General features: G+C 33.6%; 1 protein-coding gene across 1 annotated transcript; it reads right to left on the reverse strand.

Annotated features, from left to right (window-relative positions):
* Positions 1–19,280: 19,280 nt before the first annotated feature.
* On the reverse strand, positions 19,281–57,928 carry Cdk5alpha (Cdk5 activator-like protein). Its single transcript, XM_072536796.1, has 2 exons — positions 57,091–57,928; positions 19,281–23,687 (listed from the first exon to the last, which is right to left on the reverse strand). Exons 1-2 carry the CDS (start codon positions 57,838–57,840, stop codon positions 23,289–23,291), a joined length of 1,149 nt encoding a protein of 382 aa, XP_072392897.1. The 5' UTR covers positions 57,841–57,928; the 3' UTR covers positions 19,281–23,288.
* Positions 57,929–68,178: the final 10,250 nt, after the last annotated feature.

Genomic DNA, 68,178 nt, shown 5'->3' on the forward strand with positions numbered 1-68,178 from the left:
AAAAAAATATTATTCTGTCTCCTTATAAGATTAGCTGTATTTTGAATGTATCTCCAAAGTTCGCCTCGTGTACTAATTTCATTGGCATAAACTAAGAACTTCATATGTCCCCAAAAATAAAAATCTCGCGGGTTGTACTCAGGACTTCTTGGTGGCCCTTGAAAATCACTGCCTCTGCCAATCCATCGTTGAGGAAATACGTCATTAACATGATTTCTACCAGCTAATGAAAAATGAGGTGGCGCTCCATCCTGCATAAACCACATTTTTCTTCTTACATCCAGTGACAGATCATCTAAAATATCACTAAGAGTATTTTCCAAAAAGAATAAATAAGAATCTCCATTTAAATTCGGAGGAAGAACATAACGTCCTAGTAGTTGGTCGCCTATAATGCCACACCAAATATTCAATTTAAACTCATGCTGAAAATGTCTAGCTTTAATAGCATGCGGGTTTTATTCTTCCCAATAATGACTATTTCGCCAATTAAAAACCCCTCGTCTGGTAAAAGTTGCTTCGTCGGTGAACATAATATTCTTAATAAAGTGTCTGTCATTGCGATGTTTATTCAGAATATCTGTTGGAAGTAAATTTCGAACAGGAGTGAAGTGATAAGGATGGAGGTTCTCTTTTTTTAGAATTCTAACAATAGACGACTGACTTACTCCTGTTGCTGCTGATAGATGTCGTGAACTTATTTCAGGATTTTCATCTACTCGAACCAAAAGTTCATCTTCTTGATCAGGTGTGATTTGTTTCGGTCGACCACCCCGATTTTTAGTGTGAAATGACCCAGTTTCACCTAAACTACGATATAATCTTGCAAAAGTTTTGTGATTTGGTTGCCTTCTGTTTGCGTATAACATTCCATACCTTCTGGCTGCCGAGCGACCGCAAAAATTTTCTTGTGCGTATACGCAAATTATATCTTGCATTTCTTCATAAGTAAAATGTTTGTGACGAGGCATTTCAATAAAAAAAGTAATGATTACTTTTAAAAAATGCAACATTACACTACACTGTCACATCAAAAATAATTTACTCTGAACAAATGACATTTACCAACAACAATTATCTGACAGTCCAAAGCACACTTTTCATAAATGAAATAATATTTGAAATCCTTTTTTAAGACTCTAAGCAGTTCAACTGCGTTTTTATCGAAAACGGTTGAAATTATCATGTTTAAACAAGAGTACCAATTTTACGTAAAAATGATGTTTACGTCATATTTTCTAATAAAAATTACTAAAAAGTTTCATCAGAAAAAGTTTATACTCAATTTGATCATTAGGAATGATCCACGTGGCGCCCTCTATGACAAAACGTAAAATTGTAAATAAAATACTATTTCTTGTCTAAGATTATGCCTCTGTGCCAATTTTGATAGCAATTTATAAATCTACAGGGAAACTATTAGCAAAAAACGAAAAACAAAAATTAACTTTAACACCCTGTATCTTTTTTCTCAGCGACATTTTATTAAGGCATATTTGGCCCAATAGCCATATTTTGGTCCAGATAACCTGTCCTTAGTCTATGTACCAATAGTTATGACTCACCCTGTATATTTATCTGTTATGAATCGGCTTTTCAATATTTATGAAGAGTTACAATGTACCTACAAATAGAACAGACCAGATCTGAAAATAAATTTATACACACTGTTTTGGTTTTACAAATATTATCAATAAACATCAAATATTTTTTAATAGATATTTTTCCCTGGACACTGATAATTGAACAGTACATAAATTAATAAGTAGGCAACGGAATCAATCGAATTTGTCAGATTTTTAAACAAAAAATTTATAAAATTCGATAGATGCGCATCAATGTAAAAAATTACCAATAAATATGTTTAGTCTAAAATAGAAGAATATAATACATTTATTATTTGTCTATATACGAGAATAATATTCGAAATATACAGATGGTGACATGTTATGTCAATCCTAATATGTATCTTCCTCGTCCTGCAAGTTGAAAGTTGGGCGTCAACAGTGGCGGCTGGTGATAATTTTGTTCAGGTGTTCGCTGATTCGAGAATACAAAAAACTCAATCCTTTTGTTTTTATCAGAGATGAACCTTTCCATCACCTCTTGGTTGAAGTCAGAAATTTCTTAAACTAAAGTGTTTTTTATGGATAACATGACAAATATGCGGTGAGTCTGCGTTTGATTAAAATAATCAAAACTTTACGTAGTTTATAAAATGTTGAATCTAAACGATATGGCAGTATTAAATACTAAGTACCTAAACAACCGATTAGTAGAAATATGTATAAAATGACATAGGCGGGTTATTTTGTGACATTTATGTAACATTTATTTAATTTCTCAAACACTTGTCTTCAAATTAAATAACTCATTTTTAGAAAAGAGAACTTTTAGAACACCTTTTGACATAACCTCTACAACAAGTAGATGATTCAGTTCTTGTGACAAATACGTCTCAGGTCGCTGTGACTATTGAGTTACCTCAATTTCAGCCATGGTCGCATGATACGATATCTGAAGAAAATAACACAGCCGAAATAACAGCACTTATCTAAAAGTTGTTTTTAACTTCTGCTGCTACCAATGAATGGCCATCATTTTCTGGTCTTGCTGTTCCTATTGAGCCACTTTAACCAGTGCCAAAAGGATGTTATATTAGTAGCCAAGAGAAACGTAAACCAAAAATTCGACAGAGCTTGTTGGTGTTGACTTGTTCTTCTTAACGTGCCCTATCAAGTCCCCTTGACGTTGGCGATTAACATGGCGAAACTGTCTCTGTCTTGAGCTATTCTAAAGAGTTGCTCAGCTTTCCTCATTCCTGTCCACTCCCTGATATTCTTCAACCAAGAGGCCTGCTTTCTACCAATTCCTCTGCGTCCTTCGATTTTACCCATCATAATAAGTTGAAGAATATTATATCGGTCTCCCCTTACTACGTGTCCAAAATAGGCCATGTTTCTACATTTGATGTTATCAAGCAGCTCGCGAGCAGCATTTGCTCTCTCAAGGACTGCCACATTTGTCAGCATAGCCGTCCATGGAATTTTTAGTATACGTCTGTGCAGCCACATTTCAAAGGCCTCTAGACGATTAATGGTGGATATTTTTAATGTCCATGCTTCGACACCGTATAAGAGGACTGACCAAATGTAGCATTTAACCATGCGCTTTCGAAGTTGAAGTTGCAAGTTATCATTACAGAAGAATGACTTCATTTTTGAAAATGTCGTGCGGGCTATCTCGATTCTACGTTTTATCTCTTGATCTGGATCTAGTTGTTCAGTAATATGGCAACCAAGATAATTAAAACTGGATACTCTTTGAATTATATGACCATCAACATATAATCGTGCATCTTGATGTGCTAAACGGCTAAACACCATGTGTTTTGTTTTTGAACAGTTTATGTTTAGGCCAAACTCTCTTCCCACTGTATCAATGGCATTTAAAAGGCATTGTAATTCATTCATGTCATCACTTAAAATAACTGTATCGTCTGGATATCTGATTGTAATTATCAGAATTCCATTAAATTTCACGCTCCATTCCAAATTATGCAGCGCTTCTTTAAATATTCTATCTGAATATAAATTAAATAACAGTGAGGATAGTATACAACCCTGTCTGACACCTCTTTGTATTTTACATATTTCTGTTGATTTTCCGTTTATGCGAGCTGTCGCTGTTTGACGCCAGTATTAACTTTTCTATGAATCGTATGTCTTGACTATCAACTCCTTTATCTTTTAATATTGTAATATTGTTTACTTCTACTCCTAATAATTTAGAAATAATCTCTAAAAATGAGTTCAAAGCTCTCCCAACAAAAAAATGCAAAGCCACCCAAAAATTATTTAAAGAAAATAATGAGGAAGAAGACTGTAACTGCCTTTATTCAAGATTTAAGCCCGTAGAAGACTGTATGACGTGATAACACTGTCCGCTTTGGGCTCACGCTTCTTACGCTGATGTTCCAAGAAGAACTAAGCGTTTCATTTGCGAATTATGCCAATAATTTTGTAGATATTATATCTATGTCCATTAGCAATATGTCATTTTTTCCGAAGCATATGAACAAAATGGATTATGATTAATCTAACTTATATATTTTTTGTTTATTTTCTATAGATTTTTTATTAAAAATGTTAAAATGTTTTGTATGTTTTTATTAAAAAATTAGTACTAATGATATTACTGTCTTATTTGTTAGAGGATCAACCAAATTCATCTCGCTTATAGTTTTGTATAATTTTTATTAATAATTAATGAATCCTGGAATTCTTTGGAATTTGGAGTTCTACAAATTTATGTTTTTTTTTAATGGTATCTTTATGATATAATTTATTTATATATCTTATGTTTTTGAGTGTCATGTTAAGAGTTCTTGGTAAATATTTCTTATATGTATTAATAATATTATTCATGTCAATTATCTTTAAAAAAATCTTGGTCTAAAAAAACATTCGTTAACAAAATTTGTTTCGGTAATAGTATTAGAGGAAAAATAGTCCTTCAAACGTTAAACAATACAAATTACTTATAAACATCACATAATTAGTGGTTCGTAATAATATGTAGTTGATGCGCATCCTCCAATAAATAGAAAAAAGTATATAAATAGACCAAACACAAATGAATAATAATAAATATTCTTTTAAACACTAAAATATACACACTTTATCGCTTATCTTAATTTACATTAATTTTGTTGAATCCGAATATACACAGTTCTCATCAGAATACAGGGTGGCGCGAAATTATTCATCACTTTACAAAATTTCCGATAATATCACGTTTCTAACATACAATATAAAACAATCATATTAGAAATTTACAATAAACATATGTTTTGTCATTAAGAAATTAGTTTTAATGTTGGTAACGAGACAAAGATCTTTCAAAGTTTTGCATTTACTAGTACATCGTAAGACTAATATAAAATGGACTATTAAGAACTAAGTTCATAATACATATTATGATACTTTACTCGAAATATTCTAATGAACTCGGTTTGAAACTTTGAATAATTCGTTCCCACATCTTTTACCATTCCTTCCGATTATTACCAGTCTCAGTTTCATCTTTTATATAAGTTCCTAAAGTATAATTTTATAATTAAACTTTAAAAATGGCTAAATTTTAAACTCTTCATGCGCACAAGATACTCTCCCCTATTGATAGATATTACCTTGCCTGTTTTTGCTCTTTTCTTCTCTATTTAGGGTAATGACCTAAATGTTCTTTTTATTACCTCTGGAGCCGCTTACTAGCAAAATTGGAGGTTATGTCCGAATTATATACTAGCTTGACCTTAAATTACGACAACAATGTTTATTTTGCTACAAATATACTATAGTTTATCATTTACCTGGAGGTTGATTAGAAATTTAAAGGAGTAGAAGGTCCAGGATCATATTTAGGAGATTCTAATATAGTGCTACGTGAATATAGCCTCGTATGAACCTCCATGGAGCTTATTATTGGTGCTTGGCACTGTTGCCATCTCCTTACAATATATATGTACTATGCTTTAAATATATTTTAAGTCAGGAAATGCCATTTAATAATTAATTCATTAATTAAGAAGCAAATTATGTGGACCAGCATACTGCAAAACTGCAACTATAACCACTACAGCAACTGTAACGAACAATACAATTGCAGACACATTCCAAAATGATCAAGAACTGGTCATAAAATTTTCATCTAGTGAACATCTGTTGAAATCGGACAACGGTGGTTTAAGAGTTCTGACTCTATCGCCAAATCTATCTTCTTCTAAATGTGACTATCTTCTAGAGATATTGGCGACCACATTGACCCATCTTATTCTATTGACTACAACAGCTCGAAATAAATCAGTTCACTTTAGACCTGTCCACTTCCTAAGATTATCTAGCCAGGATATACGCTTACGTCCAGGGCCTTTCTTACCCTTACTTCTCGTAAGGCCAAGGCCTTACCATGATGTGGCATAAGTAAGCCAATTTTCAGTTCTTTACGGTGTTAATAATTTCTTTGTCTTTTCTTAGCCTCTATAGAATAGTTATATTACTTATGTGGTGTAAATATGAGACCCTTAACATACGTCGGTAGCACCACATTTCAAATGCCCCTAATCGTTTTATGGCATCTTCTGTAAGGCTCCAGCATTCCAAGTTGCAAAGAATCTTCCTAAGGCTGTTGAAAGAGCTTCTGGTTTTTTCAATACGTGTTTTTATTTCGTAGCTGTGATCTTAAGTATCCTTAATATTAAAGCCCAAATAGTATATTTTTTCCTCTCTTTCTAACGGTGTATCGCCTATTGCAATTTGGGCGTTTATGTTGGTGTTCTTAATAATGATCATTATTTTTGTCTTCTTGCAATTTAGTTTTAGGCTGTATTTGTTACATGTTTCTGCAACGTTATCCAGCATCCTTTGGAGCCCCTGCGTACTCTCTGCCAGCAACACTGTATCGTCTGCATATCTAATATTGTTTATAAGTTGGCCATTTATAGCAATCCCATTTTCTGATTCGTCCAAGGCCTCTCTAAACCCTGTCTAACTCTTTTTTCGACTGTGAAGATCTCGAACAGTTCATTTTCTAATCGCACTGTTGCTTTTTGTTCAAGATATAATTTTGAGATCAGTCTTATATCCTTACCATCGAGTCCTGATGTTTTTAGAATATCGATTAGTTTCCTATGTGGGACATTATCAAATGCCTTATTGAAATGAGTAAAACATGCATAAACTTCGTAGTTGACATCTCTGGTTCTCTGTTTTAGAACTTGCAAACTAAAAAGTGCTTCCCTCGTTCCGAGTCCTGCTCTGAATCCAAATTTAACTTCACTCAGGTGTTCTTCTAATTTGGTGTATATGAGCGAGTGAATGATAGTAAGGAGTACTTTAAGTACATGGCTCATCAAACTACTTAATCTATGTTCTTCACATTTTCTAGTATTGGCTTTTTTAGGAAGTGGAATGAATATTGATAGTAGCAAGTCTTTTGGTAAATAACCAGTCTCGTAGATGTTGTTGAATAGCTTTGTAAGAGCTGTGATTTGGTGTGCCTCTAATATCTTTAAAATTATTTCACCATGCACCTCATTAGGTCCTGGTGATTTCCCATTTTTAATCCACTTAATGGCCATAGTTACTTCTTCGTTTGTTATTTCTGGGCCGTAAGGATTGTTTATTTCAGTCGAACTTAGTGCTGCATCTGAATAAATCTTGCATATATTCTTTCCATATTTCGTAATTTATCTTCAATGGTAATCAAAATCTGGCCTTCAATGTCTACAACTATGCCTGTATTGCGTTGTTTTCTGGTGTTCTTCACCTCTTTAATTATTTTGTGCATATGGAAATCATCATGTTTGCGTTGTGGTGTTTCAAATTCCATGCCATGCTTCTTTTATCTCCTTTAGTATAGTCTTATGAAACTTTTTGTATTCGTTGTCATTTCTACCTTTTAATTTTGTTCGATCTTCCATCATCTGCAATATTTTATCTGTCATCTATTCTTGCTTCTTTTCTCTTTTTGATTTTAGATATTCATGCGAAATTGTGGTAATAGATGTCTTCATTTCGTTCCACTGTTCCTGTATGCCTCTAGTAGTGTCTTTAACTATTTTCGCAAAATTCTTATTAATATCTGTTTTTACTTTTTTCTGACCAAATCTATTCACTAATCTATTACAGGGTAACTGCCAAAAAAATTTTCTAATAATTAACTGAAATTATTATCGAAAGAAACAAATAATAAATTTTTGTGTTTTACATAAATTAAAAAATTGCAGGATCTATAAAAATATAGTAATAATATACTTTCTAAAAGCATTCTCTTTTTATATTTGGAGCACACAATATATATATGTTACGAGCAATGTCCGAAATTGGACAATCCTAGCATTGTACAGAAAATCTTGTTCACTTCTAGCATTGTACCCCTTTACTGTGCAATCACCGAAATATATGTAATCGTCGAACTTTGTATAAAAAAATTGCTGTACAATGTTCGAATTTTAATAAGTAGCCATGCGTCAAAGTTTGAGATAATAAATCAGATATCGATTAATATCGATTTTTACGATTATTCCCCATTTGTTATTAACGATAAACCAACCTCAATAGAGGTTATAAATCCATAATTAACCAGCGTTTTTGACTTTTGGATTTGTAGAATTAAATTATTTTAAATTATCATACATATCTCTTGAAAATCTAAGATGTTTTACAAACATCTTCCCTATATTATAGCGATGTACCTATCTCTTGAAGCTTTGAAATGTTTCACTAACAATATCTCTATTGTAGAACAATTTCTTCTTCCATTCGATTTTTTAATTTTTGATTTGGTGTGTCGCTTGTCAATAATAATCGATTCGAACCGATGAGCGTGTCGACAATTATTTTGATTATTTCGGACATTGTACAGTTTGGGGGTACAATGCTAGAAGTGGACAATAATTTGTGTACAATGTTAGGATTTTCCAATTTCGGGCTTTGCTCGTAACATATACATCCTAAGGACATGGCAACAATGTCAAATACCAATATTAAGCTCCATGGAGGTTCATACGAGACTAACTTCAGCTTGCACTATTCTGTAGGTTTTCCCATATTTATTATGTCTTTCTCGATTAAAAAAAATATTACCAACGAGTTTTTGAGATAATAATAAAAACATGCACTCCGAAAGGATCTTCGTCATATGGCATATTGATAACAATAAAAATATAATCACAAAATAAAATTTTCTAATATGATTATTCCATGTATCGATTTTAATACTGTTCATTACTTACCTACTTCGTTTAAATATATATCCACCGACTCTAACGATTATATTATTAAATCAAACACTATACAAACATGAACACATATCGATCTGATTGGTCACAGACCTAACTGGCGTTATAATTAATTCAAGTTTTAAAAGTTCTGCATTTTAGTTTTCAAATCGCATGTTTTGGTAAATAGATTTGCTTTTATGCTAGGAAATACTTGCGTTCATTGTACCTGTTTGATTGACAGCATTATATTCATGAAACAGATAAACAAACACGAAACACTTCTTCATCCAATATCTAGTAATCCAATTCATTGCTGTTTTTATCAGGCGAAGTAATAAAGTTACTTCGTGAATATATAGATAATTTATAAAACTAGTTGCTACAAAACATTCTGTAATGAAGGCCAATACAATAAAAAATGCATATTTTGAGATTTCCTAAAACGGGGAAGCAGCGGAAGCACTACACAATATCTTAAGAGTGAAAGATAAACTAATACAGTAAAACCTCGATATAACGGACCTCTTTTTAACGGACTTCGGATATAACGGACAAAAAATCCGGTCAAATATAAGACAAAACAGAAACGTACTGTTAATATTATACATGCTTAACCCGCCCCATATCACTGTATTTTACAAATAATTTCAGCAAAATCTAGCAAAAGAGTCATTTCTAATAGTAATATGTATATATTTTTTTGCTGCAAAATTAATTTGTTAGAGAAACATAAAAAATACACACATGAGATATAAATTTGCACATTTGTAGGCAAGAGACAAAAAGTGAGATTATCACATATCATTAGGAGATTTGTTGATATAATAACACGTAGGTTTTTATGATTATATGGGTGTTGCTAAACTAACACATTTAGTGTACGCCAGTAAGTTAAAATTTTCGCAATCCTACCCTTTAAATATGGACAAACGGAAAAGAATCAATTTAAAAATCAATCAAAAACTAGATATTATACAAAAGTTGAGTCTGAAACATCTGTGTCTCATATATGTGATCAATATGGCATAAAAAAGCAAACTGTTTCGGACATAAAAAAAAAACAAAAACAAAATAAATAAATTTGCATTCATGTGTGATGTAGGAGAGAACAGCAATCTCAGAAAACGAATGAAATTGGCTCGTAAAACTTCACTGGAAGAAGCAATCTTAAAATGGTACGGCCAACAACTTTCTAGAGGGGTCCCAGTCCGGGTAGTCGAATTGAAATCTGATGCAATTAAATTAGCAAATCATATGGACATACCATTCAGAGCAAGTGATGGATGGCTCTAGCGCTTTCGCAAAAAGCACGGAATCATGAATAAAAGAATTTACGGCAAAGCTTCAACTGGCCCAAAAGAAGAAATAGAACCTTTTAGTTAAAAAATTAATAGAACATTATAAGTAACGAAATGCTATTAGAATCTCAGATTTACAATATGTACTGACGAAACTGGTTTGTTATGGCGTAATTTGCCTGAAAGCACACAAGCCTCCAAATATGAAAAATCTAATTCTGGAAGAAAAATCAGCAAGAAGAGGATCTCGGCTTTGTGCTAACGCCGATGGATCGCATAGATTGACTCCTGTAATGGTTGGCAAATCTCGAAAACCTAGCAACTTTAGCTGTATGTTTTTGTCAAAACATACAACATTGCTTATTTAACAAATGGATCAGGGAATAATTTTGGCAACCAAACTAATATATCGCAGAAAGTTTTTAGCGGATGTAATAGTTGTATTGCTCGATGTAAATAATGTAGAAGATACAAGAGGGCAGCGTACCTTGCAAATTACAATTTAAAGTCAACAATTTTTAATTTTGCTGCAGGATGGGAGGAGATGAAAGAGCAAACAATGCAACATGGTTGGAAGGATTTTTTTTGATGGCCTAGATCCATAGACAGATTTAGAAGGGTTGGAAGTTACTGATTTCTGTAGGCCAATACATAATAATGCCGGAGAAAATATAGCTGAGAAAGGTATAACACCATGACTGAAAGTGAAGTAGCAGATGAAGTTATGAACCTAAAAAATGAGGATAGAAGTGATGATACCAAAGAAGGTGACAAAACAAGACTACTAAAAATGAAGTTATCATAGGTAAGATCGCATCTTGACGATCTAATAACAGTTGTTGATTATTCATCAGATAAAGAACTTCAACTGTGTTCTACGCATTTTCGTAATTTTTGAGAGTTGATCATAAAAAAACAGCAAATATCGAAAGTGCAAACGAAACCTGGTTTCTTTTTCAAAACTGCGTCGATGTCAACAGCAACGTCACTTCAGGACAAATGTCCGAATTCAATTAAATAGAATTTTGTTTGTATTTTGAATTTTTTATATACATCTAAATACGAACATATTGTAAAAAAAAAGTTTTTTCGATTTATTTTAAACATATTTTTATATAACGGACTTTCGGCTTTAACGGACACCCCGTCACCCCAACTAGTCCGTTATATCGAGGTTTTACTGTACTTTAATTCCAGAAGTTTCACTAGATTGGTCTAAAAAGGTCATTTTTCAGATTTCTGGTTAATAAGATGCTGAATGTATGTACAAACTGGTAAAGTTATTTATTCAGAAAGTTTTTACCTTCATCTATTACAAGCAAACAGCACAGTACCTACATCTGATAACTACACGAAACAGTGGATTTCGCATTAAAAAAGATAGTCAGGCAAGGATTTAGACTTTCACCAATAAAATAAGAAAATAAAACCTATAGGATAGGATTTTAATAAACACAAAATTTAACATAATCCAAGAAAAACAATAGGAGAATAACTTAGCCCAAAATTAGTTTACGGAAATCTGAATTTGGTTTCGAAAATTAGTTTACGGATTTTAATAAACAGAAATATTTACAGAATACAAAAATTTGTGCATCTGAGCTGTCTTGTAAATAATTAATGGCTCTTAAACAATTTTTTTTGACTTTTTTGTTAATTATTAGTGTTTTTAATAGTAACTGTTCTTTCGTTTTTCAAGTAACAAACCGAATAATGTTTAATTTGTTCCAAGATGAACATTACTAATAGTATTATTAGAAATCTTGAATATTGTGAAATGCAATATCTCCGTCTTATACTCAAAATATCATGGAAGAATAAAATAGGAAATGACGACATTTTACATAGAAAGTTAAATACGTCGAAGAAGCTCTGAAACCTATGGTAGATATTGTATGGAGAATTTACACTTTTCAGCAACTAATACAAGACACCTTAACAAAAACATATTTCTGCTGTCAATCAATAAGAGGTCAAACCACTCGGTTCCTAATTGTATCATACAAAACTTTTAAAAACTTAAGTGCTACTTTCGAATTTTGTTTCCAAATACATGAACTTTTCTTTAGTGGTATCAAATTCAAAATGGTTATAAACTAAATAAACTATTAAATATAATATTACCATAACAAACGACATCTCTTACTGAGGTTTACTTCTAGGTAAAGAAATATTTAATTAGAATTGTCAATGTTATAATTTTCTTCATTTTGAGTATAGAAGTGTTCCTCCTTTAATCCAGTTTTCATATATTTTTATGCGTTTTTATCGATATAGAATTTAAACATTTTATTAATAGATTTTATAAATATAGTTACAAATTGTTTGTAGGAAATGAAATTGGCCTGACGTCATAATACACTACCCCAGACGTCATCGATCCAAAGAAAAACTAATAAAAACCGCACACGTAAGGAGCAATATATATTCAATTTACTAAAATGCAATACTTGGAGTATATAGGATTTGATTATATGTTGTTCCTTTTATTATATTGAGACAACCAATGATTTAGATATCGTGCTGCCCATAAAAACAATGGATATTTGATACCACACATAATCCGATACAATCTTCCTACTTAACTCCAAAAATAACTTAATGACTTTGAATAGACGTTATCGCAGCCCTCATATATGCCCAGTACGTTAATATTTCGTGTGCGTGACCATATTAGGTCAATTGATCAAATAAAAATAGACCAGTTCAAACGAAATACTTTTGCACGCATTAATTTTGACCTGTGCGTGGTATAGCAAAAACAAAAAGTGTTTAAAAGTCCAAACAAAGCATTTTAAATTAATTTCATTTAATTACGTCCTATAACGGATAGTACAAAAATACTAGGCTGGTTTTATAGGTTGTAAATCGACAATTCATCAGATTGCAACCCTGAGACCAATTTTAGAAAAAACACTGGAATATGGCAATGATAGTCATCACATATTTATAGGCTACAAAGCAGCCTATGTTTCTGTATATAGAAGAGAAATGTTCAAAGCAATGAAGGAGCTAGAAATATTAAATCAGTTGGTAAATTTAACAAAACTAACTCTTAAAAAAGTTGAATGTAGAGTACGAATTTAGGGGGAACTGTCTGAACCTCTTTCCTGTATACTGTTTAATCTGGCTCTGTGCAGGCAGGGTTGCAAAGCCATAATAATGATGAATTACGTCCTATTATGTAATCAAACTGCCACCGTTCGCGTTGACTGCTGTAACACCCGAGATATAAAATACAGAGAGGTGTCCACCAAGGTTGCGTGTTTTCCTCCCTACTCTGCAATGTCTACAGTGAAACGGTGTTTAAGCAAATGCTTTTAGATTTAACAGAGGGTGTAGCTATACAGGTATCTATTAACAGAGACATTTTGAATAAGTTAGGTACGTTTCACAGCAAATGATTACAGCTGAAAATAAAATAATCGAAAGATGGGCTGAATACTTTGAAAGTCTTCTAAATGTCCAGGTAGACGCGGATGGAAATAAAGCAAATTGTGAGTACCAAACGGCCGAGATAGAAGTACCCCCGCCAAGCCTGGAAGAAATTATCACGGCGATAGAAACCCTAAAAAATGACAAATCCCCGGGACTAGACAATATTGATGCAGAACTGATTAAAAAAGGAGGGCATGAACTTAGAACTAAAATACACCAATTAATGAAAGAAGCCTGGGAACAAGAAATAATGCCAAAAGAATGGAGTGGCTGTATTATCGTGCCAATACATAAAAAAGGCACAAAGGATACATGTGGCAACTACAGGGGAATCTCACTAATCGGTACTACATATAAGATATTAGCTTCAGTTGTACTAAAACGATTACTGCCATATATAGAGGAAATTATTGGCGATTACCAATGCGGCTTTAGGCCTGGAAGATCAACAATCGACCAAATATTTACTATCAGACAAATGCTAGAATAGGGAATATAATAAAGAAGTACACCAGATCTTCATAGATTTCAAACAAGCATATGATTCCATAGATCGCTTAAAACTGTGGAGTGCAATGATGGAGTTAGGCGTACCAAAGAAGCTGGCCATGATTGCGCGAATGTGTGTCAACAATTCCTTTGCACAAATTAGAATAGGAGGCAACACTTCAAAGGCTTTCGGCATAAGCACCGGACTCAGACAGGGAGACCCGCTGTCCCCATTACTATTTAACCTAGCATTGGAATATGCAATGCGAAAAATCTATACCAGAGTCAAACCAGACATAACTGCCAGAGGAGCAAAGATTATTCTCGCATTTGCAGATGATGTAGATGCAGTAGCACAGACAACACTGGAAGTTAAGGATATAGTATCGAACTTTGAAGAAGCAACACTAAGCGTAGGAAAATAAACGAAGAAAAAACTAAATACATGGTCGTATCAAAAAAGGAACGACAGCGAATAAGACAAAACATTACCATAAACGATCATAATTTTGAGGTGGTCAAAGAATTCAAATTCCTAGGAGCAACAATTACCAGTGAAAACACAGGAGAACGGGAGGTTGAAATACGAATACTGGCGGGGAATAAATCATTCTTTGCCATTCAACATCTAATGAGGTCAAAGCTTCTCTCAAGGCGTGCCAAAATCCAAATGTACAAAACCATAATACGACCAGCAGTAACATATGGAAGTGAAACATGGACATTGAGAAGGAAAGAAATCAATAAGCTCTTAGTATGGGAACGCAAAATCCTGCGAATTATATATGGTCCTTGCAGGGACAGCGTGACAAATGAATGGAGGAGCAGATACAACAATGAAATAGAGACTCTCTTCGGGAAAGGAAACATCGTAAGATACATAAAAGCCAATAGATTAAGATGGGCAGGCCACGTGGTACGGAGTGATGACGACAGACTGATTAGCAATGTGTTTTGGGAAAGACCAGATGGTGGAAGATCGACAGGAAGGCCTAGAAAAAGGTGGAAAGACGCAGTCAGGGAAGACCTGGAGAAGATGGAAGTAAGGCTATGGGAAATAATAGCACAGGATCGGAATCAATGGAAGGCAATAGTAAACGCGGCAAAAACTCACGAAGAGTTGTAAAAGCCAATGATGATTATGTTTTACAGACGATGCAGCAACAATGGTGGACAAAAACAATTATTTATAGAATATAATGCAACTTCTTAATGTATGAAATTATGAATCAGGGCTTCAGAAAGATTTGAAGAAAACTAAGTACATGATAATGACTAAATAAGCAGTTGCACCATTCAACTGGTTATTAAAAATATTATAATTGAGAGCGTGATTATCTATATATACCCGAGAACATGTACAACATCAAATATAGACCAAACCAAAGAAATCAATGCACATTTTACCGTTTCCACAATTCAATAAATTTAAAAAGTTTCTATGTTTTCGGTATAATATGAAGTTAGAGCTACACCTAAGGATGCTTTGATGTAACGTGTTCTCTATTCTTCTCTATGGTATGAAGGCGTGGACACTAAAATAAGTAAATATTTATAAATTAACCACCTTTAAATTTTAGTGTTACAGAAGAATCCTGTGAATATCACAGATTACAAGAGTGTCAAACGTATAAGTAACTAGAAGGATAGAAAATAATGCTAAAATAATATTGACTATCAAAAGACAACAATTTAATTACTCAAGGCATGTGATGAGAGGGCCTAACTATTTATAGCGGAGGTCAGTCAGATCCGGATAGCCATGATGACTTCGAACATTCGATAGAAGGTGAAACTTGATAAAGAAGAATTGTCCTAAAGCGTGTCATTTAAATTAATATCATTGCTTTTAAAGAGTTCAAAATCGATTATGAATTTTTTTCTTATTTTTTATACATCTTTTCGTCCTACAAAAATTTTCTTTTTTATCATTAAAAATAATTGTTCTTACTCCAAAATAACTATTTATCATGTAGTATTCTTTTTTCTCGGCTGAGTATATAGTCATTTTTTATTCAGAACTTTTTTTATACATATATATCATTTTAGGTGCTTGTATTCAAAGGTATATATTTTATATTTGAGTTATCTAGTAATCTCCATATCTTAGCTAATGACAGGAATTATAGAATTTTCTTTAGTTATAAATCTTTGAGAAACAATGTCCTATTCGTAAAGGTGTGGATCCTGTCAAAGATTGGTAATCATCACGATTATTTCTTCTTCTTAGAATGCCGTCTCTCTACAGAGGTTGGCAATCATGATGGCTATTTTTATTTTTGAACTTGCTACTCTAAACAAATCAATTGATCTGCATTGATACCAATCACGTAAATTATACAACCAACATTTCTGTCTTCGGCCAAGAAAATCTTCTTCATTGAATCTTCTTCCTTGGATATATGAGCAGTCGAACTATCTTCTGAGGTTGTGGCACCAAAACATTCACACCGTTTAAACGCTACGTTGTTCTATGGTTTGTATGTATAATAACTTGTAAGAACTGATATTGTGGTCGATCCATTATGTGGCTATGATGTTTATCTGTATCTTTTTCTAATTAAGTAGTTTTGTTTCTTTGGATAATCTTTCGCAAGACCTTTTAATTGATCTATCTACTTACGACACTTTTACCAATATTCTATACAGCCACATCTAAACGGCTATCATTTTAGTTTATTTTGGATTTAGTATTGGTGAGTAACCCCATGCCACATAAAACAATCGCTAATTTACATAACATATCAGCGTGTGGATTTTGTGATTTATATTTACATTTTTATTGCTGAAGAATTGTTTCATTCTTATAAATGAACGTGCAGTTTTATTATGCTTTTAATGTAAGTAGTTATTGTGATTAATACCTTTAATTTTTGTGCCGGACTTTTGGACAATTCGTTATAAATCATAATTGATTTCAAGTATTTGCCATTAATTCCATAAAACTTAAGATTCCATTTATGACTATTTTAAATATCTCGATATCTCGATTATTTTTTCTGGTACGTTTAGCATTTTCAGTGGATTTTTGAGTACCGTTTTTGATACAGCAAAAGGTAATACTTAGGATTTTACAAAACAATATTTTAGGATTCTACAAAACTCATATATATCGAACATATTTTTCTTTTAGTACCTATGCGTCAGGGATATAGAGTACTAACATTGCTATTTTGACTTTGTGGACTACTATCCAAAGAAAATATGTTTATTTCGCTGTCTATGTTCATGTTTTACAGAGCATCTACATTGGTAACTCTGTCTATTTAGGAAACCCTTAACATACCTCGCGATTTTTTCATATATACCTTAGTTAAAGTCCACAATTCTACTCCATACAGAAGAACAAAAGAAGCCGTGGCACCAATAAACGAATTTTAATTGTCAATTGTATGTCGAGACTTTTATTTTTTTGTTTTAGTTAACATTACTTTTAGTGTCTCAACATATATTTTTAGTTCAGAAGAATGTTCCAATGCTCTTAGTTGAAAAACTCTACCAAAACCGTACCAACTGGGAGAAGAACTACAAAAGGTTGTAATTCTAGGATGATTTCTTTATGTGCTTTTCAGTAATATTCATCATTTTGCAGAAAGAAAAAGTTGTACTGTATATGCATCACATTGTAACATACTTTTTGTAGAAAAAGATATTTCTTCCTTTTTCGTTAATTAGGACTTTTTAAGTGTGGATAGTTTTTGTTCCGTATATAATGATTTCTTTTTCTTATTACTGTCAGCTTAAAAAAATATTAATTTACTTCTACACTAAACTGGACTATTTGATTTATTATCAAAGAAACTTTGATTTGTAATTGAATAATTCCGTGAAAGAAACTCAAGGTCTTTGACTCGCAACATTCGTGTTGATATTTTTATCCAAGGCGGGAATTTTTCGATGGAAGATCTACAATATTTCTTATATTATATTTCCTATATACTGCTAAAAATAAAAAAACTTTGATATTTTAAATATAAAATACCAAAGTAGCAAATTAGGAAAGCGAACTTAGTATGCACCCTTAGATAAACCTGTCCTATATGTAGTATAGGATGGATATCAGCAAGAAGCAGTGCGAAACATTTTGTACCAGGCAAATGTGATGGGCCAACAGTTAAAATTGCAAAAACCGCCGACGTACCGTCAGTGTTTTGTTGAAGAATTTGACAAATCAGTCGGACAGGGTTTGTTTTGATAATCTTTAACTATTTTGAAACTTCATGATTGATGCTGTAAGACAAATCAGCATTTTCATAATTTAGACTTTGGTGGTAAATCTCTCTATTGTATTTGTAAAACACTTGTAAAAAATTAATGAACCTTTTCGAAAAAAAAAATCACACAAGGTAATCAAGTTGGTATTGTTACAAAACTTTTAAGACAAACAATATTCATAATTACCTTATCCATTCAACATAAACTTAAAATCGCTATTCTACTGATACTTTTTCGACAACTAAATTTCAACCTGCCTTCATTTTTTATGCCACTTGTACTAATTTTGAATTTTGATAACTATAAATTCTTCTTCTTTAAGTGCTATATTTATATAGTGAAATGGAGCCTAATGGATGAATGAATTTTTGCCTAATGTGGTTTTGCCATTAGCCATTGCCATTGCCATTTGACAAAAAAAGAAATCGTAAAAAACGGTCCAATCATTTGTAGATGATAATAACATCTTAACAACTTAATATAAAAACAATAAACTTGGGCACGACTGGTTTTGTGCTTTTTGTAAAAGGCCAAAAAAGCCAGAAGAAGATGGTGTAATTAGAATTAAATAGACGACCAGCAACTAGGCATAATCCTGTTTCAGTAAGCTGTATGGTTTTTAAGTCTATCAGTAGGTTGCTACTACTAGAGTATAATAGACTAGCATTTCTGTCTAAGATTGACCTAAAGAAAGCGTTTGACAAAGTAAGACTCAAAGATGTAATCCATCATCTGTATAATAGAGAAGTTCCTCTAAATATTATAAACACTATCGAAAACATCTACCAAAACAACAAAATGGAAGTCAGAATAGATGGACAACTTACAGAACCTATAGAAATGGGCAACGGAATAGGACAAGGGGATTCATTGAGCTCCATGCTCTTCAATTTAATCATAAATGAAATAATCAAAAGCGTTAACCAAGGAAGAGGATACAGAATAAAAAACAAAGAAATAAAAATACTTTGTTACGCAAACGACGCAATATTGATAGCCCAAAATAAAGAAAGTCTGAAAAGTTTGGGGTCTTTAGATTTAACATAAGAGCAAAAGAATTTAATATGACAATCTCATCTCAGAAAACTAAAACAATAGTAGTCAGCAAAGAACCAACCAGATGTAAAACAGAAATTGATGACATCAGCATTGAACAAGTAATGGAAATACCTATGAATTACACTGTCCAGCTATAAAGACCTGGACAAAGAAGTAAGAGATCAAGTACAAAAAGCAAATAGACTGGCAGGATGCCTTAATAACACTAGGCTACTGAAAACGGCAGAGATTAGAGTACTGAGAAGATTTACAGGAAATACGCTGAGAGATCGAAAGGGAAGTGAAGATATAAGAAGAAAATGTAACGTACAATGTATAAATAAATAGACACAAAATAGAAAAAAGGATGGAATCACCACATAAGCAGAAGAGAGCAGACACGTGTCGTAAAAATCAAAAGATAAATCACCAATCGGCAAAAGAAGTATGGGACGACTGTGCAAAAGATGGAGTGATAACCTTCCATAGAGGTATTAATCCGCCAATAAACATTGAATTGCTTATAAAGATAAAGAAGAAAAAGAACGGCAACCAGCGATCCAATTTTCGATTTATGGAGTTTAGGACTACGTACAGGAAATTATCAATAAATTAAACTTTAGCTTATTTAGAACAAACATGAAACTAATTTTTCGTCCAATCCTTTTCGTACTAAGGGTGTGGCTGAAAAGGGGCAAAATGTTCATGTGAATATCAAGGGCTCACGAAAAGAAAATGCTTCTGCAATGGCATGTATTTCAGCTTCCGGTAGATTACTACCACCACTAATTATTGATGACCACCAATATGACATACTAAACAACTAAAAAGTTTGGATGACTACCAACATTTTTCAGCAGTGGTTTATAAAATTTTGTGCAATAGTGTCTCATTCATCATTAATTATAATTCTTGGTGGTCACATTACCCATTGGACAAAAGTACAATTGAACGGGCAATCGCAAAAAATATAACTTTACTGAAACTTCCAGCATACACCACGGACCTTTTACAACCTTTGGCCAAATGCTGCTTTGCATCATTAAAGCTCCATAGGAATGAAAAATGAATTAACTGCCAACGTAAAAATCGAAAAAAGTTATCGAAATCTGAATTTTGGACTTATGTGAATAATGGAACAAAGGAATAAATAAGGAAACAATCAATTCTTCCTTCTTTAGTAGGCTCCCATTTCAACGTAGTAATGAAGCTTACCAATCCGACTTTTCGTGGAGAGGTAAAACGCATGAAAAAGTCACTAATATTTGAAATAGTTCTTTCCTCTTATATTATTTAATGAACCTTAAATTTTTGTAAATCTTCTTCTTCTTCTTCTACTTCTTGGAGATCATTCGATCTGTTTAATTCTGAAGCTGCCTCTGGTTAATTTCCTGGGAGGTAGATTGCCAACTATCCCTCAATCTTCTAGGTGGTCTTCCGGGAGGTCTTGAACCAGGCGGGTTGTTTTCTAGGGCAATTTTTGAGAGTCTATTCTTATTCCTTCGTCTTACATGATACAATATCTTGAATTTTGCACTTCTCTCTGACGTATGTATTTCTCACCCTGTCTCTTCTTGTTTTGCCCACTATTGTTCTTAGTGTTTTTATTTCGGCAACCCTTAGCATCTGTTTTGTTTTGTGGGTATCTTCGCGCACTTCTATGCCATATGTCATGATCGGTCGTATGCAAGTCTTGTAGATTCTAATTTTACTATCTGTGTGCATGTACGGATTTGACCAGACTATCTTCCGCAAACATCCCGACAATGCGGATGCTTTGTTGATCTGACTCCTTAGGTCCTTTACTGGGTCGTCTGTGCTTGATATATCTATGCTCAGATATCTGAATTGCATCACCTGTTCTATAGGGTTGTTCTCAACCACTAACTTACATCTGAGCGGATCTGTTGCTATTGTTATACATTTAGTTTTGTTGGTAGAAATGGTCATATTTAGTTGGCGGCTTATTTGAAAGAACTGAAAGAGCCGTCTCTGAAGATCATCTTCTGATTCGGCAATAATTGCTGCATCATCTGCGTAACACGCAGTAAAATAGTGAAACCGCGTAAATATGGTTTCGTTTACTATACCTACTTTTTAGTTTCTTTCTTTTATAAAAAAAAGTATTTTGTAATATAGCTTGTGTATCATTTCTGTACCATGACGGTTCACTTTCTCCCGAACCTAATTTTACTGACTTAAACACAGCTCTTAAATGTCTCAAATTTGCTCCGCGATTGCCTCGTAATTGTACCTTATGAGGTGTGAAAAATCAGACATATAAATGTCTATTTTTAAAAAAGTTGACACCCAATTGACAAATTGAAAAGATGAGAATGTTCTGTATATATTGCTGCACATAAATATGTTTTTCGCTTGTAATTGTATTGCCGGTTAAGCATCAAAAATAAAAGGTTTTAATAATGTCTCATAATTGCCCCACTTAACCCTACGGATGTTGGCATTCATCACGCCCATTTTAACTTTTGAAGCAACTGTTTTAAAAGTTGCCATTATATTAATTATATACTTCGAAAATCTGCCCCACACTTACTAAAATCAATGACGAATTATTAGTAATTTCCCTAACATTAAAGTATAAAATCTGTGCGTTAATATTTTAAATGAAGTCAAGGCTAAACTTTGAATGACAAATGAAGCCGGAAAAATGGAGACGGTGAAGCTTAAAAACACGTGAATGGGTTTGTATGTAAAAATAAACCAACCCGAGACAGACTATAGGGTATAATGCTGATATTTTTATTTAGAGAGGAGTCTCAAGACAAAAGATTAGGAAATAGGTAGTTCAAGGAAAACCCTATTTTAATCATTATAATTCAACAGTATACACAGATATCTAGTATTTAATCTACTTTGTTGTATATATTTAATTATCCAAAACACTTTAATTTCCTTAACCAAATCCAGCTACCATTCATTCCTCGTTATCATGAGATTTAAAGTGATAAGACTCAATCATTGAGGATTTAATTATTAAGGATAATAATTTAATTATCAAAAAACCTCTGATAAAAGATGTCGTTGGTTAAAATATTTGTTTAAACATTGGAGTTTATAGACGATTTTTAAACCAAACAAAATATTTTGCGGAAATATGATCTTTCATAATATTCTGCAAATTGTTTTACGTGTATGTATATACAATAAAAAATGGCATAGTTGTTTATTCACAACAAAACTATCATCATCATAGTTACATCTGTATTAGTAATTGGACGTTTAGTTTTGTTTTTAACCCTCTTTCTAGTAGAGGTGGGATGGATATATTTACACATCGCATTATATTTTGTTTATGATTGACCATTAACTATGATTTTTGATGTTTTGTTCTACATTTTTGACAGCTGGTTCTTGGTTGAATGCTTCTTATTGTAAAATACGAAGGACTTCATTTTCGCGATTGGATCGGGATTATTCTTTCTGCCAAGCTGCAAACATGTGTAGTTATACATTTTGCTGCCTAAACTCCTACCAAAAATGATTATTATAAATACTTTTAAATATTGAAACGATTCCTAAGCTGTAAGATATTGCAGTAACTAAAAATAACAGAATATCGCATATATCGCACTATCAATCCTCGCTAATACATAATTTTGCCATTGTTTTATTATTATTAACATAATATTACAATGGGCATTCTGGAAAGTATAACTTATTTATTCTATTATTTTAAGTAGAATATACTACTTAAAATTTCAGTAACAGCCAGGAGTGTCTTACCAATCAAAGTAACATTAAATAACGAAAACATTAATACTAGTTAAGATCACATAGTTTTTAAAACCAAACAGCAGATCGAAATGTAAAAGTTCACCCGGCATTCTCACCTCTAGTTCGATATCTTAGTCTAATCATTACCTAAAGATTTGGCCTCTGTACGACAGATTTGTCAAATTCACTCTAACTACAGTAGCATTTTGGAAGATACAAAAGGTTACTCAAACTTCACACGGTACTGTAGGCATTTCAGCCAAACTTAACTTCACTACAGTTACTTCTTTGCGTCAAGCGGGCGTTGTCGCACCTGAATTACATGACACTACGGGCACGGTCTGGCTGGCCATGGCGGCCATGTTGTTGGCTACGATGTTACCGATACCGCAAGCTTTTAATTCGGTGAAGATTTCGGTAAAGTAACCAGGCTCGGCGTTGATTCGCAACATGTTGGACGACAGCCTGTCGACGATATCCAAGCATCTGTCCCAGAATTTTTCTTTTGAGTCTTCGACCAGGAATGGCTTGAGGGGATAGGAAATTTCGTTTCCCATGTATGAGTATGAAAGGTACAGGCAGGTGAGGACGACGGCTTGAAGGTCTTGCTCGCATTCTATGTCTGATTTGACCAAGTCTCGGACCAACATGTAGACGAAGACTACGTTCGCTGGGTTAATAAACGCTACATCCTGAAAATATACATTAATATTACTTATAAGACTAATTAAACTTTTTAGAAACATGTTAGAATGGTAAATGTATTATTTAGAAAAATAATTGTTCAATATATCATTGTTATCATAACTGAAAGCATCAATGTTTAAATTACAAACTTTACGCTCATGCACCTGTTACAACGTGTAACATATCATAATGCGGCCCTAACATATTTCTTATGTAAAAGTACATAGTACGCCTGTGTACTATATGAGGCGCTCCGAGGAAAAAGGGCGAATACGCCAGTTACAGTTTTTTTTTTTAATGCAATGGATAGCCATTCGAACAATGTACCACCATAACATGGTTTATTCGTCCTTTCTATTCAGAACTATAATAGGTTGACTTAACGGAAGCAAACTGTATGAATCTTAAGTATGGTAAATGTTCCGTGGAACAACGGCGAATACGCCACCGCTACGTCGGTACACAGCTAGCCCTCCCACTTCTGTCTTGCCAAATTTCTGAATAAAATTTCCGTGATTTCCGTCTTTTTTTTACCGTTTTAAGCTACAGTGTCGTTGTGCTTGTCAAAACAAGTAGTTTTTATTTTGATTAGTTTGAATAGTTTGAGTTACTTTACTAATAAAGTTAAAATTTTACTGCTACAATGTCAGAAAGCGAGTTTACAGAAGACCAAAACAAAGGCTACACTAGAAAAAGGTCGAAAACTGAAGACACGTGGCAAAAGAATGTGAATAAAGTTAAAAGAAACTCAGGTGAAGAATACAGCACCATTAAAAACAGAAAACTTGTGCCTAAGCGGACTGTGGGAAGTCCCTGTTCCTGCGGATGTTTTGAGAAAGTAGGTTTGGAGAAAATTAGTATAATTTTTAAAAACTTTTGGGAATTATCTGAGTATAACCTACAAAACACTTACTTATCTAAAAGAGTGAAATCTGTTTCTGTCAACCGTTGTCGCATTAAAAATCGACCTAGTCGAAAGTTACGTAGTATTGAGTACAGTGTACTTTTTGAAAGCAATGAATTTAAAGTCTGCAGAAAAGCATTCTATGCGATTCATGGTGTCACTGAAAAGAGGGTTCGAACTGTTTTGAATAAAGTATCCACAAGTGGCACTGTAGAATTGGACAGAAGAGGAAATAAAAATCCAGTTAACAAAGTAAGTGTAGAAATGAAAGAAACTGTAATGTTACATGTAAATAGTTTACCCAAATGTTCAAGCCATTACAGCAGAGCAAAAAGCCCTTACCGAAAGTACCTTTCCACAGACTTAAAAATAAACAAGTTGTATGACCTGTACTGTGAGTGGATGACAGAAAATCACCCTTTAATTGAACCTGTCAGCTCACGGTTCTATCGTGACACATTTAATAAAAAATTCAATACTGGTTTCAACCCTCCTAAGTCGGATACTTGTAATTTTTGTGACAAAACAGATATGGAACTTTCAAATTGTGATGATTTACAACGTAACCAATTACAAGTTGCCAAGGAACTTCATTTAAGATGAGCCAAAGCAGTTCAAAAAATACTTAAAAGTTATAAAAGTAATAATGAAGACTCAGTTTTAGCAATTTGTATAGATCTGCAGCAAACTCTCCCTACCCCTAAACTGACGACATCTGTACAGTATTACAAAAGGAAGCTTTGGACCTACAATTTTGCAGTCCATGATGTTAAATCTGGAAAATGTGTTATGTACATGTGGAATGAAAGTACTGGAGGTCGTGGTTCATGTGAAATAGCAAGCTGCTTGTCCCATTACTTTGATTCTATGGATCATCAAGTCAAAAAAGTTGTGCTATTTAGTGACAATTGTGGCGGCCAGAACAAAAATATGAACATTGTTTTAGCTTGTTTGAAAAAAATTCATGAATTAAAATTTGATTTCATAGAACATTACTTTATGATTCCTGGACATTCATATTTACCTTGTGACAGGGATTTTGGTCACATTGAGTTAAGGCTTCGAAATATTGATGTTTATTCTGAAGACCACTATATTGACTTAATTCGTTCATCAAGGAAGGTCAGACCATTCAAAGTAGTAAAAATGACATCATCAATGTTTTTTGATTTCACTGCTCTTCAGAAGTTAATTACAAAAAGAAAATCAACTGCTAGTTTTAAAGATGGTAAAGTATTTCTTTACTCCAAGTTGTTCAAACAAGGGTTTTCCATACAACCAACGTACCAAAATGTTTTGTCCAAACAAGTTGTTTTGCAGAAAGGAAAAGTAGGAGAATATCAACGCCATTTGTTTGATTTATCTGCCGCAGTTTTGTCTCCTAAATACCAACGGCCTATAAAACTTTCAGAGGAAAAAATAAAAGACATCAAGTCACTTCTTCCATACATACCGCTTCATCATAGGAGTTTCTTTGATGAGCTGATCTCTCTCCAAGAATCACAAACCAATTTGGCAACGCTAACTGGAGAAAGTCAGGATGATGTTATGGATTTTTGCTTGAATTAATAATTTATTGTTTGGTGTTTTTTTAGTTTTTGATTTATCTTAAACAGAACAATTTTTAATTAAAAAATGTTTTTCATATCATATCCTTTGAATAAAACTTTTTTCAATATCCTGAATTATAATTTTGGTTTAGATGGGGTGATCTTATTTGCTTAACAAGCAAAACTTTTTATAAAAAAAATAGTTTTTACCTAACCGCATTACAAAATTTTGATGACGTGTATATTCGCCCTTATTGAATTAAAAACACTTTTTCAACTTTAATCGCGTTTTTCTCAAAATGCCCATTTGGCGTATTCGCCGTTTGTCCACGGAGCGCCTCATATTTTCCTCCATTGTATTTATCTTATCGCAAGAAAGGTCGAGGTTTTTGTTAAACGTCTAAATGTAAGTTTTTATCTCATAAATCTCGGACTCTTTTATATTATATTTTAAAAAGTATTATTTAAATATTATTTTCGGACAATTATTAAAGTCGATTTCAACCTTAACATGGGTGGCTACTTATTTAGCCACTAAACATTCCGCTATTAGAAAACAGTGTGAGCGTTAAAGGATTAAAGCAAGGACACGAACCTCTGTAGATGTAAGTTTAGCCTATTCTCTCACAGAACCATCCTCGTTTTATATTTTGGCACATTTAAGGCAAATCATTACCAAATATAAAATGAACTGGAACTGTCACCAATAAAAATTGGACTATACTTTTATTTAACTATCAAATAATTCGTACGAGCCACAAAAACGAAGCAAGTTTTAATACTTTTTAGTCAGTTTTTGTTGTTTTAAATTTTTAATGTTGGCAAAGACAGTTAAAAAAAAGAATTCAAAATGAACTTTTGATTCGAAAGCTTGAACTTCAGTAGAGAGCAGTTTTTTTTAGCTTAATCAACATCAAATACAATATTAGACTAAAACTTCATACTTCAAACAATCTGGTAAACTTGATATTTTCTATTTCCAATCAAGAATCACCCTTAAATATTTAATACAAGAACATAAGTCACAACCGTGACATATCTGTTTTAACTTATATTGAATAACCTTCGTTCTTTTAATTTTTTGAAACAAAGGAGTAATCAAAGGTGTTGCCATCCAATAGCAATATAAAGCATTGTAGGTCGAGTGTTAAAGGTCGCCCTAAATACACGCCAGATTGGTTTTTTATTTCACCTTTCAGCCTGAATATATATACAACCTTTTATTTTATGGGCGACATACTAAAAATAAATCTTATAGAATATATGGTTTGGATCGTTTAACATCAATAACTTAATTAAATATTTTTTATTTCTTTTCAAACAATTATTATCTGGAAATCGTTTAAAATGCCGTTTTTTTTATTTAGAAATTACAGCCGCAAAATGCTGTTTTCTTTATCAATGAATCAGTCAATTATAAAAAGTATTGTACAATCTGAAATCTTATTCGGAGCAAGTAATAGAAAATATTGGAGGAGTTTGAGAAAAATTAGTTAAATCGTTAGAGTTAGACTAGCCTTTATTTGCTGTACTGTGAGGCCTAATAATCCCACGACAGCTATAATTATTATTGAACTAAATTACTCGAAAAAAAAAATTAAAGTAGGGGAGATCCTTGTACTTTGGAACGGTTTTTAAATAAAAGCAGGTTTCAGTAGTTTTTAAATTTTATTTCGAACAGGGATTTTTTTTTGAAATAGCGTATCTTTAAGTAAACAAATAAAAAAATAAAATAATAATTCTAATGGCAAAAATGCTTGTGAATACAGAAAAATTCACCATATCCTAAAGGTCTCAAAGTACACACCGAGGTTGGTACTTTGGAACATAAGTATGTGTACTTTGAAAGCTTATTTATTGGACGTTAAATGCAGATAAATCGATAGAAAATATCATCTTAGCATCTCTTCTGGCAGTGCCTCCCACTACTGAAGGGGATCCTAGTTTCATCACCATATCTCCGTCAGGCAAGTCGTAGACAGTGTCATTGTCGAAAAGAAATTTGGCGGCAAAGTTACTTCTTTTTAGGTATCTAACTTTAAACCCATCATCATTTACTCCAACGACATTAGCAACAAAATATCGTTTTGTCTTTTTTGTTGCAATTTGTGCTAAAATAAAATCTCCCACGCAGGGCTTGTTGCCAGACTCAAGTAAATCTTTATCTTTCTCTTCTCCATTGGCAAAATCCACGTCATCTAGTGAGTAATTGCACGTTATTTCGCTTCCTTTTATCACTTTATCAGAACTACTATCAAGAACCTTTTTCTTTGCTTTTTGTTTTTTTGAAACAAAATTCTTAGTGGTTTTAAGAAGCGCCATCATTTCAATCTCGTTTTTCTCTGCAAAATAGAAGCAAAATAAAAAATGATCACTGGGAACGCTTTTCGAAAGAAATGGAACATGATTTTTACATTCTGCAGAAGAAAATATGGCGCTTCATAAGATGTCAAAGAACGGAGGTAAAGGAACTAATATAACCAAAACACATAGAAAATAATATGTAGATTGACTACCTAAAAAAGCTATATGCAGGGGAACAACAAACGACGCTAACCAGAAATTACCACAAATGAAGAACTTAATATAAATGTACAGGAAGTCGGAAAATACTTGAAAACCTGAAGAACAGAAAAGCAGCAGGTAAAGACGGGATACCAAACGAGTTACTGAAATATTGTGGAGCAGCAATGACAGAACAATTAACAACATTATTTAATAAAGTTATAAAACACAATAAAATACTGGAAGAATGAAGAACGAGTGAACTAATTCTACTATTCAAAAAAGGAGATAAAAACAGCCAGAAAACTACAGAGGTTTAAACTTTTTAAATACTACGCTAACACTTACAACTAAAGTTTTACAAAAGTGCTAATAAATCAGAGGATAAGTTTATCAGGCGAACAACAGGGTTTTCCTAGTGAAAGATCATGTACAGATGCAATATTCGTTATAAAGCAAATTACTGAGAAATCACTAGATTATAAACGACCAGCATTTTTTGTGTCTGATTGACCTAAAGAAAGCATTTGACAGAGAGTAAGACTCATAGGTGTAATCCATTTTACAAAGAAATTCCCCTAAATATTATAAAAACTATAGAAAACATCTACCAAAACAACAAAATAGAAGTCAGAATAGATGGACAACTTACACAACCTATAGAAATAGGCAACGGAATAAAACATGGAGATTCATTGAGCCCCATGCTCTTCAATTTAATCATGAATGAAATCATCAAAAGCGTTAACAAAAGAAGAGGATACAGAATAGGAAACAGAAATCAAAATACTCTGTTACACAGACGACGCAATATAGATAGCCTAAGATGAAAATAGTCTGCAAAGACTAGTCCACAGAGTTAACGTAGGAGCAAAAAGAATTAAATATGACAACTTCATCTCAGAAAACTAAACCAAACAAATGTTAAAAAATAGAAATTGATGGCACCAATATTGAACAAGTAATGGAAATAAAATACCTGGGAATTACACTGTGTAGCTATGAAGACCTGGACAAAGAAGTGAGAGATCAAGTACATAAAGCAAATAGTCTGGCAGGATGCCTTAATAACACTATATGACGAAACAGATACATTAACACTGAGATGAAATCAAGAATTTATAAAGCCAGTGTAAAACCAATAATGACATATGCCTCAGAAACAAGACCCGACATAATCACAACGTAAAGGCTACTGGAAACGACAGAGATGAGAGTACTGAGAAGAATTACAGGAAATACGCTAAGAGATCGAAAGAGAAGTGAAGACAGAAGAAAATGTAACATATAGTGTATAAATAATGGATATAAAATGGAAAAAAAGAATGGAATAACCATATAAGCAAAATGAAGGACACCTGTTTGTCGCCACTTGTCGCCCACTTGTCGCCAAGTGCTCGGTCAGAGTGACCAATAAGTACTAAGTACTCTTGGTACGCATCACCCCGCCTTCCTTCCTTTTCCCATTTTTTCATTAATCTTTTGGTTTGGAATCTTGTAAAATATTATGTATAAATATTAGTTGATTTCCAAGCATTGATTTCTATTTGTTGAGGTACAAGCCACAGCTGCCCTCTCGCGCAGAGTCAAACATTTACTAATTACATATTAAACTCAAATAAATACATATTCATACTATTTCATTTTTAGTAACAAACACTGAAAAGAGCCGTTTTCACCACTACCTTCATCCCCGATTGTCCAGGCTACACTGAGTATAACTGCCGAACAGCAAACAGGCCAACACCCGCACACCAGTGGACACCACACCAAAACCAGTGCCAAACCCATAACAAGGAAAACACGTCCTGAAGAGACAACAGCCTAGAACGGGACAACAGAAGCACCCAAAAACAAAAAAACAACCAAACCAACAAAACGACGAAAAATGAGTCAAACCAAAGGACAGTCTACCTCGGCCTCTCCTAGAGGCTTAAACTCTAGGGAGCCGACTAGCAGGGCTCTGCTCCACCTACCTCAGACTCTGAGGCTATGTCTTCGTCTCTTACGATTGAGTTTTATTGTATTCTTCAAAAAGAAACAATTCAATAAATATATAATATTCAATAAATAAATGCATTCTTAATTAGCTGCAAAAAAATACAAATAATATATATTATTCAAACTCAGGTTAAGAAAAGTCACTGGCCTCTGAGTAGGACATAATGTGTTAAATCTCTAAAAACAGTTGGACCAGATTCCCAAACGATCGAGGTGCAATATCCTCAATATTTTTCGTGATGTCGGCAATAAAATCGTAAAAAACCAGCATTGGATGTGCGGGGTGCCATTGAGAAAGAATTAGTTTGTGAAACCAATTGACAAAGAATAATTATTATCAGCTCACCGCATAAATTGCAGCTTTTATCACAATTAAACAGCATGAAATATTTGCTATGAATATAAACATCATAGGCCATTTTCGACAGACAGCTAAGAACAAAGAGTGAAATTGGGCTTGGTATTTCTTTTATGACCTCGCTAAAGCTAATTAAAAAAGAGGGTGGTTTTCGTTCACCTGGGAATATCTTACGGCTTTTAGCTTTAATTATAGCTAAAATTTTAAAATTATTAAAGTGATTATGTATAATCGCTCTCAAGTAGAATACACTTATGCATTAGAGAAAAGAGATTTAGCATGCTACACCTTAAATCTTTTTAGAAGTGGTGTAGCCTGAGTAAAAATGAACAAAATCAGATAAAACCTACAAATGACGAATGGTCCTTGTATTTTCAATATTTCTATACGGGGCAGAGACTTGAACTTTTTACGGACACGAGCGACAAAAAATTGATGCCTTTGAGATGTGGTGCTGGAGAAAAATGCCGGACATACCTTGGACAGCAAGACAAAAGGTTTCATTCTATACCAACTCGATATTAAAAAAGGCTGTTCTGGGCAGGTCACGTAGCCCGATATAATGACAACAGGTGGACACGGAGAATTCTAGAATGGAGACCAAGGACGACAACAAGAAGCATGGGAAGACCTAAAAAAAGATGTATAGATGACATAAGAGAAGTGGAAAGAAACATTGGATTAGATTGGCGCAAGACAGAGAAAGATAGAAGCAATTGGGAGAGACCTACATTCAGGAGTGGATGAAAAATGGTTGACAAAGAGAGAGAGAGTCCAAAATATGTCTGCAACGAATTCTGCAATTTTTTAGTCACGTGGTTCGCAGAGGTGACGATAGTTTGGAGAGATTAATTGTTTCTGGAAACGGGCCGAAGAGAAGATTAAGAGGACAATCACCAACTAGTTGATCCGACCAAATTAAGAATTCAGCTGGAAACTCATCCTGCGGAACTCTCAGAGCAGCTGAAGATAGAGACCAATGGAGAACAATTATTGGGAATATAGGAAGAAATCACGATCCTCAGTAATGGGGAAACGAAAAGAGAGAGAGAGAGAGAGAGAGAGAGAGAGAGAGAGAGACCTGCACGAATGTAGAGAACCAGAAAATATAAAACAATTTCTATGATGCTGCCTAATGGATCTCCAAACTGTACTCTCTATGATCCATGGTTGACCAAAGATGCAATTATAGATGTAAACTGTTACTGTGCGCCGAAAAAGCTTAATTAGAAAGAGAGAATAATTAATTCCGTGCGTGCAGTGTTTCTAAAATTTATACATAAGCTGACATTGACCGCAAATAATACTTTCACAATTTTTATACCAGATCCAGAAAACGGTTCTAAACTAGCCAGTAAGTTTTAAATTATTGTCTGTAATCGCCAGTGTGTTTTCCATCACGCTAAAATGAAATTATTAATTAATTTACCTAATTATTATTCCCATACTTAAATTTGTTTTTGGTTTAACAGCAACAAAACCCTAACAGTAAACTTTTTATTTACTCTCTTGTTTGTTAAATTATGTGATCAAAACTCTCCCACTCATTGTATACACGCAAGCACATCAAACTGGAAATTCATCAGGATCAGGTAAACAAACCACGCTACCACACGCTTTCATCGCCTCCGCCTCGCTTTCCCGCCTATTCCAACGTTGCCAGGTTAAATCAGTATAATACTATTAACTGCTTAGATCCCTAGAATCATACACCTTTCAAGAGGGATGAATTTATTTTGAAAATGGATTTGGTATTCTAGATGAAAATTTAGTAGGCAAATAAAAGATAATGTAAGTGACAAAATTCAGTCACTGTCCTAAATTTCTCTTTATTTGGTTAAAATATAAAATTAAGTATATCCCGATAAATATTAAGACATATATTGGTTTAGTTTAACACTAGCGGAGCAACTCGACATCGAGTTTTTTAAATGAAATTTTTATTTTGCGAGAAAAATATACAATATATACAATGACCGGAAGTAAAAATATTTTTATCAATAACTCAAAAACTATAAATGATAATTTCGTGAACTTACATTTTTGAACTCTACGTTGAATTCTCTATTGATTTGACTAATAAAAACGAAACCGGAAGTCGACCTCAAAACCGGAATGCAATTTTTAGTTCATCAAATGTCGACATGGATATCATTTAGCAGTTAATTTTGCATGCTGATCACGAATCCGGTGTCAGATTTGCTCTATCTTGACGTTTTATGCGCGTTTCGGGTCACTTCCGGTGTCGGATCGCAACCGGAAGTACATATTTAGATTCGTCTCGACGAGACCTTTTGATCCATATATACATTGTGGGGTCTAAAACTTAAAGTAAATTTTAACTTCCGGTCATCTCAAAACCGGAAGTGAATTTTTGTACCAAAAGTATATCTTGACAATCTCATACGTAATACTAATAATATTCCGAAAAAATATTTTAATTATCTAATATGGTTTTTGAGTAAAGTGGTGGACAAGAAAAGGGCTTAGCGTTTTAGTATATAAGATTGATTTTTTTCATTTCAAAATTCGTGTCCTATCTTACCGACATTGTATCTGCCAATACATAACCTAAAAGTTGGACGGTTCTTGCAAATTGTGTGTTGTGTCAATCGAGGAAGAATTTCGAATAAGGTAAGCAGATTTCAGCTATTATTTTATTTACTTTAATATATTACTAGTTAAGAAAATCGGAACAAACTTTGTTGAAGTTGTTCACGTACGTTCTGTTTGTGTTCATTATTAAATTGTATTAAACTCTTTCTGTTTGTTAAGGTTTTCTAAGATCCTTATTTAAGTGATTTTATTTTTTCTTTTGCCTATTCTCTTTTTTCTCTTCTGTTAATCTGGTTATTCTCTACATTTGTTCTAGAATTTTTATCAGGTAAGTACTTTTGTGTAGGGTTTATGTTTTTCCATTGTTGAATTTTTACATTCATCGTTTAACCAATGAATTTTACGGTTATGTTACCATTTCATCTCTTGCTGATGCTTCAATATCTTCTTTATTCTGGTGTAGTAGGAGTAAGAGATATCTTTTTGGCCTTATTCATTTACATTTAGATTCCTTAGCCTGTTAATGATTTTTTCCGGGTATCGTTATGCAATTATTGTATCTCTTTGCATTTCTTTCTATTCATGTTGTTTTTTTGCTGAAATTGCTTGTTTAAAATTCTGGCCCTTAATGTTGAGAGCAATAGGTAATGATCTTAGTCTAGGTTGGCGCCTCTATTACGTCTGCAGTTCATTACATCCGTTTCATGTTCAATATTAATATGTGATTAAGCTGACTCGTTGTTCTTCCACCAGGAGAGGTCCAGGTTGCGTTATGTATATTTTTGTGTTTAAAATGGGTGCTAGAGACTGTCATGATTAGTGCTGCTGCTAAGTGTATGCCTTCTTATAATGGGATATGGGATAAAAACTCTCTCTAGTCCTATTCTTGCATTCGTCACCTAATACAATCTTCGTATAATTTCTGGGACATCTTCTGTAGGCTTGTAGAGTTTAAAGCACTGTTCTTTTATTTCTGATTTGTCGTTAGTCAGGACATGTGCCTTGATCAAACTGTAATTAAGGAATTTTCTTTTAAAGACTTTATTTAGTTTATTGTGTTGGCTTCTGCACATAGTTCTTCTAGGCATTTTTCAGTTCTTGTCCTGTATTGTCCTGGTGTCCTATCAAACGTCAGCCTAAATATCTTCATTAGGATTTTCCATTTCCAAACACTTTGTGTATTTTGTTAGTTGTTTCGGTTTTATTAGGTTTTGAATGGCGTTAAAACATCTTTTCTCAGTTTGTGTCCCATTTTTTTATTTAATATTGTTCTGAAGCTATTTTTTTGTAGCATTTTAAAGCAATTTACTACTTTTATTGTGAATGGGCCTCAATTTTCCTTATACTTAAAGAAAGAAAGATAGAGGAAAGAAGATTAGCTCAAAAGAAGATATCGTGAACCGCGTTGAGAATTTATTACTCGACGTTTCGGCACCCATTTTGGAGCCATTATCAAGAGTGATACGGTTCCGTTCGGGGTCTCAATCTGCCTACTCCTCAGTGTCGTGTGACAACGGTCTTACCCTGTGTGACCACTTTTATACTCGCTGTATGCGCGGAAACGGTATGTGCTGACGTGGTCTGAACTGACGTGGCCTGAGCAGTTTGGGCGGGAGGTCGCTAAAGCAGGGGTCGCCATGTTGCCGGCAATCGTTTCGCGTCATCGCGCGTGTTCAAGCTGTGAGGCCGTTTTTCGATTTCGATAGCTTCACGAATGATTCTCGCTTTTAATGAGCGGATGGGAGCAATGGTTTTTGCTTTTTCGAAATCTATTTTGTGGCCTGTTTGAATATGATGTTGGGCTAGGGCTGAAGTAGTATCGGAATGTTTGACAGATATAGAATGTTCGTAAATACGGTTATGGATTCGTCGGTTTGTCTGTCCGATGTATATACGTGGGCAACTGGAACAAGGTATCCTGTAGACACCATGGTCTTCATTAGGGATTTGGTCTTTTACGGATCTGACGAGATTGGACAACTTGGAGTAAGTAGTAAAGATGGTTTTGATATTTATAGGAAGAAGAGTTCTACTGATCTTGTCAGTGACACCTTTAATAAAAGGTAAAAAGATTTTGGGTTGATTCGGCGACAAGGTTTTTTTTTTGGATGGAATGGGGTTTAGATATTTTTGAATGCTCTTATTGATTTGGGTTTTGTGATAGCCGTTTTGTAGGAGTGTTTGCCTTATTGAATTAATTTCGGATAACCTATGATTGTTGTCGCTAAGTCTTATGGAACGAGAAATGAGAGTGTTGACAACTGAATTGAGTTGGGAGGGGTGATGATGTGACTGGGCATTAAGATATCGGTTTGTATGAGTGAGATTCTAATGAGTTTCCTATTCTCCGTGAGAATAGGAAATACTGTGAGGTAAGTTTTTCTGAATAAGAACATCAAGGAATGGTGCTTCAGACTCAACTTCCATCGTGAATTGAATACTAGGATGTATTCCATTCAGGTGGGAGAGGAAGAGATCTAACGTGTCTTTACCATGAGGCCAAATGACAAAAGTGTCATCAACATACCGTAACCAGCCAACCAAAGTGGGTTTGAGATTTGATGAGGACAGGGCTGCTGTTTCGAAATGTTCCATGAAAATATCAGCTATTACGGGAGAGAGGGGAGATCCCATTGGGGCACCTTTGATTTGACGATAGAAATGATTTTGGAATGAAAAGTATGTATTAGACATGCAGTGTTTTATAAGAGATAGTGTGTCTTGGTGGATTTGATGTTTAGAGTCCAAGATGGAAATTGTTTCATCGATGGGAATGTTGGTGAACAAAGAAACAATGTCAATGTTCTGAGGGTGAAATAGAAATATTTTTCAGAAGATCAATAAAATGAAAAGAAAAAAAAAAAAAAAAAAAAAAAGAGAAATCAAACGATTTCTACTTAGCGAAACCGAATTCAAATCTTAACCACTGTGTTTCCTAAAATTTGCGAAACAAACAGCTGGATGAATTACTCGGCAAGGGAATCTAAAATTGCATTCCACAAGCCGTTCATCCTAGTCAAAATTCGTAGTGAATTCAGTTTCTCGTACTTCCAACGAAGTAAATAACAAAACAGAATGACGGTATTAGATTTTTGCTTTGATACAGTGCAGCAACAACCGCTGATACGTATTTCGACCTTCTTAGGTCTCTTCAGAACGGTATAGTCACTGCTCTGAACCAAAACAAAAATCTCTCCCGTCCTAGACAATAGTTATTAAAATAACTATATACGGACGTAACTACGCCATCTAAAAACAAAAAGAGAAATCAAACGATTTCTACTTAGCGAAACCGAATTCAAATCTTAACCACTGTGTTTCCTAAAATTTGCGAAACAAACAGCTGGATGAATTACTCTGCAAGGGAATCTAAAATTGCATTCCACAAGCCGTTCATCCTAGTCAAAATGAAAAGAGTTTTTGACAAAAGACGAAGCTTTTTCGGCTAATGGTTGTAAGGATAAAGCGAGATGTTTTGCCAATTTCTGAGTGGGCAGTTGTATGCACTGACGATGGGTCTTGGGGGACATTGGGCTTATGGATTTTTGGAAGGCCGTATATCTTTGAAATTCGGGATGATTTTTCTCTGGGTATAAGAGATTTTTTGATGTCTGAAGGTAGAGTAGACTTATTTATGATGGATTTGGTCGTTTTTTCTAGATAAGTGGTGGGATCGTTTGGGACTCGTTTGTATTCTGTGGAATTGAGAAGTTCGAACATTTTGTCGAAATAATTAGAAGAGTTAAGAATGACGGTGGCATTACCTTTGTCGGCCGGAAGGATGACAATGTCAGAGTTGTTATAAAGTTCTTTGAGGGCGCGTCTTTCTGAAAGACTGATATTTGACGGTGGGGGTTTGGAAGTACGGAGAATTCTGGCGACATCTTGTCTGGCAACTTCGGCATGGTCGAAAGTCTTGATATATATATATATATATATATATATATATATATATATATATATATATATATATATAGGCCTCACAGAGGATTATATTTTTTGTAATAATTATATCGCGTCACCCTCTTTGGTTACATTATAAGGATGTAAAGAGTGGTATATTTTGTGGCCAAAGAAAGTATGCCAGCTTAGTAATATTTATGCTAGTTAAGTTTGGATACACTCCAAAATGCCATCATATTTTACTTTGTATATTTAATAAATTTAATCGTAATAAAAAAGAATAAAAAGAATGTAAGGTCACAGATAATTTAAAAAAGTTAGAAGATTGATCATTAAATAATATTTATTATAGTTGTGTAACAAAATCAAACTTTGAGAAAGTTTGTAAGTAAAAAACTAAAAGATACATCGACTAAACTTTTCTAATTTTCTTCGCTGTCATAAATTCAGCTTTGTAACGACGACCGAAAGCGGACCTGTCCATTTTGGCATCACTGGCCTATTCCAGTTTTCCAAATATCCAGTCATTATCCTTTCAGTCTTACTCTACACCGATACTACAGCTGGACGATCATAGTGGGATCGATGCGACGCGTTCGGCGCCGTCTGCAAAATCAGACTTTGTCGACGCCGATTTCTGAGCACCGCGTTGTTCCTAATAGAGATGCGTCATTCGGAAATAACCGGATTATAAAGAACGGCGCTTAAACGTGAGTCAGTGAGTCGAAGATTGCTTATACGCTAAATTGACCTTATTAACTAAATGAATAAATTTATGTTTGGTGTAGAAAGCTACATACAACTATTTAAAGTTATGCATGATTAACAAACAAAGCTCTGAAAATTATTTAATTATTATATCTCTATGAGAGTTTAACTGCAAAATCATACAAAATTTATATATCTGTGACTTATCTTAATCACATAGAAGGCACTGTGAAGCACTAGATCATAGGCGGCAATTTTAGAGACTACCAAGTGATTCTAAAAACGTACACTACCCATCTACTAGACATATACATACAAGCTTATACAGAGTCCCAGAATTCTGGAATAAGTCTCATAAATAAATGGAATTTATTTTTACGTTACCGGAAGGTGTATCGCACAGATTGAGAATTACTGATAATTAAACCAATTAAGATACATATAATGATACATTGGAATATGTTTATCTCTAGTTGAAATAACTCTATACAACTCTCAAAGGTATTTAGACAAACCACGACCTAATAAAACTATAAAACAGGAACTTAGACACAATACAAAGTGATTTAAAAAGCCAAAAAAGCCCTTTGGAACTTGGTAGATTCTGTGAGCATTTTTAATAGTAAACCTTTGATAGTAAAACGATGGGATCGATGGCATACTAGCGGAAATGCTAAAAGCAATGAGCAAGATTAGCGTAGATGTAATACTGGATATATGCAACATAATACGGATTACAGGTGAATGGCCTGATGAGTAGTGCAAATTAACCTTTATTCCTATCCAGTACTACCGTATGTAGCAATTACAGATCTATTGCCCTTATTCCTCATGCAAGAAAAATCCTGCTACATATAATCAATGAATGACTGAAGAATTTTCTACTTCCAGAGATAGCCGAAGAACAATGCAGATTCGTACCAGAAAAAATAACGAGGAAATAGATACTGAACACCAGACATATAATAAAAAAACAACACATCAATACTGCTGTCTTTCGTAGATTGCACAAAGGGTTTCAATTCAGTAAAGAGGGAGTCTTTTAGTATCTAACCACCTAGTTAACTTTAAAAAGCTGTATATAATACTACCGTCCTTTTAAAAGGGCAATCGATCTATTTCCCTTAAATTGATAACTTAAACTTACTGTTGATAGATGGCACCTGTGGGGTTTACTGTCAAACGTATCGATTAAGATATTTCATCAGTTGCTCGCTTTAAAAGTTTGTTTACGTACCCACATAGCATAATTTTGTTTTGTTTTTTAATTAAACATGGATATTGCTAATTAAAGCTAAGTTTTTTTTAATTACAAATCAAATGTGGGCATTTTACATGATTTGCTAGTCATTGCTTTACTTACGTGTAATTATAGTGGAAATATTGTTTTGAGTTTTTTGTTACTTGCTTGTGTACGGTTATTTTTGGTTTGTTCTTTTAAAAGGACAGTAGCAATAAGCACTACAAACTGGTTATTTTTTTAGGAAACCGTAAAAATTGCATGAGTTAATTGCAGAACTTGAGACAGATGAGATTCCAACGCCTAATGATGGTATATTTATTTTTCCTCCAGACAATACATATGATAATATAACAGATTGCGATTCAGGAGACGAGGATGTCACAACGATAGACCATTTACCAGGAAGCCAGCTGAGAAATGACGTGGTTATTTTCGAAAATCAAGATAAGAGTGCAAAAGAGTCGGATTCCGACGACGATGACGTACCTCTTACCACACTACGCAAAGAAGAAACAAAACCTTTGATTATTCTCGAAAAACTGTAATCTGCACAATGGCTTATAGGTGATCTGTACCATCATCCTAAAGATGTTTACTGGAGACCAGAAATCGGACCTAAACAAAATCGCATACCATTACAGCTCTTCAGGGCTATTTTTTGACAACCTATTCAATACGATAACAACATATATACAAATACATACGCGGCACAAAAAAACTTGACTAGTGATGTTACAGATAATGAAATTAGCTGTGCTCATTTTTAGTGGTTACGTGGTGTCACCAAAAAGATATTATGTATTGGGAAAATTTTGATGATAGTCAGAATGAAAAAGTCGCTGGAGCTCTATCAAGAGATAGATTTTCCCATATAATGAAAATTCTTCATGTGTGTGATAATATTAGTTTGGACAAAACAGACAAGTTTACGAAAATATGGCCATTATATGATGCATTGAATAAAATTTCTTTAAATCATGCTCCTTTCGAACAAGAACATATCCTAGATGAAGCTATGGTACCACATTTTGGAAGGCACGAAACAATTTATACGAAAGAAACCCATTTGTTGGGGTTATAAGTTTTGGATGGGTACTCTCCGTCTGGGTTATATTGTATGGTTTATACCATATCAAGGCAACTCAGTGCAAATACCAGCCTCATACAAAAACTTGGGCTTGGTTCGTCGGTTGTTTTGTCTTATGCAGATGTGCTTCAATGACGCTGGCCAAAAACGAGATTTCACCTTTTTTTATGACTTTTTCTCATCCATACATTTACTACATAAATTAAAAACTAGAAATCTTTTTGGTACAGGTACAATAAGGGACAATAGAACACTAAAATGCCCCCTATGCGCTCCAACAGCTATGAAAAAGAAGGAAAGGGAACTTACAATTACAGATTAGATAAAACACAGGAATTGTGGTTTGTCGCTGGCACGACAATAGTTTCGTTACAATTGCATCTAACTTTTGTTCAGTATAACCACATCACCTAGTCAAACGGTTTTTCCATAAGGAGAAAAGACACATTTTTGTTTCTCAACCAAATATGATAAAGCAATACAATTCTTGTATGGGTGGCGTAGACCACTGTGACCAAACATTAGTCTTTACCAGATCTCTATAAGAGGGAAAAATGGTACTTTTCTTTAATCTTCTTCTTCTTCACGTGCCATCTCCGCGACGGAGGTTGGCAATCATCATGGCTATTCTGATCTTAAATGCTGCTAAAATATTCTATTTCCTTTAATAGTACATGGAATTGGCATGGCTATTCAAAACCCGTGGCAATTGGACCGAAAAGACGGAGGTAGCCTTGATCAGCTTGAATTTAGAAGGCAAATAGCTTGCAACCTTCTGGAAACCTACAAAAAAGTTACAAAACGCGGCCCAACAAGACTGAATCCTAACACGGTCTTACATTCAAGATATAATGGTATAAACCATTTAATTGTTTATTAAGAAAAACAATCTCGTTGCGGACTTGGCAAGAAAAAGGTTTAATTTTTGTGCAAAAAGTGTAAAATACGATTACACCCTAAACAATGTTTTAAGGATTTCAATACTTTGTAAACATTTTTGTATTAATATAGTTTTACTTTCTAATATATACTGCTTCTTACTGCTGTCCTTTTAAAAGAACATGACATATTTTGACAGCTAATGCAAAAATTATTTTTTTTATTATTTTTTGTCGTTAAATAAGATGAATTTCCTTATATTTCTTTTAAGTTAAGATAAAATTAAAATGCTTAAGATCCCGTGGACTGACCGAGTCACAAATGAAAAGGTCCTTAGAAGAATAAATAAGAACTGAGAGGTACTGACCACCATCAAATCTCGAAAGTTACAGTTCATCGGACATATTATGCGAAATGAATCCAGATACGCTCTCCTTCAATCCATCCTGCAAGGAAAAATAATTGGAAAACGAGGTCCAGGAAGAAGAAGAACATCTTGGTTGAAGAACCTCAGAATCTGGTTCAATATGTGGGTAATATGTGGGTTAAAAACTAGGCCAAAGTTAAAATACACGTGATATATTCAGATGAGTTTAAAACAAAGAAAGGAACTGGACAGGGCTGCATGCTAGCACCATTATTATACAACATATATTCTGAATATATAATGAGAAATGTGATAGACGAGTGGGATGGATTAATCACTATAGAAGCCAGAAACATCAGCAACCTGCGATACGCAGATGACACACTTATACTAGCAGCGAAATGATTACCATCACTGAACGCCTAAGCCGGATAAGCGAAGAATTCGGACTTCAGATCAATACCGGAAAAACAAAAATAATGATCGTAGACAGAGCAAATAATAATCTATCGCTTATACACTAGGTGGCGAATTTTGAAAGGATGGACAGATTTGTATACTTGGGCTTCCTGATAATAAACAATGGCGATTGCTCTTCAGAAATCAAGCGTAGAATAGAAATGGTCCGAACCGCAACAGCTAAATTAATTAAAATATGGAAAGACTAAACAATAGCAAGGAATAAGAAGCTCAGGTTGGTCAATGCCCTTATTTATCCATTGCTACATACGCAGCGGAAACATGGACTCTCAAAAAATCGATAGGAGTAAGATTGAAGCCTTAGAAATGTGGATCTATAAAAGAATTCTACACGTGTTCTGGACAGAACATAGAATCAACGTGTCAGTTCTAAAAGAGCTTCATATAAAAAACACGCTTTTAAAAAATTTATATTAGCACATATACACAAATAACTACAGTAAATGAAAATTATTCTAAATACCCTAAAAAATAATTCGAGCTTATCTCACAACAGAATAACATTATAAATTGTGAGACATACGAGACAAGCAGTGCAGTAAAAATATTTCTGACTTACAACCAGCCACAGGATGTGATTAGGTTTCATTTACTATTAAGAGGTTATTTGACTCTTTCCTGTAGACCATACATAGATCTGTCACTAAATATAATGACATCAAACCTCTATAAATAATTTGAGATGTGAATCCTATAGAGGTTTTTTAAAATTTTGTGAATAGAGCATATTTATTACTAACAAAAAAATTTAGTTGGAAAGAATTAAACAGAGCGAGTTAAGTGACAACTTTCAAATTATAACAAAACAGTCTTACATTATTTAATTTTTTCCAACAGTGCCTTATCCTATGTATGTAAAGCTTAGTTATTTTCGAAAATATCTGAATGTTAACTACAACATCGCTTTTGGAACTCCGCTGACTGACTGTTGCCACACTTGCTTAAAAACAAAAGAGCAGTTGAAAGCAGCAACTTTTTTGGCAGGAGTTAGCCACTGAGCATCGTGTTCATATCGTAATAGCAAAGGCTTTTTTCAAACTCCTTAAAAATCCAAAACACAACACAACTTACTTTTCGTTCGACTGCTAAAAAACTAAGCATTGCCTAAACTGCCTGATCAAGCAGCATATTTCGGCCAGCAAATAAACTATAATAATTTTACAGTTGTTGCTGGAACTTCTACCGATAAACTAAGACCAACAAATGTGTTTTCTTACGTGTGGACAGAAATTGAGTCTCGAAAAGATTCTAATACAATAGCGTCAGCTTTGCAACATGCTCTAAAGATTTTTAATTTTGATGTCAACATAAAAACAGTACGTTTATTCGCTGATGTTTGCGGCAGGCAAAACAAAGATGACAATGTTGGTTTATTGGCTTCTAGAAGAATAGCTGAATCATATTAAACAAATTGAATTAATTTTTCCGATCGTTGGTCATTCTTTTATTCTGCCTGACCGTATTTTCGGCCTTACAGAAATAGACATTAAAAATGCCTGTTATCGTGGAAATTAGTGGCTAAAAATCGGTATGGACTGCGATGTGTTTGATTGGAGGAAACAAACAAAACGAGTTATTAGGCTTCTAGCCCAGGGAAATAAGCATTTTTTCATGACACTCGTCCGCTCAGGCAAACGACAGTTGTTTTGAGTAGTATGGTCCTCTGTAACAAAAACCTATATGTTTCCTGCAGTCGATTTTTTGGACTTAATTAGTTATTAACAAATTAAGGTCAAAAAACGGAAAATTTTTGCTTTTTTCGTCCATCAGCAAAAAGTGAAGCATTTTAGACAAATTTCAGAAGAGAAGAAACTTATAAGTCATATAAAAACCTTTAAAATGGCGTTTTCTAAATGTTTCTATCCTTATTTGTTGCTTGGAAAGTTGCAAAATAAGTCAAAAATTTCGGTTTTTTATAAGTGTTAATAACTTTTTGGAAAATAAACTTATAACATTTATATTTCATGGAATACTGTGCCTTGTAGTGCTTAAAATTTCAAAGTGATCAGTCAAATAGTTTAAAAGTTATTTTATTTGTTTATCCCAAATTAATTTTTTTTGCAACAATATAAGTCAGAACATTATATGGTTTTAGTAATTGTAAGGGTAGTTTATGGAAGAAGAAGACTTGTTCTATTATTAACATTAAAAAAAATTATTAATTAATATTATTTATTAATTATTTTAATTAATATTTCCAAAGCAATACTATTTTTAGAAACAATTGAATAGGACAATTTGTTGTTTTCATAAAATCTATTATAAATAAATTATTTACAATTTTATTAAAGAGGTATAACTTAATTATAAATATTTATGTTTTTAAATAAAAATTATATCAAATATTATAATAAAAATTGAAAAAAAAATTTAAGCAAATTAGATAGTTTATTTACCAATTTATTGAAATAATGCATATTCGTAATGTACGCAAACAGTACATACAAATTAAAAAAGCAACGCTGAAACCCATAAATAAGAACCAGAGATACAGCTAACAGCTCCTTCCCCCTCCCTTCGGCTTCCGTGAGTTTCGAAGCCAGCCGATTTTAAGGACCACATTTTGAAGCTTTGTGGACAATTTCGTTGAAGGGCAATCTTTTTAGAATTTGGTGCGTTAAAACTATAAAGTATTTTGTTTTAAATAACGCTAATTAGATTTATTAATAATTATAAACAAAGCTGCTATGAATTAAATAAAAAAAGAGGCTAACTTTGTCCCAAATTATTTTAGGACAATTTGTTTTTCTTTTAAATTTGTAAAAAAATTTAGGCTTTTTAAATATAAAAAAATAATGTTCTTACAGGCAATGGCTAAAAAGTTATTCTAATTGTTGATAAGCAAAAAATCGACATGTTTTTGCAAAATTATTTTGCAATATTTAAAATTAATTTGCTTAATTTTTTTTAATGTTAATAATAGAACAAGTCTTCTTCTTCAAGAAACTATCATTACAATTACTAAAACTATATAATTTTCTGACTTATATTGTTGCAAAAAAAATTAATTTGGGATAAAAAAATAAAATAACTCTTAAACTATTTGACCGATCACTTTGAAATGTTAACAATATTTTAAGCACTTATAGACACAGCATTCTATGAATTATAAATGTTATAAGTTTATTTTCAAAAAAGTTATTAACATTTATAAAAAACCGAAATTTTTGACCTCTTTTGCAATTTTCTAAGCAACAAATAAGGATAGAAATATTTAGTAAACGCCATTTTGAAGCTTTTTATATGACTTAAAAGTTTCTTTTCTTGTAAAGTTTGTTTAAAATGCTTCACTTTTTGCCGATAGACGAAAAAAGCAAAAATTTTCCGTTTTTTGACCTTAATTTTTTAATAACTAATTAAGTCCAAAAAATCGACTGCAGGAAACATATAGGTTTTTGTTACAGAGGTCCATACTACTAAAAACAACTGTCGTTTGCCTGGCCGGAGGAGTGTCAAAAACAGGGTACTTTTTTTGCTTATTTCCCTGGCCTATTCCTAGTTCATTAAATTTAATAAGACAAAGCGGTTTATTTTTACAAAAAAGGTTCTAGTCTAAGGTGAACCCAATTACCGAAATGACGTTGAAAAATCTAAAAGCGTTTGTAAGAAAAATTTTTCTCTTTCTTCAATGACTCCTGAGAAATTACCACTGGAAAAAGAATTAAAGGGAGATAAAGGGACTATTAATAGTTTCCTTTCCAAACACCATGGAGAAAATTCGAGAAGCTTTGCTGAACTAAATTTTTATAAAGAACACTTGAAGGCAAATTCCACCCCACCAGAAGAAACCATAGTTTGGAAAATTTCCAAAATGCAGGAAATTATATTTTTTTTATTTAAACATTTTCTTTATCTGACTAAAAATCTTAAAGTTTTATTTTCATGAATAAATTGCTTTTTATATATTTATTTTCAAAACTGGTTGTTTGCAATAAACATTTTTTTTTTCTAAAAATCTGTAAATATATGAGGCCAGAAACTTTTAATTTCTATTACTAAAAACTCTAAGCAACATTAATAAAATTCTTTACGTTATGAGCTAAACACTGCTCGGCCGTTAATCGTTTTTTTTTTCGATTTCCCAAAAAATGACTTTTGAGCAAAGAGCAAGTTTTGCAAATAATAGCCTTAAATATAAATGGATGTTTTAATTCGTATAAAGGTATTTTAAAAGATCTACATAAATTTATGATTATTATAAAATTAAATTAAAATTAAAATTTCTCTTACACACTTTATGTCTAGAGTCTAGACTATTTACGACATCAGTAAATATTTGGATCATTGTTCAAATCCGATTGAGCACACCTCTAGTTCTTAAATGCCAAGTATGAGATTTTCTCCTTTAGAGGCGATTACTGGGAACGACACACTCGTGCCGAGTATTAAATCGGATTAAGAGATTGTATATAAAAAGAACACACGTGACCTTTTCATTAAGTACAGATGATAAATCGAAAAAGCAGACATGGGAGTAATTTGCTTTAGAAGTTAAACTTTGCTTTAACATTTATAAAGGCAAAAGATATGGGAACTAAGAAAGAACTCGAATTAGTTATACTAATACGAGTTACAAAAAGAGCGAATTAAAACGGACAAAAATATTGTTATTTAGAATTCTTACAATACATTCCTTCACATATTTTTATCTTGAAAAATACCGAAATAATTTTCATGTACAGATGTAGCTCGTCTCATTGTACTTCATTATACCTTCCTCATACACAAAAGAACAATGGATTAGTTTGGAAACGCATTAAAAGTGTACTTGACAGTAAACACCAAGAGCATCGAGGTAAGCATATTTCTCAACAGAGAAAATCTACAATCTATGAGATAAGATAACAAACTAATTCAAACTACCAAGAAAAAGTTCACAGATCTCGAAAAGGAGACTCTTATTAATTTAGGTTCTAATGTTCACTTTTCGGATCGGAATGGCTAATTTCACCCATAAACAACACAGGCCTGCAAAAAATATTTTTTGAAAGTTGTTTGAAATTTGATAACTGACTTTCATGTACTGTATAATAATAAAATTTAAATAATGTTTCACTTTTTCCAACGTTATACAATTTAGTTCATTTATTAATAATGTTCTAAACTAATTTCCATTACAGTTATATTTCTCTTTAGGTTTCTAAGTCCTTATAATAACGCTTTCGCTTTCTGTCAAAGCTTATTTTACTGCTTTTCTTGATGTGAAGTCGTTGAGAATCATCTCTTTTCATGATCCAGCAGTAGTTTGCTATCATGCTCACATTATATTTTCCTTGGTATCTTCTTTTCATTTCTTTTATGCCTTTGTGAAATCTTTCGCTTTACTGACATCACCAAGGTTTGCCGGGAAGTATCAAGATGTGAGTGGAGAAAGTGAAGTTGATTGTTCATGTTACAGCGCAGCTTCTTAAAGTTGTCGATCATGTCTGCGACGATTTTATTGTAGTTTCGATGTCTTTTTTTACCTAGGAAACCAAGAACATCTAATTTAAAAGATGTCCATGCTGCCTTTTCATTTGTTTCCATTTTGTTCACAAAGTTGCCTTCCCTTCTTTAGTCAATACCTTGACAAATTGTTTATCAGCCTCAACTTTATGTGAAGTGGTGGAAGTGATCTTTTATTAGTTTTCTAATGACAGATCACTCCCCTTTTTTAGTCAATGCCTTGACAGAGTATCTTCCTCAAAGGCTCTTCCTCACATCAACATGTTTAACCTCTACTTTCTCTCAAGGGCCAAGTTTTTTTTTATATGGTGTTGCTTTCTGTCTCGACTGTCCCATGACAGAGAAAGCAGGGGAACTTTGTATAGGAACTTTATTGACCAAGCAGCATTAAAATCACTTTTAAATCAGCACATAATGTCCATTTGTGATCTGAATAGCACAGTTTGCTTAAAACCAGTTCAAAGTTTTCGTAATATTCTTTCCCCTAAACAGAGTGTCCAACTGGTATAGAAGCATACTTATTGCCATTGTATAGAAGTACTGCTTTAAGGCTTTTTTTTGAAGAATCAATCAAAAGTCTCCACTTAACAGGAGCACATTCTAGTTTGAAATGTGTTATAAGTCCAGGAACATCACTGCAAAACACCAGGTCATCTTCTTGGAAGAAGAAAAATACAAATATTGTTCCTAGATCGATATCAAGAAAAGAATGTTTTCGGAACAAACATATGTTTAATTTTCAATCTAGATTCTAAAACTTCTGCCGATTCTTTTACTAAATTATTCACTGTCTTCTTCACTATCATTTTGCTGATCCAATGGCTCGTGATCATCATGTATATTATCTAAAGAATCTGGAAGAGTGGCACTTCAGGTCCATGAGGAACAAGGCGAATGGATGATTATGAAATGTGAAATGGGTAAAAAATATCTTTTTTGTTTCTCAAATTAAAACCTCGTACGTTGCAAGAATAAAAATAGTAGTCATCACTATGATTTTTGGGCTCCTTCTAAAACATTATTATTCCAAAACGTAAGAAATCCTTACCTTGAAACCATTACCTCAGTTCTTCAACACACACTGAACAAACTTTATGTGGGGGCTCAAGGCTTATCTTGATCGCCTAACTTTATACCAAAATAAGCAAAATATACTTTGTCAATCAAATCGGAAACGTTTCTTTGTTGATGTTTAACGGTATAGTTACCGCAAATGTAACAGAAGCATTCTGTCATGTTTATACATTCTCTGGTAGCCATTGTCCAATGTCTAGACAGCACAATAACTTCACAATACAAGAAAATAGTCACTACTTTAAAGCACTAATAAAAACAATACCAAGCGAAAAGCTGCTGTGAATTGTAAGGCATTTCCAAAGGCTCACTGCTTGTTAATGGTGGATGGGTAGGGGGTACGGCAAGAACAAATGCGGACTTGAAAATACTGCTGGTTTCTCCTAATTATTCTTTATTATATCATTTTGTGAAATAACTGTATGTAATGGAATTTTTTCACTAATTTTCCTGAAATCAGCGTTAAACACAGTATGAAAATCAATTATTAAATTTTAAAAAAATTTTTGGTCGCAGACCTGTGTAATTTATTGTGTGTAGTTTATTGTACCTTTATAGTAATTCATAATTACTATAAAGTATCTGCCCAAAAGCATGAAGAAACTATCTATTTAAGTGCAAGGAGAAGTACTATCACCAACGTTGTAGGAAATAATTGTGAATTATCTAATCTACGGTTACCAAGGATTATCACGGATAAATTTTGTGGCATGTGAATGTGGTAAGGTGAAAAGTATCGTGACAATTACTACATGGAATATGAGATCGCTCAACACAAGGGACCAAAAAATAATTTAAGTGCTGAAAGAGAAACAAATAGATATTTGCACTCTATAATTAAAATTAAGAGAATACATACTAATCTACAATGGAGTCAAATTCTAACTATACCTTCCTCTAACTAATACACCAAAGGTGCCAAAATCACCTAGTTCCATCAATATGGAACTGCTATATTAGCGTCGAACAAAATTGCTCAATAAGTCACAGACTTCATCTCTCTAAATGATAGAGTAGCAATGTTAAAATTACAAACAACTCACAGAAAACTAAATATTATTCAGGTCTATGCTCCAACAAGTGACAAGTCAGACGAAGAAATCGAAAAATTTTATAACAACATAGATGAAATATTGCGACTGACAAAAAGAGGTGAGATAACGATGATCATGGGTGACTTTAACGCTAAAATTGGTCGTGGTGCTGAAGGAGACCACATAGGAGCATACGGTCTAGGTACCAGAAATAATAGAGGAGATAGACTTGTATAATTCTACGTAGAAAACAATCTGTTAATAGCCAATACCTTCTTCAAACAACATCCTAGAAGGCTATACACAAGGAAATCACCTGCAGACAGAAAAGACAGAATTGTTAGAAATCAAATTGACTTTATTTTGCTCAATAACACCTTTAAGAAGTACATACTGGAACTGTTATACATATATAGCGATCACAATCCAGTTATAATTTATTTTAGATTAAAAAGATTTCTCAAAGTCAAAAAGAAAACAGTGACAAGAAAAATAGACATCTCACAACTGAAGAACCATGAACAGAAAAAAAAATAAGTATCAAGCTTGATGAAGAAATAAAAACGATTGAAAACTCTTGGTACAGAGAGACATTGAAGTAACATGGACTGCTCTTAAAACAAAAATAATAAAGATACAAGAAGAAACATCGGGTTCATAAAACACAACTAAAAACAAGAATCGATAACGCAAGAGATCATGGACCTTATGGACGAAGTCGAAAACATAAAACAAGCCCAATATAATACAAGCAAATGAACAAAATCATTAGAAAAAAATGCAGGGTGGCGAAAGAAAACTGGATGTCAATAGAAAAGGTAAATTCCGTAAAATATTTGGAAGCAAATATCAATAGTCAGTGTAATCTAAAAAAAGAAATCCTATCAAAAATCGAATAAGCAAAGAAAGCATTCATGAGCATGAAAACATTTTTTACAAGATCAGACCTTAATCTGCAGCTTAGAATCCGAATGATCAGATGTTACGTTTTTCCTGTCTTACTGTATGGCTGTAAAAGTTGGACAATGGACTTTGAAATAGAAAAAAGAATAGATGCCTTTGAGATGTATATATACACACGAATGTTGAGAATACCATGGGTACAAAGAGTTACTAATACTAAGGTACTTCGTCGCATATGTAAACAAAAAGAATTACTAAGAATAATCAAAGAGAGGAAAATGCAATACTTGGGTCATGTGTTGAGAGGCGAAAGATACGAATTACTTCAAGTTATACTGGAAGGAAAAGTACAGGGCAAAAGATCAATAAGAAGACGCCAGAACTCGTGGCTGAAATACCTGAGGAGATGGTTCGACCGCTCATCCGCAGAAATCCTTCGCGCAGCAGTTTCCAAAACTACAATTGCCATTTGGATCGCCAACCTTCCAAAGGGGATGGCGCCATGAGAAGAAGACCAAAATCACATTACAAAGTATCAATACATATCAGAAAGGATCGTTACAGTAAAGATAAGAACTGAGAAGGAATACCTGAACATCATAGGCAAAAAGGCCCAGAAAATAACAAGCCTTAACATTAAGGGACAGTTTAATACCAAATTACAAAAAGTAGTGGATCAATAAAGAGGGAAGATGATATTGGAGGATTTTAACCTGCGAATAGACAATCAAGTATTATCTGGGATTAAGCAAGCATATAACGAGAGTATTAAAAATAAAAATGGGAAAAGGATGATAAACTTAGATACAACACAAACAACAAACTTAAAATAAATAACACCAATACAAATATATATCAAAATAACACCCGTGGACAAAAATCTATGATAGATTATGTTATAACTAACAGATATATACATTCATCAAAAATAATCGACCTAAGACGCTCCAACCAAGTAGATGTAGGTAGTGACCATAGGGCCATAGGACCATAGTATTATGTAAAATAGGAATCATCATGAAATACTTCACATCAAAGAGAGTGGAGCAACACAAATAAAGATTTCACGGATTACTTCACTCAGTACACAACAAGAATATCAGAGAAGATTGCTGGTAATGGAATATTAGAAAACATCGAGAAAAGTTGAAAACTCCTTTCAGGATTCTTCGTTCAAATATAGTCAAGAAAATTGTATCAGTCTTGAAAATGGTGCATGTTTCCTGTAAATAACTCCGTTATTCTTTAATACTTTGTGTTGAAAATATAATTCGTAAATATTAAGCAACATCAAAGGTCAAAAACCTATTCATGAACAAACTCTCCCTTCGCAGGCTTCAAGATTTTCGTAATGCATGTATAAATATTCCGCATATAACAGAGGGTAGAAATTGCAGGGGAGCGCCAAAATAAAGAAACCGCATATTCTCTCCCATCTTTCATTCGCTATACCAAGCAATTAACTGCGTCTGTATGGGAAGTGCGATGCATATAAACAGATTATGTTGAAATACACTGCTACACAAAAATTAGAAAACACGTCTGTATACATTTATAATTCCTATATAAAGTGAAAAAATAAAACAGAAATTTTTAAAGCTTCTAAATTATTTCAGTAAATTGGTAAATGTAACTAGAAATAACTAATGTATTTCAAAGGTTAAAATAAAAGGAAAATACAGTTAAGATTTGATTTCACGTACAGTGCGTCTGTGTATACGATTATACGTATTTCATCCTAATAGGGATCATCAGAGACGGCTATTCACGGCTGAAAGTGAAAATAAATCTTTTCTGTCTTAGGGCGCAACTCTAACATGGCTTCGTATAGACGCAAATCGCGACATCTGATATTAAAATCTGTAAACTAATTTTCGAAACCAAATTCAGATTTTTGCATTATTCTGTGCCTTCTAAGAATTGCAAGGCAAACAGACGTTGATAAAGATGTTAATAGAGACATGAGGAATCTAAAAATTGCATTCCACGACATGTCTTCTCAACTAAGCAAAAATCCTTATCAAATTTGGTTTCTAGTACTCGTACAGAGTATATCGAAATAAAAGGAAAATACAGTTAAAATTTGATTTCACGTACAGTGCATCTGTGTATCCGCTTATACGTATTTCACCCTCATAGGGATCATCAGAGACTGATATTTACGGCTGAAAGTGAAAATAAATCTTTTCTGTCTTAGGAAGCAACTCTAACATGGCTTCGTATAGACACAAATAACGACATCTAATATAAAAACCCGTAAACTAATTTTCGAAACCAAATTCAGATTTTTACTTTAATCTGTGCCTTCTAAGAATTGCAAGGCAAACAGACGTTGATAAAGATGTTAATAAAAAAAAAATAAAAATATTAAAGTTAAAACTATTGCAAGAAAAGAAGAAGAAGTGCTAGCTGATTTTTTCATGTCAGTTGAGTATTAAAGTCAAAATATAAAGCACACTATTATTTGAAGATTCAATTTTTCGGAAAATTTTATTTTATTTTTCAAGAACTTCTACAATGCAATAAAAGAGAACATTACAATATGTACAAATGTATTGGGTCTTACCAAAATTTAGTAAAAAAACATATTGGTTAATTTATACAAAATTAAAGTACACAGCAAACTGCTGTAGTACATATTAAATGAAATAAAATAAAATTTCTGAACACAAAGATTTTAGTTAATAAATAATTGGTTAGATGTTTAAATTAATTTGTATGTAAACAATCTTTGAAAAGTTGTTATATAGAAACACATTGTTGATCGAGAGACAAAATATAACTTTTTAACAAAACTATGGTTTTCAAGGAATATCAACTTTCAAAGATTTTTCTTCTTCTTCATGTGCCGAGGCTAGATTATCGAGCGTTGGCTATCAAATTGGCTATAGTAATTTTGTTGACGGCAGCTCGGAAAAGAGATGCAGAGTATCTGTTAAACCAATCTCTCAGGTGTCTAAGCCATGACGTTCTTCTTCGACCTGGCCCTCTTCTTCCGTCTACCTTGCCTTGTATTATTAAATTATATCTCTCTGGGTGGCGCATAACATGGCCAAGAATTCAAGTTTGCGATTTTTAACTGTTTTGACGAATTCCGTAACTTTTTCCATCCGATGCAAAACAGCTTCGTTATGAACTCTATCCACCCAACTTATTCATAGGATTCTCCGATACACCCAGATTTCAAAGGCTTCCAGTTTCTTGAGAAGTGTATCCGTCAAAGTCCAATCTTCGACACCATACAAAAGAGTAGAGAACACATAACATCTCACTAATCTAATTTTCAGACTTAAAGTAATATTGTTTCCACATAACGGTTTCTTCATCTTAAAGAATGCAGCTCTGGCCTTCTCTATCCGTATTCTAATTTCTTTGCTCGTGTCCCAGTTCTCATTTAAAATACAACCAAGGTAAGTGATACTGTTAGTTCTCTCCAGTTGTTCACCATAAGCTGTTACCACTTCCGGTTGTATTGGCGTTTTACTGACGACCATCATCTTTGTCTTTGCTGTGTTTAGCTTAAGGCCATATTCATCACACGTTGTGGTAATCCTCTTAATTAGATGTTGAAGTTCTTCGTAATTGCTTGCAATTAACACTGTGTCATCCGCATATCTCAAATTATTAATATTGACGCCATTCATTTTTATACCACATCGAACATTATCCACTGCTTTATTGAAAACGAACTCAGAATAGATGTTAAATAGTAGCGGGGACAAAATGTAGCCCTGCCTTACTTATCTTTGTATTTGAAGCTTTTCAGAGATCTTCTTCTTTTTCAAGTGCCCTGTCCGTTGCGAACGTTGGCTATTAACATGGCAATTCTGATCTTATTTGCGGCGCTTCTGAATAGTTCGACCGATGTGAGCCCGAACCACTTCCTCAGATTTTGGAGCCACGAGTGTCTTCTCCTGCCTGGCCCTCTCTTACTGTCTATTTTTCCCTGGACAATCAATTGCAGTAGACGGTACTTATGTACCGTTATGTATGCAGAGATGTCCCGGGTAATCCTGATGTGTGCACGTTGATGCCAGTAAAGATTTTTAATAATGCGTAGGTCTTTATCATCAATACCTACCTGCTGAAGAATGGCTATCATTTCAGTATGTTTTACTCGATCAAAGGCGATCTCAAAGTTAATAAAACACATATAAACTGAATGTCCGACATCCCTGCATCTCTGTACCATAACCTGAATACTAGATTTTTATGTATTATTAATCGACTGATTTTATCTGTCGTGTCCTATATAAAGGGCACGATGTATACAGGGTTCGGCAGATAAACGGCCAATTAGAAATATCTCGAGAACCAAAGATAACTGAATCATATAAATTGGAATGAAGAGGTTTTTGAAGAGGGACCTATTTAATGAAAATATTTTCCTTTTTTTGCTACTTCCGGTTATAAGTAGATATACTTCCGGTATACTGATAAGTTGGTTATAACTTCGTTTTTTTAATGGGACAACCTGTATATTTTTTAATTTTAAAATATTCATGTTATTTTAAACATTTTTTGTGAACTTCTCTATACCCATTGTGAACCGTTTTTGATTTATAATGGTTTTTACATATATGTATATAAAAATTTCACTTTTCATCAGAATTTCCATTTGGAGAAATTATATAGGCTTGTATAAAAATATGTCTGTACCAGCCATCCAAAGAGACTTCAGGCATGCTACAGGAGTCATAAGTATGGCTACAATAAGAGGAATTTAAAAGTCAGGTTTAAGGAATCGTCGACCAATAAGAGTCCTCAGCTACAACCTAGATATGTTTTGCAATGCCTCCAGTGGGCTCAAGAACACATACAGCTCATACATACAACATTTTTGGAATTTTGTGCTTTATTCAGACAAGACCAAAATCTGTTTTAATAGTGCTAGCCGATGAATTCATATTTGGCGAGATACAACAAGAGCTGCAGAACTAGCACATGTCCGCCCCGTACTTTCTTCTGTTGGTGGCACTGTTATATTTTGAGAAGGTATTACGGCAGGCGAACGAGCGGAATTGTTGCTTATTAACGGGACTCTTACAGGACCAAGGTACGTCACACGGACTTTAGAATCTTGTGTGAGATTATGACAATGAGCTGTGGCTGAAAATTTTGTATTTATGGATGATAACACCCGCCTACATTGGACTCAAGTGGTTAATGACTATCTTAAGACAGAAGGTATTCGCCGTTTGGAGTGGCCTGCGATGTGCCCAGACATGAACCCCATTGAACATGCATGGGATGTGCTCTCCAGAGCTGCTCACGCCCAATGGTATCCTCCTAGAATACATAATGAATTTACAGTTGTCTGTAGAGAAAAATGGGAGAATCTGCCACAGGAAATGACTTATTAGCAGTATTAGAGCTCGAATTCAGGCTTACATTGATGTCCATGGTAGAAATACACGATATTAAAATTGTTAAATAAATTTTAAATAGAAACATACTTTTCTTTTAAAAATAGTGAATAATAGCGAAAATTTTGGGTGATGCATAACTTTTGAAACTATGTGTATTGTAAGTATTGTTCTACGGAGTGAAAGCTTGGACATTAGAGCAAGATATTATAAATAGATTAGAAGCTTCTGTATAATGAGCTTAATAAAGAATGCTTAAAATTAACTGGATATGTTAAGTCTTAAGTGAAGATGTAAAAGTATGGCTAGATAAAAGAAATATTTGAAAACCAATAAAATTTCTAAAATAAAATATTAAAGCTTATCATCGTCAGCGGCGAACACTATAACTTTCTTTAAACAATAAAGCAATGAGAAATATAGAGGCACAAAAGACAAGCAAGTTCAAGTATACTTTCTGGTTAAACAATTTGCAGATCTGATTTTGTTTATTTCCGTATAGAGCTGCTGCATCAAAAATTAGAATAGCTATGATGATTTACAACTTTTTTATATAGAGGAGATAGTATACAAAAATATACTGCATTCCAATTATTACCGCATTCCATAATTTTATGGCCGTGGCCTACTACAAACATTGTTGGTTAGTTTTGCATTATATTTACCTAACTATTGATTTGTAAAATATACATAAAAATAACCGTACATAATTCATTAGTAACATAACAAAATATTATAAAAGTAATTTGACAATCAGGCAGTCACAAATTGATATCATTTAGTATGACAGTTTGTAAATAATATTATAAAGCTTAGATTTTCGTTTTGTTTGGACCATCTTTGAGAATACAGATTTTATATTCATGTTAGGTTATTTATAAGTAATAGACAACATATTTCATTACATTTTTTTATAATATGTCTTGAAATGTGTAAATTACGGACCAATTTAGTAAAATGAAAATAAATTTTAAAGCATAGATATATTACGATATAAACTTAAATTAGGGCAACACCCTTTAGGGAAATCAAAAAGTGCAATTACCTGCCATCCCTGCAAAAGCAAACTCCTGTCAACCGTCCTGAGCCACATGACCGCATCTCCCGCCTGAAAATCTCGTAATTTGTAGCATTTAGCGTGCAAAAACATTCCTAAACACTTCAATAATTCAGACGTGGAAGCTTGTATGACAGTCTTTTTGGGTGCAGCTACAGGAACGACCTGATTTTGCGAGTTGATAGAGCTTTGGCTCAAAATGACCTGCTTGTTAACAACTTTATCGCAGTGCAAATGATTGTTAGTGTTATTGTTAGCATTATTCACTCTTACAATGTCCAAAGCAAGCGCGGAACTAGTTTTTGAATTCGAGTAATATGAGCTATGCTTGTTTTGATGTATATTTTTGTTTTTGTCGATCACCGGATGAATATTGTCGACCAGGGGTTGCCGAAAAACGGTTATGTTTTTGTTTTTGTTGTTGTCCAACTTCTTTTTATTGTTGTTCGTCGTGGAGAATCGTTTCCAGGACAGGGCGTTGATGAAAAGAGAATGCTTCCTGAGGTTCTTTTCCAGAGCGTTTTTCTCAGATATAATCCTAGCGTTTTCATTATTGTTTATATTATTACACAAATTATGATTATTAGAGTTTGTTACACTGCAGTTGCTTTTTGAGTCACGGTTCTTGACGTTGTTTAGTTGTTCGTAAGAAAAGTTGTTAAGGGTAAAATCGCCCGTAGAGCTTGTTGTGTACACAGGCCTTCGCTCTCGCGGGGAAAAACTAAGCACCGTGCCCATTTTGCACTAACTAAAACACTAACTATAATAAACTAACACATTTTTTGACTGGACCTTAATGTCAACGATTTTCTCGTCTGCAATGCTAGCCCAGGGGTCGATCTCGTGAAGGCGTCGCAGCGCCGGCGCTAAGTTTCCTAGCAACCCTCATGATGTCATAAGAAATCAATATAACCACCCTCTGATACGAAGCGAATGTTTTTACGCGATCTACTCGCTGCAAAGGTATTTATTTACAGTCGCATAATTCGTGTGAATGTACGAGATTCTACGGGGTTGGCGTTACTATGAAAAATCGCCTCTTCTTCTGCTTTAGGAGAGTTGGGTTTAAAGAATGATAGCGATCATCATAGGTATTCGCACTATAATAGATGCAGTTTGCAAGATAAGCGTTCGCAAATATAATGTTTATGCTCACAATTTTTTTATTTATCTCTTCCGAAATAATCAACATATTTTAAAATAAATTTTTTAATATTTAAATAAAACAAATTATAAAACTAGATATTTCCACTAGTTTGTGCAAAAATTATGCTTTATTTTTCAATTAATTTTAAAAAATATATTTTTTTTTATTTTTAATCCAATATAGACATCCAATATAGTAGACATTTTTTGAAATATTTTTATTTATAGAACCAATTATTGTACAAAACAATATTATTTATTAAAAAAACGTAATGGTAATAATTTTATTATTATTAAGGCCAAAAAAAAATTAAATAGAGAGCCCATTAGCTTTATCTATTATTTCAATGTCCTTATTGTTTTCTTCTACTTCAAAATTATTATCTACAATGGGTACATAAAACTCCAAATTGTTATAGGTTCTCCAATTCTCACCAAAATGACACGTATTGGTTGCTATTAATGTCGTGATAAGGCCCAAAGATTCTTCTGAGGATTTTCCTCTCAAAACATCTAAGTTTTCGTTCAGTTTCTTTGGTCAGGGTCCACGTCTCACACCCATACATGAGCACCGATCTAGTCACCGTTTTATGTATTCTAATCTTTGATGTTCGTGTTAGGCTTTTAGATTTATTAGTATTGTGGAGGCTGTACATACATCTGTTTGCTGCCTGAATTCTTCCTATTCGGCGATATGTTATCTGCAGTAATTGTTGCTCCGAGATATTTAAAACTCTCCACTCTTTCAAAGTTATATGGGTCTATTGTAACATTTTGCCCTATTCTATCTCGTCCCTTTTGCCTGTTGATGCACATGTATATGGTTTTCTCTTCGTTTATCCTTAAACCAGTTTTCTTTGCCTCTATCTTCAATTTATTAAACGTCTCCTTTACATTGGTGACTGTGTTTTCCACAATGTCAATGTCATCTGCGTATGCCAGTAGTAATTTTGGTCCATTTACTGTCGGTAATTCTGTTTTAAGTTGTGCCGCTCTTACTACTTTCTCCAGGATGATATTAAAGAAGAGAGGTGACAGCGCATCTCCTTGTTTCAGGCCACTGCTTATTTCGAAAGATTCTAAGAGTTTGTTACCCATCCATACTCTAGATCTAGAGCTATTAACACATAACTTAACAAGCTGGATAAGTTTTTTTGGAACTGAAAGTTCTGCCATTGCATTTCACATCTGATCCCTCTTAATGCTGTTGTACTCTTGCCAGAAATCTATGAAGAGATTATGGATAGTTCTATTGAATTCCCATCCTTTTTCAAGCAGCTGTCTTAAAGTAAAGATTCAGCCAGTATTATGTCAGATCCTGGAACTTTTCCGTTCTTTAATTTGGTAATTGCTTGCAATGTTTCATCATCTATTTTGGGGTCCTCTACCGGTAGGTCCACCCCAAAATATATATTTTTTCCATGTTCTGTCTCTTGATGTATGTTTAGTAAAGTCTTGAAATATTCTTGCCATGTTTGGACCAGCTCTTTTTCATTTATTATTAATTCATCATTTTTTCTGAGTATAGACACGCATCTAGGACTAAAGCCTTTCTTTTCGTTTGACACTGATTTGTAAAATCCTCGACTATTTGAATGTTGCCTATTCCTTTCCATTTTTTCATATTTCCTTTTTTTCTCTTTAATTAATTTTTTTGTTTCTGGGCGTGAAGTTGCATAGTTTTCTTTACTTTCTGCTGTTCTTTGTTGAAGCATAATGATTCGCTTTATTTGTCTGTCGTGTAGTTTTTCTTGACATTCTCTATCAAACCATTTCCTTGTTTTCTTCCTGATTTTTCCTATTATTAGTTCTGTTGACTCCGTAATTGATTTTTCCATTTGTTACCACAGCCTTTTGATATCATTGCTCTGGTCTACTGTATTTAGATGCTGTTTAATTTCTTGTTTGTAATTTTCTCGGATATTCTCGATGTTTCACTGTCCCAAGGTTGGAATGATGGTTAAAAGTAGTTTGCTCGCGTGTGATATCAATACTACTGTACGGTAATTACTGAAATCTGTCGGTGAATCTTTTTTATGTATGGGAATAAACGTGAGTTTACCCCAGTCATTTGGCCACTTTCCGGTATTTCAGATCTCATTGCAAATTCTAAGCATTATTTCCGTCCCCAATTCTTCCATTTCTTTGAGTGTTTCAGCTGTAATTCCATCTTCTCCTTCTGCTTTTCTGAATTTTAGCTTTTTAATTGCCGCCTCGATTTTTGATTTCAATAATTGAGGTTTATTTTCATTATTTCATTTCTCTGTATGTTTTTTGGGTCGTTGTTAGAGAATAGTATTTCGCAATATTGTTTTTACACTTCTGCGATACCGTCTGGGTTTGTTATTGCATCTCCACTATTATCTTTAATGGTCTGTCTTCACTTTCTCTCTAAACCATGGTGTTTTCTTTTTTGATATGTTACTGTTCGTTACTTTCCTCCCTCCAAGTGATTCTGTTGCTGCGTTAATTATGTTATTTTTGAGTTTTTCCCAGCTTTCCTCGATGTTATCGTTTTCTAATATTTCATTCCCAGCGATCTTCTCTGATATTCTTTTCCTGTATAAGTATTCCGTGGATTCCGTATTTAGTCCTTCGACTTTGATTTTAATTTGTGTTAGCGCCGCTATCTTGGGTGGGAAGTATTTCAGGATGATTCTTATTTTATATATTACTAGGCTATGGTCGCTACCTACATCTGTAGGTCTACCTACATGTATATCTCTGTTAGTTATAACATAATCTATCATAGATCTTGTCCACGGGTGTTATTAAATGTATATTTGTGTTGGTCTTTGTGGTCAAAAAATGTGTTGTTTATTCTTAGTTCGTTATTCGTGCAGAAGTTGATCATCAGTCCTCCATTTTTTTTTTAACATTTTCCTTATGTTTTTGCTTAATTCCGGATACTAAAAATTTGTTTTTAATTCGAGTGCGTGTAATTTAGCTTTATTTAAATTTTGTAATAAATACGAATTCGAACACTTAAATGTGTAAAATAAAAGAAGATAAAGAGGTACAGCGACGATATAAATGATTAAATTGTTTTGACATGATCCTTCTTATGCAGGAAAATATAATTATTACCACCACCATCGTAGGAGAGTAAATCGAGCGCCATCTAGTAGTAACAGCATAGAAATTCAAGCTGAGAAAATAGAAATCTTGTTCGTTGGTATTGATTTCTTTAGCATACAGCTTCCTATTGATGTAGAAAGTTAAACGAAACCTACAGAAAACCTCTTTTTATGATATAGTAATAAAAATTTAATAACTTTATCTAGATAGACAAGCATTTCTGTGTCTGATTGAGAGTAAGACTCAAAGATGTAATCCATCTTCTGTATAATAAAGAAGTTCCTCTAAATATTATAAAAACTATCGAAAATATTTATCAAAACAACAAAATGGAAGTCAGAATAGATGGATAACTTACAGAACCTATAGAAATAGGCAGCGGAATAAGATAAGGGGCAGGCGACGCAATATTGATAGCCCAAGATGTAGATAGTCTGCAAAGACTGGTCCACAGATTTAACCACAGATGACAATCTCATCTTAGAAAACTTAAACAATAGTCGAAAGAGAAGTGAAGGCATTGGAAGAAAATGAAACGTACAGTGTATAAATAAATGGACACAAAATAGAAAAAAGGAATGAAATAACCACATAAGCAGAATGGAAGAGACCCGTGTCGTCAAAATAGTAAGAGACAAGTCACCAATTGGCAGAAGAAGTATCGGACGAACGCGCAAAAGATGGAGTGACATATAGGTATTAATCCGCCAATGAACAAGCAGAATTGCTTATTAAAAGAAAGAAGAAGAGGAGATTGTATTTTATTTTTTTCTAACAAATTAAACATTTATCTATTCATCTATTGCATGCTTTTATATATTTATTTGAACATACACGACATCTTCTTAAAGCACCAGTAATAATTAGATGCTGTTTTGATATGGATAGAGCAAGAATTGTTAAAATATTTTTAGGTCCAGTAGAACGGGGTGCCTTTCCATAATTCGACAATAACGTCCAAACTATATGTCTTCGCCCATTAATGCAATGTATTGGGAAATTACAAATGGTTGATTTAATTTAAATTTTTAGTTTTTCTTTTGCTGAATACCAACTTACTCTTTACCGATATTTATCTTATCTATCTTATTTCCATGATGGTTAGATAATATGGTAACAACATTATTACCTTTCTATTTTACAGCCACAATTTCGCACTCTCGTCAAAATAGCTGTAGCACTATCCTCTTGGTACCTATGGGTGTAAACGTTAAAAAAACATTTATTTTATTTTTCAACCAAAGGCCTAATCTTGGCCAATTAATCATTTTTGGTAAGGTGGTTGTTGTCTGCAGCGTGCAAAAATCTAAATATTTCTTCAAGTCTATTGTGTTTCTTAAATGTCGTTAAAACAATATTATGTACATCATTGGATTGGAGTTTTTTCAATACATTTTTACGATTGTCGTTAAATGTAACTTTATTTTAATTCTATAATTACACGGAATAATTAAATATGTAAAATAAAAGAAAACCGAGTGGTAGAATTGTATAAAATAATTAAATGGGTTGACATAATCTTTGTTATATAGGAAAATATCACTGACACTGTAGAGATCATCTACCAGCCACAGGGCGCCATCTAGTAGTAAGAGCTTATAAACTGAAGCTGCGAAGGATCCTTCTTTTATATCGATTACTGTAACATACCTCTCTATATTTAAAATCAGAGTAAACTAAATCTACAGAAAACCTCTTTTGATGAAATAATGATTACAATTTAATACTTATCTACTGATTATCAGGTAGCATCACAAGAAGTTTTGTTTAAATGGGAGTTTACCAATACGATTCAAATTGTGTTATTGATAACAATGAGGCAGACGCTGCTAAAATCAATTTTTTAAAATAATTAATTATAATAATTATATTTTTACATAATTATTAAAAATAAAACAGAGGTCAATGTTGGGTGTATGAGCTTCTTAAGTCGGTCTTGGTGAGAAAGAAAGAAAGGTTTTCTATGCTCAATTAGGAGACATACTTGAGACATTTGTAAAAAGGATTTTTAACTGATTAACACACATGCGGGCCAATCTTAAAGAGGATATAAACCGATACCGGAAGAAGACGAAGTAGAACAGATCAATAAGAAGAGAAGATCTGCTCAAAAATAGTTTAACACCGTAAAAGTCATATGACTAGCATAGCAGTCTCGAATGTGGACATAGTATGATTGTCAACTTTTGGAACGAAGACTGTAGGTACTTAAAAAAGACGAAGTCAGGTCACCAACAAATGCAATTTATATTATAAGGCAGCAAGTACTAACAAACATAAATAAAAATAAAATGGATTGCTGTATCGCCTTCGGGGGCATTCTTCAACAATGTGATGGGCTGTCTGTCGTTGCGCACCACAGTCACACTCAGGAGTCAATGTTTTCCCCATCTATATAGGCTGTCAGCACATCTACCGCTGCTTCTTACTTTGTTTAGCGTTGTTTATGTATTGCGGGTCAGGTCAAAACCTGACGGTTTTTGATCAATACGGGCCATTTGGTGTGCTACCTGTGATGAGTCGCTCTCCCATTGTCTTCTCCTAGCGTTAGAGAGGTTGAAATGTTCCTGCCGTAAGGAGTTGACTCTTAGTAATGGAGGATATCTGGAGCGCAATCTGTTTATTTCGATATTAAGCTTATCATGGTGGATGGGTAGTTGATGGTTAGCCTCGAGTTTTAGATATTCTCTGAGAAGAGAATGATTCTTCGCAGTTGCGGCAGTGGAATGTGACTTATAAGGGGAAGCCAATAGTTCAGTGTGGGTCTAATTGTACCTGAAATCATTCGCATTGTCAGGTTTAATTAATCCGAATTGGTTCGAGAGCGGATGATCTGAGTACGGAAGCTGAGAACCCCCATGTGGTACCACATAGCTTTTGGACTACATTATTTCGCGTTTCCAGTATTGCTGCTGTTCTTTGTAGGTGTTATTTAAAACTTAATGTTCTGTTCAGAGTCACTGCAATATATTTTGGTGTTGAGTTATGAGTGAGCAGTCTATTTTCAAAGTGAACGGAGAGTTTTCTGTTGGCTTGAGCATCATTCAGATGGAAACAGGACACCTCGGTTTTTGTTGCATTGGGCCGTAGTCTCAATTTGCGAAAGTATTCTCCCATAACGGCAAAGTCAGCCGTTAGAATTGTTTCTGTAATTTCTATGTTATTATGTCTTGCTGCATTGGCCCAGTCGTCAGCGTAGCCAAATTTCTGCCAATTTGTCCCAGATAGGTCCGCGATGTATAAATTAAACAGTGAGGCTGCCAAAACAGATCCCTGTGGCAGTCCATAGCTGACCTTCATTTGGACACTTTTAAAGCTGCCAATTGGGACTTGAAAAGGTCTGTGGGTGAGCATGCTATCAATGAGTTTAGAAACCTTTTAACACAGGATGGCATGGATTAGTTTGCAGATTAGTCCTTGTCTTCAGACAATATCGTATGCAGCTGATAGGTCAATGAAAGCACTGTATGTTTTTTGCTTTCTTTGAAAGCCTGCTTCAATATGTGTTGTCAGGAATAGGATCTGATCTGCGCAGGTGCGGTTAAGTCTCAACCCTGCTTGCCCAACAGGTATCATCCCAGAAATGTTACTACCAATTCTGTTGTAGATTGAGCGTTCTAACAGTTTATAGATATCGATCAGCAGTGCAATCAGTCGGTAGTTTTGGGGCTGATCATTTGCCTTTCCTGATGGCAATAATAATAATAATAATAATAAACACCAATAAAACGAAATTCATAGAAACAGGTACGCAACCACAAATACTACGGCTACTTGTTATAGAAAACGACGTCATCGAAGCAGTTAACTAATTTGTATACCTGGGAACGCTCGTCAATACTGAAAATGACACTACCGCTGAGATAAACCGCAGAATTTGCACGGCTAATAAATGTTATTTTGGGCTTAATCTCTTTTTTAAATCTACAGTTATATCAAGAAATACAAAAGTAAAACTCTACAAAACAATAATACCCCCAGTCCTAACATATGGTTCAGAAACCTGGACTTTAACAAAAAGCAATGAAAACATGTTAGGATGTTTCGAAAAAAAAAAAATACTAAGGCGAATCTATGGAGCGGTAAATGAAAATGGTGTCTGGAGAAGACAATACAACTTCGAACTCTATAGAATATACCAGGAACCAGATATCGTAAAACACATTAAGATAGGACGTCTGAGGTGGGTAGGCCATGTAATGCGGATGGAGCAAACCGACCCAGCTAGAAAAACTCTCCTTGATAGACCTATTGGTCAAAGAAGAAGAGGAAGAGCCAGAACAAGATTCCTAGATAACATAGATCAAGATATGAGAAATATGGAAATACGTGCTTGGCGGAGGAAGGCCAAGAAATTCTTGGGGAGGCTAGGACCCACACAGGGTTGTAAAGCCAAAATGATGATGATGGTATAATGGAGGCCGTTTTTAGTGAATGAGAAATTTCTCCTGATTTTAATATATCTGTATAGAAATCAGCCAGCCATTTCGTAGCATATTTGCCACAGTATGGATTTTATCGGAGCCGGGTGCCTTTCAGACTTAATTTCTGATATTGCTGAAATAATTTTTTCTGGAGTAAACTCGTCAGGGTATTCAGATGTAGGCTGGCATATAGACTTTAGTATTTTTAGTTCTTATTTTACTTTGGTGGTGTGGTCACGATCTCTAGGTGGTCTTGAGGTTGTTACAATGTGGGAGGCCACTCTGTTGGAAGCTATTGTAACTTTTTCTCTATTTATGAGTTTGCTACTACCAAGTTTTCTAAGTAAAGACCATGCTATTCTGCTTGATTTACTCAAGTCTATTTTCCATAGTTTCCATCTATTTTTGTCATTTTGCTAGATGCAAACTGTGCAGTAGTTCGTCCGCAATTTCTCGAACTTAGCTTTCGTTGTATTTTTGATACAATTTTTCACATTTTCTATCCCATCCTGGGATATACTCTTTACGATGTCCTCTGGGTATAGTTTTCTTCGCTGTAGAGACAACCGCGCCAACAAACCTTATGTAGTTTGTACGTGTTGGGGTTATCCATCCTAGACATTTGTCGAATCTCTCAGAAAAGCCACCAAGTCTGCTTTTTGAAAGTTCCACCCACGTCGAGGAAAAGATGATATTATTGGTATTTTCATGCCAACTTCTATTACAACTGTCTACAGAATATAGCATTCTGTCTATTTTAGAATGCCTAGCGTAGAACATTTTATAGCTTAAATAACTAAAAATAGACTACATCTGCATTCATATTTTGTGAAAAATCCTGACGTTCTAGACATTTTCTGATATCATTTTCATTTTAAAAACAGCTTTTTGGTTGGAGACCTCTGTTAGTAGTAAGTTTAATCAAATTAACGAGAAATATTGTTTTCTTAATAATTTATTAGCAAATTGGTATACATTCATTATAACATTTTCGAAATAATGAAGAATATCCAACTAAATATATCAACAACAAATAACGGTATAAACATTGAATGATTTCAAACCAAATTCTGCTGAACAACATGTATTTTTTTTAATACTTATACATTTTATCATTGATATTGTTTTAAGTTCATTTTTTTGTAGCATTTTAGGTTTATAGTTACTATAAATATAACGTTTTTTAAATTAAAATTTTAATTTGTGACAAATTTATAGGATAGTTAACCTAGTATAGGAATTAACCACAATTTTTGAAGTTCAACTATTTTTCTTGAGACGTTTCGGCATCAAAGAAGTTAAAAATGCATTGCGATATGGAAGAAACTAGAGAATTAAAGAACTGACAGAAAAATATAGATATATGAGCATTTCTAGAGACTAAGAAAAAAGTAAAGTCTCAAAATTATTCTCGGCCGTCTCTTAATGATTTGCAGTGGTGTTGCGAAAGAAACCAGAGACAAATAAGAAGTTATTATAAGAATTTATACATTAAATACAAGAATGTAAACTAATTTTAAACCTTTGTAATTGATAGCAATTTATACCCCTAGATAAAAGAGAAATTTAAATAGCAGCGAAAGCTTCTACGAACACCATCAAAGTACAATAAATGAGACTCCACCACAATGAATTTAACATAGTTATTGTGAATGGCTTTTACATCCTTATTGGGGGTAACATAGTACCAACAAAAACTCAACGATGTAAGGAGAAAATATCAGAACTGAAATAGGAGTTCTTCTGAAGGTTACAAGTGAAATAGGCAATATACTTTTAAAAATACTAGAAGACAAAGATCTATAATTACTATATTTAGTGCATATATAAATATGTCTGCATATATAAACTAAATATATCAGTGGACAAGCTTAGCAGTTGAACAATATAATTTTCGTACCATAAGATCGTATATGGATGCAGTATTCGTCATAACTCCAAATACCTAGAAAGTGTTAGAGTATGATATATCAGTGTTTCTATATTTAATTCAGTTAAAGAAAGCATCCGACTGGGTAGAACTAGAAAATGTGGACTAGGAAACGAAAAAGCAAGGGAGACGACGCAATATTAATGGACCAACATTTGCAGTAAACAGACTTAACTTACCTGAATTAAGACACGAAATAGAAATCAGTTTTTAGGAAGTAGAGATAACCATACTTTCACTCAAAAATAGAAAGTCACTGAGGCCAGGCAGAATAACCAATGAGCTTCTAAAACACGGAGAAGAAAGTATAACCCTAGAGATGACAAAACTTATACAAAAACTAATATTGCAATACAAGATACCAGACGCATGGAGAAACAGCATAATGATACCAATATTCAAGACTGAAGATAAAGAAGACCCCAACAATTATAAAGCTATAAATCTACTAAACACCGCTCTTCTGCTTATTACAAGAGTTCTAACCAACAAAATCAA

Source organism: Diabrotica undecimpunctata, chromosome 7, assembly GCF_040954645.1.
Source record: "Diabrotica undecimpunctata isolate CICGRU chromosome 7, icDiaUnde3, whole genome shotgun sequence".
In the NCBI taxonomy this organism is placed as follows: Eukaryota; Metazoa; Arthropoda; class Insecta; order Coleoptera; family Chrysomelidae; genus Diabrotica; species Diabrotica undecimpunctata.

What these genes read in the sequence shown, in the direction of transcription:
- Cdk5alpha (XM_072536796.1), bottom strand. Translation starts at nt 57,840, where the DNA reads ATGGGCACGGTGCTTAGTTTTTCCCCGCGAGAGCGAAGGCCTGTGTAC. An exon ending in TGCTTTTGCAGGGATGGCAG is followed by an intron (nt 23,688 to 57,090) that starts GTAATTGCACTT and finishes GTATATTTTCAG; the next exon opens with GATGTAGCGTTTATTAACCC.